The following is a 72,089-nucleotide window of genomic DNA, read 5'->3' on the forward strand; positions in this document are numbered from 1 at the left end:
TGAAAGAAATGGACTCAGAATCATTGAAATTTGGAAAAGATTATGAAGCAGGGGAGAAAAAAATAACTGGCAAATAAACAGGGTAGTCAAACCTGCTCACTAAATGCATGCCTGATGAAAGCCTATCTTCTGCCACTCAGACGCTTCAGTGTAGCAATAGTCAAACCTGTGAGGTAAACATAGACCCCATGTGTTTGAAATGTTTTGTTTCATGACCACTGTTGGTAGAAAGTGGGGGGCATCATTGTGACATTGCACAGGCTTGTTGACTGGAGATTTACTGAATTAGGCAGGAATGCCTAAACGTTGAGGTCAGATGATGTTGAATAACAAAAATTAGTATATGAAAAATAGAAATTGAATATTTTAAAAAATGGGTGTTGTCAACTATGCCCATTGTTGCCTAGAAAAAGCAATGAATTCAGTAATCATTGAACTTCATAGAAAGATCCTTTTTCCCCTGTAGATTCTTTTATTTACTAGAGTCTGACAATGTATAACTAGTAGTGAAGGGCAGAATTGACAACAACAAAACAACTTATAGCATTTAAGAATTCTAGTACTTGATAGTCAAAGAAACAAATAAAATCCAGTTGGCTATAAACAATAATTGTTCTCCACTTTTGTTTAAAATTGATAGAGTCGTAACAGAAAGATGTTTGAGATCCAGTGATTCTCATTGTTTCTGTTTCTTGACTTGACCTTACACTCTTGAACATGCAACACTGCCTGTGTATTGCAGCTCATTGAACTTCATAATAAGATATTTTAATGGCTGCCTTTGGGAAGTTTCAGGAATAAAGTACTGTGTCACTAGAAAGCATGATAGACTTCATCAAACTCCCACAGTAGAAATGTAGATATAATCATTATGTGAAGCGTTCTGTAGTTCTCAGGATGATAGCTCAATGAGCTGCAATACACAGGCTGCGTTACATGTTCAAGAGTGCGAGGTCAAGACAAGAAAGATATACAATGAGTATCACTGGATCTCAGACATCTTGCTCCTACAACTCTACTGAATTTTCAACACTTTAGCAAACGGAATATGAAATCTCAAAATAGTCATGAAAACACACCATGAAGAGGAACACTAAGCGTCCTAGCAGACACAGGCTGGGTAGGTATTCTACTGCCACCATGACAGTTCAGAGTAGACAGAAGACACTCTTATGTAGCTCAAGCTGCCCTACTCACTATGTATCTGAAGAGCTTGAACTCCTGATTCTCCTGCATATACCTCCTGTGGTCTGGCCTGACACGCATGCCCGTTGTACCTGCCTTAATAATTAATATCTCAAAGGTTTTAGAAAAAAAAAAAGAAAGTAAGAAACAGAAAAACACAATGGTTGATGCAAGTAGAAGTTAAAAGCTCTAAGATTCTAAGAGAACTTAGACAGTGAAATAGAAAAAAAAAAGGATTTTGCTAAATTCATCAATAATTTGCAATGGATGAAGATAAAGTCAGTTCTCTTGAAGATAAGTTAACAAAAAAAAAAAAAAGGTCTTCATCTCTGGGTCAAGGAATATTTCTTGTGCTTTTTCCTTGGTTCTTTTTCCTATTTGTTGTGTCCTATTGGGGTTTGTTTGAATTAATTTCCTCATCTGAAAAAAAAAGAAACCAAAATAAAAAAGAATAAAGTGGTCACAGAGAGGACAATGGTCAAAAATATGTAACATAAGCACAATTATAAGAAAGGTAAAGAAAAAAAAATACAAATACAGAAAAAATTGATGTAATACCCCAAACCTTAAAAACATAACAGTACATCAAAAAAAAAAAATACAGTCACAAACAACTGTTAACTTCTGATATTGTAGGCTGCTTAGGACAGAAGTCTGTGGGAAGGATAAACGCATTCATCATTTCTTAGTGAAAGAAGAATAGAAGGGTACAAGGAATGCAGGCTGCAGGCCACATAGTTTCCCCTGGAGGTGCCAAAATACTGTAATATTGATACATTGGTGCTTGCATGTATCCTTGAAAATACCAAATCACTAAATTTGATATGTTAAATGTGTAGATTTTAAACTTTATGACATATCTCAGTAAAGACACTGAAAGTAAAACTTACATAGCTCGGTGTTTTCCAAATCAAAGTCAGCCCCAAAATACAAAGTTGAGATGTTCAGAGAAGAATAAATATTATAAACATACAATAAGACAAACAACAGTAGAAACAGCAGATCAGAGAAAAGGGAAAGAAAATGAAAGAAATCCTACCCATGAAATGATATTAAAACATCAAAGAGATAAGTACAGTGAAGGAACTTGAGAGATGAGAGAGACTGGCCTAGCATGTTGTATGTACAGAATAAGAGCTCCAGCAGGCATCTAGTAAGAAACTGAGAGAAAGATGTTCACAGCAGATACAATGAATCTATATTTCCTTCTGCTCTGAAATTATCATTCAAAGCAAAGGTAATGTTGAGGCTTTCTTGGACAATGTAAACACAATATGACTCACTATTAAAAAAAAAGCCTAAAAGTTCTCTATGGAGAATGGAATTTCATTGTCATAATTTCATGTACACTTAGAGGAAAAAAGTATTAGGAAAGAGATAAGGACAAAATACTTTCTTTTATTACTCTTATCCAACTGAAAACTTGCCAGTAACTCAAAGAGAACAGAGAGACACATGATACTTTCTGATATAGTAAAATTAAGAGAACAAATAATTAACTTCACATCAATGCACTTAGAGAACCAATACCAGAAGTTGTTTCTTAGAATTAAAGTTAATAATTCAAGTCAAATGACAAACAGACATAGAAATAAATCAGAAAAATAGTATCTTCTTTCATAGTAGCCATACTATACATATACACAAAATCTATATCTATATCTATACTTATATCTATATCTATATCTATCTATCTATCTATCTATCTATCTATCTATCTATCTATCTATCTATCTATCTATGACTTGTATAATAAAAGTTAAGACAGTGAAGGAAGAAATTAAATGTATCAAAAATGGAAAGGTCCCTCATGTTCATGGATCGGTAGCATCGACACTGTGAAAATGGCTGTCCTACCAAAAGCAAGCTACAGATACAGCACAGTCACCATCACAATTTTAAAAAGTCAATTGAAAGGGAAAAAAATAGCTTCATATACACCTAAACACACAATTCAAAGCAGGATTTCTTAAGCAATGTTGAATAATAAAAGAAATGCTGGAGGTATCATTATCTCTGATTTCATGTTATATAACAGAGCTATACTAATAAAAACAGCATTGTATAAGACAAGACACACTGATCAACATAATCAAGTTTAAAGCATAGACATAAGTCCACATTCCTATAAATACCTGGTTTTTAAACTAAGAAGCCAGAAATGTATACTGGAAAAAGAAAGCATCGTTAATACGTGGTGCTAGTCCAACTGACTCACCGGAGAGAGAAGAACGTAAATAGACCTATGATAATAATGCCGACAGAAGTCCCAGCCTCTGAGCATTTCCCTTTTTTAAATTTTATTAATTACACTTTATTCACTTTGCATCCCCCCATAAATCCTTCCTTCCTTCCCAATCCCAGCTTCCTTCCCCCTTCTCCACTCATGTCCCTCCCCAAGTGTGCTGATAGAGTAGGTCTTCCTCTCCTTCCTTCTGATCCTAGTCTATCAGATCTCATCAGGAGTGGCTGCATTGTCATCTTCTATGGCCTGGATGCTCCCCCCTCAGGCGGAGGTGACCAAAGAGCAGGCCAATCAGTTCATGTCAGAGACAGTCCCTGTTCCTATTACAATGGAACCCACTTGGAGACTGAACTGCCATGGGCTACATCTGTGCAGGGGTCTTGGGTTATCTCCATACATAGTCTTTGGTTGGAGTATCAGTCTCAGGAAAGACCCCTGTGCTCAGATTTTTTTGGTTCTGTTGCTCTCCTTGTGGAGGTCCTGTCCTCTCCAGATCTTACTATTTCCCACTTCTTTAAGTGTTTGCGGCCATTAGGCATTCCTTTCTTGAGAATTCTCTGTTTAGTTCTGTACCACATTTCTCAATTGGGCTATTTGGTTGGTTGATGTCTACTTTCTTGATTTCTTTATATATGTTGGATGTCTAGCCTTTGTTGGATGTAGGTTAGTGAAGATTTTTCCCAATCCATAGACTGCCATCTTGTAGTTTTCACGATGTCCTTTGCCTTACATAAGTTTTTCAGTTTCATGAGGTCCCATTTATTACCTGTTGATCTTAGTGCCTTCTTTAAGTAGAGTGTATTTGCTTTTATATTGAGGTCATTGATCCATGTGGATGTGAGTGTTGTGTAGGATGATGAATGTAGATCTGTTTGCATTCTTGTACATTCAGGCATCCACTTAGCCCAGCATCATTTGTTGTTTGTTCTTGAACTCTGTCAAAATCAAGTGTCCATAGGTGTGTGAGTTTACTTCTAGTTGTTCAATTCTGCTGATCAACCTGTCTTTTTTTTTATGCTGATATTATGCAGATTGTATTACTTTTGCTCTGTAGTATAGCTTGAAATCAGGGATGGCAATACCTCCAGAAGTTCTTTTACTGAGTAGAACTGTTTTAGATACAGTGGATTTTTTGTTTTTCCAACTCACCACAGAAATGCCTCCACCCAAGGTTTCTTTTCTCTCTGCAAGCCTTTTGTCCTCCCACAGAACACTCTCCCCAGGTCTGATGTCCAGCTTATTTCTCTCTGTGCTCCCTCTTCTATCACTTCTGCTGTCTGTTTTATTTTCCCTTCTGAGTGAGGTTTAAGCATCCTCCCTTAGGTCATCCTTAATACTTACCTTCTTTGGGTCTGCGGATTATAGTATGGTTATCCTGTACTATATGGCTAAAATCTACTTATCCGTGAGGACATACCATGTGTATCTTTGTGAGTCAGGGTTACCTCATTCAGGATGATCTTTTCTAGTTCCATCCATTTGCCTGAAAATTCCATGAGTTCCTTTTTTTAATAGCTTGTATTCCATTATGTAAATTTACCACAGTTTCTTTATTCATCTTTTGGTTTAGAGACATTTGGGTTTTTTTTTCAGGTTCTGGCTATTATGAATAAAGCTGCTACACATGAATAAGTTTTTAAACACCTGGTCCATAAGGGGTGGGACTGTTTTGTCAGGTTGTAAAAATTTTAAGAGAGAGCTCTGTTTTTCAGAAGTAAATCACTAAAGAATGGTTTATGGCTTGGTATTCTTTCTTTCTCTTTCTTTCTTTCTTTCTTTCTTTCTTTCTTAACAGAACAGTTCACAAGATAGAATGTTATGACCCACCATTTAAGTACAGGGAGGGACACAAACAAGTCCAAAGTGTGAGTAATACTCCACATAACAGCAAGCATGGAGTCTTTTCTAGAGATGATTAATCAAGGTCACACCATGGAAAGGCAACTCCTGATGCAGTTGTCAGCAGATGCAGCAAACCTCTCTGGGGTCCTGCCCAGGACATGGTACAGTCTGGCCTGGAAGTAAGCAACATCTCTGATTTGCTCTCTACAGTCAACTTTTGCAAATTAGTTCTTGGCTTTATTCAGGTTCTCAAGAGCAGACAGTCCAGAGATCACATTTGTCTGCAACACTGAGGGCCTAGTCTCTTTCTTGCCTTCTCTTGTCAGGCCTACCCTTCTCCTATCTCATCTCCTCCCCTATCTTTGCTTCTCCTCCTCTTTCTGTTCATCTCTTTCCCTCTAGCAAGAGAAATCTTTTCCCCTAAATTCCCCCACCCCCATTTCCTATCCAACACAAAAGCTAGAGCATTAGGCATCAATAGTGACCTTCCTGTCATAAACTGTGAGTAAAAAATAAAGACTTCTTGCTATTGGTAGCTTGTGCCCAGTATTTGGTCCCAGTTATGAGAAAAGTAACTAAAATACTGTGGATAAAAGCAGCAAAAATTCAAAATATCTATTAGATAAAATTCTCTATAAAAATATTGTTGAAGGTTGAGGAAGCCTATAAGTGTATAAATATGTGCTGTTATGATATTAGTAAAATATAATGTTTAATAAAATCACTAGTAAAGAGTTCATATTACACATGTTGGCCAAATCAGTGACATTAAAAATATTCACTTTTAAATACTTCTATACTAACTTTGGAAACTGAAAAGATTATTTCATTGTTGTTCTTTTGTATAATTGGAAAAACTTATGTATTTGATTGATCTTCCCAACTAAAAATATAAATTATAGATAAATATATATGCATTTTAAAATTAAAAACGTCTCTAGATATTATTTAGCAAACATATATACTCAATTAATGTTTGTTTTATATATTATTAATAATGATAATAAATTATTCTTACGAAAAACAAAAGATAAATATAATTTACGATTTATAATTAGTTTATTTTTCAGATTCAAGTGATTATTAATACACAGAATCCCTTTTCCATGAAGCTTTGCTTTTAATATTCCATTTTAATGAAATATTAAAGCCCTTTAATTATGAAAACAAATATTCAATTTACAATTTTGGCAGCCAAAGGAATTTTTTATGTGTATAATAAAGATAAAATACCACAGGTAGGGTATCAAGATGGTAAAGTTATTTTAAAAGATCATAAAAATAACTTTTTTGTTGATTTGTGGAAAAAACTTACTCTTTGGGAGCAGGGCAAAACATTTGTGCTGCTAAAAAATATATGTATGCACTGGGATTAGGGAAGTTAGCCAAAAAAAATGCTTCTAGGAGAAATGCTGAACAATCAAAGCTGTCACTGCATGTTTTCATTATGGGAAAAATGAGAACTCATCTGTTTTACTGAGAATTGCTTCTGTAATTAAATACCTGTGTCTTGTATATGCTAAATAGGCAGTATGTCAATTATGTGAAAAATTTAAATTGCTGCTAGTCTGTAGATGGTCATGCATCTTACACATTTTTAAACTCTTTGTTTAATACTTGTAATTGTGTAATAACGAATATCTAGGAAATCTGTCATTATTTTTACAAGGCTGGAGCTTGAAGCTAGAATCTCTTGTTTACAAAGCATGCTCCCCATCCCAGACTATATCTCCACGCCCAAGGAGTGGGAGATAATACAGATCATCTGAAAGTCCTTTCTACTACTGAATTTCATAAGAAAAATCAAAGGTCACATTAATTTCAATGAGCTTTTGGTGTTAAAAGTTATAGAATTTCAGAGGCCCTCTGTGGTAGGCTCCTGTCCTGTTACTTGTTTTCTCCTTCATCCAATGCACATCCCATTTGTCTTTCTAAGTGAGGATTGATTATCTTACCCCAGGTCCTCTTTCTTGTTTATCTTCTTTAGATGTATAGATTTCATTATGTTTATCATATCTTATAGGACTATGTAAGTGAGTATATACCATATGTGTCTTTCTCCTTCTGGGATACCTCACTCAGAATGATCTTTTCTAGATCCCACCATTTGCCTGCAAATTTCATGATTTCCTCATTTTTGATTGCTGAGTAGTATTCCATTGTGTAAAAATACCACAATTTCTGTATTCCTCCGTTGATGGACATCTGGGTTGTTTCCAGGTTCTGGCTATTACAAATAAAGCTACTACAAACAAATGAGCATTGAGCAAATGTCCTTGTTGTGTACTTGAGCAACTTTTGGGTATATGCCTAGGAGTGGTATAGCTGGGTCTTGAGGAAGCGCTATTCCTAATTGTCTGAGAAAGCGCCAGAATGACTTCCAAAGAGCTTACCGCAGAGAGCCTCTGAAAGACTCTACCTAGCAGTGTATCAAAGCAGATACTAAGACTCATAACCAAATCTTTGGCAGAGTGCAGGGAATCATATGAGAGAAGGGCGAATTAGTATGATGTGGAAAGGATAGGAGCTCCACAAGGACCAAATATATCTGGGCACAGGGGTATTTTCTGAGACTGACACTCCACCAAGGACCATGTATGGATATAACCTAGAACCTCTGCTCGGATGTAGCCTGTGGTAGCTCAGTAACTGATTGGTTTCCCATAGTAAGGGGAACAGGAACTATTTCTGACAGGAACTCAAGGGCAGGGTCTTTGACCTCCTCACCCCCACCCCCCAAGGGAGGAGCAGTCCTGCTAGGCCACAGAGGAGGACTTTGCAGCTAGTCCTGAAGATACCTGATCAAACAGGGTCAGATGAAAGGGGAGGAGGTCCTCCCCTATCAGTGGACTTGGAAAGGGGCAGGGAGGAAATGAGGGAAGGAGGGTAGAATTGGGAGGGAATGAGAGAGCGAGATTCATCCGGGATACTGAGTTAATAAAATGTAACTAATAATAAAAATTAAAATAAATAAATACATTTAAAAAAGTAAACCATAAAAAAGTTCTAAAATTAAGAAAAATGTTTTCTTAACAAACATTGGGAACTATTCAAAATAGCCTTCCACATACTTTTTACTTAGAAAACCTTCATTTTCTTATGTCTGGTATCTCAATGGTACAGAATGGTTGGTATCATAATAGGTGTAACTGGAGCTCAAGGCTAGGCAATAGAAAAAGAGCTTGGTTCTTGCTTATTATGCAATGTATCTTCCACAAATTATATTATATGCTTTTTGAGAAGGATTTAAATTCAAAATAAAATTGTCTTGCTTTTTTGAGATAATGGTGAATTGTAAAAGTCCTTAAGTTATATTAAAGTCCAAAAATTTGAGTTTCTCATTTTTATTTTATTATCTAGGTGGTGGTGCCAGGACAAGGCTGTGTGGATACTTAATTTTATAGTTGTTAGGTAGGTCTAGTTCAGTTCTATTTATAGTCTTGAAATAATAAAAAGCAAGATCACCGCCATGTTCTTTGAATACTTTTAAAGTCAGAGGACCATTCAACATTCAATTACCCTCCCATCAAACCTAACAGGTGCCTTCTCAGTTGAAGTAACTCACCGAAAAGTTTCCATTCCTAAGAAAAGTAGCAGAAATTCAGTGGTATTTGTGAGAAAAAAATAATCCGAGCTCATCATTGTGACAGACAATGGGAGGATATCCATAGGGATCTATTGAACTGTCCAAATACAGCACCTATGAAATTAAACTTTGATGAATTTGTCAACAATACGTACATTTTTAGCAAATAAATTTACATAAGTGTCTGAGGAGAATCCACCTGTGTGTAACAGTCACAGTCACATGCTTTTTTTGGCAAGGCTTATTTTTTTTTTATGTTGAGAAAATGTAAAAAAATAAAGATGCTTTTATTATCCCAACTGCAGAATTCCATTACCTTTGCTCTGAATCTTGTGCTGCTCCTTCCAAAATGAGAGCACTATCTAGCTCTCACTAGTTCCATCCTCCTCACTCGAGTGAGCACAGTGTGCGTGTTTCTACTGCAAATAGCTGAAACTGTGAAACTTGCCTCTTACAGAGTGTGTGTCGTACTGATCTTTCAAATTAATCTTCACCTTCTATCAGCTGGAGAATTCTGCTCAACACACTATAGCACTTGCTTTTAGAATTCTGTAAGATGCAAATCACCCCACACGACATCTTGCAGGACATACCAATGCGGCCTTTTCTCCACTATTGGATGTTCTGGCAATGCACTCACCTGTGCCATGATTTAAACCTTTGCTCAACCCTAAGGGCATCTTTTTATAAACTAGATATACAAATCAGAGATCATAAAAATATTTAAAACAATTATTTAATAAACACATAATTTTATCATTTTAAAGATGAAAACAAATTTCATGCAATTCTCTTGCAAAAATAAATACTTGTTTATTTTTTAAAAAATAAGTAAACATTATGGTTGGATATTTCATAATATAGGACACAGATTAGTGTTTTTCATAATTGGTATTTTTATTTTATGATCAAAACTGAAAATTCCATGTCACATAAACATGTAATGGAAGATGACAGATGTATATTTAGGCACATTATTATAATTGTTATAAATTCTGTAGCAATCCCAAGATAAATTCACGAACAATTTTTGCCAAACTTAATGAGCAATTTCTTAAATAAAATATATTGTTTTAATATTTTTATTATTATTAATTACACTTTATTCATTTTGTATCCCCCATGAGCTCCTCCCTCCTCCTCTCCCGATCCCACCCTTCCTCCACTTTCTGCATGCATGCCCCTCCCCAAGTCCACTGATAGGGGAGGTCTTCCTCTTTTTCTTTCTGATCTTAGACTATCAGTTCTCATCAGAAGTGTCTGCATTGTCATCTTCTGTGGCCGGGTAAGGCTGCTCCCCTCTGGGGAGGTGATCAAAGAACAGGCCAATCAGATTATGTCAGCACTTCCCAGAGACTCATACTCCAACCAAGGACTATTCATGGAGATAACCTAGAACCCCTGCACAGATGTAGCCAATGGCAGTTCAGTTTCCAAGTGGGTTACATAGTAATGAGAAGAGGGACTGCCTCTGACATAAATAAAATATTTTAAGATAGAGTAATTTAGCGATAGGCTAACTTGTACTTGCTGGTACATGATAGTGAGAAATATGAGAAGTCGGAATTCTTTGTTTTCTGTAATTAAAGCACTGTATTTATACAAGAACGGAAGATACTTCATGTATAATACAAAACTGCAAAATATAACAGCCTTAGTCCTAGGGAGTAGTGCTTCAGAAAGCATTTTTTTTTGGGGGGGGTACTGTATGATCTGTGTAGAATGAATCACAATTACTTGTATTCAGAAGCAAGACTGAAGGTGTTTATCAGCTGAAGGAGTTCTCTGGTTGAATTTTTGGGGTCACTTATGTATACTATCATATCATCTGCAAATAGTGATACTTTGACTTCTTCCTTTCCTATTTCTACCCCCTTGATTTCCTTTAGTTGTCTTATTGCTCTAGCTAGGACTTAAAGTACTATGTTGAAGAGGTATGGAGAGAGTGGGCAGCCTTGTTTTGTCCTTGACTTCAGTGGGATTGATTTAAGTTTTTCTCTGTTTAGTTTGATGTTGTTTATAGGCTTCCTATATATTGTCTTTACTACGTTTAGGTAGGTTCCTTGTATTCCTGATCTCTCCAAGACTTTAAACATGAACGGGTGTTGGATTTTGTCAAATGCTTTTTCGGCATCTAAGGAGATGATCATGTGGTTTTTCTCCTTCAGTTTGTTTATGTGGTGGATTACATTGATGGATTTCCGTATGTTGAACCACCCTTGCATGCCTGGGATGAAGCCTACTTGGTCGTGATGGATGATATCTTTGATGTGTTCTTGGATTCGGTTTACAAGTATTTTTTTGAGTATTTTTTACATCATTGTTCATAAGAGAGATAGGTCTGAAGTTCTCTCTTTTTGTTGGGTCTTTGTGTGGTTTAGGTATTAAGGTGACTGTGGCTTCAGAGAATGAGTTTGGTCAAGAAGCAAGACTGATAGGAAGTCACACTACGAAACTCCAGTGAGCACAGTCAGAATCCTCAGGTTCATTATACATCTATATTTCATTCAACAACTTTCACTGTTGTCACTTTTTATTAGCCACCGTGTTTATTTTTATATCTTCTAATTTTCATGAATAAAGTGTGTTGCATTTAACAGGTTAAAACAACATTAATGGAATGAGGAGTTTGTGGGCTTTTTATATTTTAGTGTGTATGTTTCTCTCTGTATGTGATTATGAATGTTTTTATGAAGACCCGTGTTAAGTGTTTATGCCCCACTGATTGTGCTTTTCTTCCTTTCTCTGGCATTGTAATTGACTTCCAAAGAAATGCAGTGAGAACCTACTGGCTCTAAGAAGGGTTCATCCATGTGATCAGAAACAGGAACTTGCTCTCGTTGAGCTACGGCATCCACTTATTCCAACCTCATATTACCAATGAGAAGGCTCAAGACTGAACCTTGAATGAACCACTTAGATGACCTTAAACTTGACATGTTGGAGTAATTGCAAAGAGATTAAAAGTATTAGGCTGTAGAGCACTCTGCCAAAAGACACAGCAGCAACTTAAACCAGCTGTGCCTGTCTCATTGCAAAAACATATAAAACATTAAAAACTGAGAATATATATCTCTTAAAAAATTAGTAGTCCATAAGGAAAACATAATGAGACAGAAAACATCCATGAAACTCCAATATTATACATAAGGGACTCAAAGACAGTTAACATTAAACACCTAAATAAAGAATACAAAAACACAAACACATAACTGAATGCAAAAAAGAAGGGAATTCAGGATATGAAATAGAATTAAGTAAATACAACATTTCTTTAAGTGTTTCTCTGCCATTGCAGCCAGCCCTGAAGATACCTGATAAAACGGGGTCAGATGAAAGGGGAGGAGGTCCTCCCCTATCAGTGGACTTGGAAAGGGGCAGGGAGGAGACCAGGGAGGGAGTGTGGGGTTGGGGAGGAAATGAGGGAGCGGGATACAGCTGGGACACAGAGTTAACAAAATGTAACTAAAAAGAAAAAAAAAAGAATTCTCTGTTTAGCTCTGTTCCCCATTTTTTAATTGGATTACTTGGTTTGTTGCTTTTCTGCTTCTTTAGTTCTTTATATATACTGGATATTAGCCTTCTGTCAGATAAAGGGTTGGTGAAGATTCTTTCCCAATCTGTAGGCAGTCATTTTGTTTTGATGACAGTGTCCTTTGCTTTACAGAAGCTTTTCAGCTTCATGAGGTCCCATTTATTGATTGTTGTTCTTAGAGCCTGTGCTGTTGGTGTTCTGTTCAGGAAGTTGTCTCGTGTGCCAATGAGTTCTAGGCTGTTCCCCACTTTTTTTTTTTTTTTCTAACCAATTTATAGTATCAGGTTTTATGTTGAGGTCTTTGATACACTTGGACTTTAGTTTTGTGAAGGGTGATAAATATGAATCTATTTTCATTTTCTGAATGTAGACATCCAGTTGGACGAGCACCATTTGTTGAAGATGTCTTTTTTCCATTGAATGGATTTGGCTGCTTTGTCAGAAATGAAGTATTCATAGGTATGTGGGTTTATTTCTGGGTCTTCTATTCGGTTACATTGATCCTCCTTTCTGTTTCTAGGCCAATACCATGAAGTTTTTATTACTATTGTTCTGTAGTACAGCTTGAGATTGGGGATGGAGATACTTCCAGATTAGCCATTAGGGAAATGCAAATCAAAATAACCCTGAGATTTCACCTTACAAGCATCAGAATGGCCAAGATGAAAAACTCAAGTGACAACACATGCTAGAGAGGTTGTGGAGAAAAGGGAACCCTCCTCCATTGCTGGTGGGAATGTAAACTGGTACAACCACTTTGGAAGTCAATCTGGCCCTTACTCAGACAACTAGGAATAGCGCTTCCTCAAGCTATACCACAGCTAGGTATATACCCAAAATTTGCTCAAGTACACAATAAGGACATTTGCTCAACCATGTTTATAGCAGCTTTATTTGTAATAGCCAGAACCTGGAAACAACCCAGATGTCCATCAACGGAGGAATGGATACAGAAATTGTGGTATTTTTACACAATGGAATACTACTCAGCAATCAAAAAGGAGGAAATCATGAAATTTTCAGGCAAATGGTGGGATCTAGAAAAGATCATTCTGAGTGAAGTATCCCAGAAGGATTAAGACAAATATGGTGTATGCTCACTTATACAGACCTACAAGATATGATAAACATAATGAAGTCTATACACCTAAAGAAAATAAACAAGAAAGCAGACATGAGGTAAGATGATCAATCCTCACTTAGAAAGACAAATGTGATGTACATTGGACATATGACAGGAGTCTACTGCAGAAGGCATCTGAAAGACCTTACCAAGCAGCATTTCAAAACCGATACTAAGACTCATAACCAAATCTTTGTCTGAGGGTGAGTTAATATGATGGGGAATGGATAGGAGCCCCACAAGGACCAAATATATCTGGGCACAGTGGTTATTTTCTGAAACTGTTTCTCCAACCAAGGGACCATGTATGGATATAACCTAGAACCTTTACTCGGACGAAGCTCTGGCTAGCTCAATAACCAATTGGTTTCCCATAGTAAGGGGAACAGGGACTATCTCTGACAGGAACTCAATGGCAGGCTCATTGACTCCCCACCCCCCAAGGGAGGAGCAGTCTTGCTAGGCCACAGAAGAGTACTTTGCAGCCAGCTCTGAAGATAGTTGATAAAACAGGGCCAGAGGAAAGGGGAAAAGGTCCTCCCCATACCATGGACTTGGAAAGGGGTAGGGAGAAGATGATGGAGGGAGGGTGGGATTGGGAGGGAATAAGGGAGCAGAATACAGCTGGGATACAAAGTTAATAAAATGTAACTAATAATAACAAACAACAAAAAAATGGATTACAAAAAAAAGTAAATGCAACATGTAATGGAGATTCAAGCTGAAATTGAAGTTCAGTAATTCAACTCACATACTTAGTGGGATCTTTCTCAAACAGAATGGATCAAGAAGAGAAGGGAGCACCAGGGATTGAAGACAAGGTCGAAGAATTAGGTATCTTAGGTCACTTTGGATAACAAAGAAATCTCATACCTAAATACCAGAACACAACATGCAAGAACTTTGAGACAATACAGAAAGACAAAACCATTGAAATATAGAAGGGGAAGAAATCCAGGTTGAAGGTACAGTAAATATTTGTAAAAAAAAAAAAATAGAGAAAAAAAATTCTCAAATGGAGAAACAAACAACTAATAATGCCTATGAAGCTGAAAGAGGAATACAGAATACTAAACAAAAGGGACAAACAAAACAAAAACAGTAACAAAACCAATCAAAAAAACACATTCCACATTTCATGGAATAGTTAAACTCTGAATGTGCACAACAACAACAAAAAGGTTATTGAAATTTGCAAGACAAAAAGACCAAGTTACATATAAGGCAGACTTACAGAAATTACAGGTGATTTTTCTTTTTTCTTTTTTTTTAATGTATACATTTTTTTAAGTTTTTTTTTTAATTTTAATTTTCTTTTTAGTTACATTTTGTTAACTCTGTGTCTTCGCTGTATCCTGCTCCCTCATTCCCTCCCCAACCCCACACTCCTTCCCTGGTCTACTCCCTGCCCCTTTCCAAGTCCACTGATAGGGAAGGACCTCCTCCCCTTTCATTTGACCCTGTTTTATCAGGTATCTTCAGGGCTGCCTTAGAGTCCTCCTCTGTGACCTAACAGGACTGCTCCTCCCCTGGGAGGGGGGGGAGTCAAGGAGCCTGACCTTGAGATCCTGTTAGAAATAGTCCTTGTTCCCCTCACTATGGGAAACCAATTGGTTACTGAGCTACCACGGGCTACATCTGAGCAGAGGTTCTTGGTTCTATCTATACATGGTCCTTGGTTGAATGTCAGTCTCAGAAAAGACCCTGTGCCTGGATATATTTGGTCCTTGTAGAGCTCCTATCCTTTCCATATCATACTAACTCCCCTTTTTTCATATGATTCCCTGCACTCTGCCGAGGGTTTGGTTATGAGTCTTAGTATCTGCTTTGAAACACTGCCAGGTAGAGTCTTTCAGATGCCTTTTGTGGTAGATTCCTGTCATACCTTCAATGCACATCCCATTTGTCTTTCTAAATGAGGATTGATCATCTTTGCCCGTGTCCACTTTCTTGATTATCTTCTTTAGGTGTGTAGATTTCATGATGTTTATCATATCTTGTAGGTCTGTATAAGTGAGCATACACCATATTTGTCTTAATCCTTCTGGGATACTTCACTCAGAATGATCTTTTCTAGATCCCACCATTTGCCTGAAAATTTCATGATTTCCTCCTTTTTGATTGCTGAGTAGTATTCCATTGTGTAAAAATACCACAATTTCTGTATCCATTCCTCCGTTGATGGACATCTGGGTTGTTTCCAAGTTCTGGCTATTACAAATAAAGCTGCTACAAACATGGTTGAACAAATGTCCTTGTTGTGTATGTGAGCAAATTTTGGGTATATGTCTAGGAGTGGTATAGCTGGGTCTTGAGGTAGCACTACTCCTAATTGTCTTAGAAAGCGCCAGATAGATTTCCAGAGTGGTTGTATCAGTTTACATTCCCACCAGCAATGGAGGAGAGTTCCCCTTTCTCCACAACCTCTCCAGCATGTGTTATCACTTGAGTTTTTCATCTTGGCCATTCTGCTGGGTGTAAGGTGAAATCTCAGGGTCGTTTTGATTTGCATTTCCCTGATGGCTAATGAGGTTGAGCATTTCTTTAAGTGTTTCTCTGCCATTCGATGTTCCTCTTTTGAGAATTCTCTGTTTAGCTCTGTTCCCCATTTTTTAATGGGATTACTTGGTTTGTTGCTTTTCAGCTTCTTTAGTTCTTTGTATATACTGGATATGAGTCCTCTGTCAGATAAAGGGTTGGTGAAGATTCTTTCCCAATCTGTAGGCTGTCGTTTTGTTTTGATGACAGTGTCTTTTGCTTTACAGAAGCTTTTCAGTTTCATGAGGTCCCATTTATTGATTGTTGCTCTTAGAGCCTGTGCTGTTGGTGTTCTGTTTAGGAAGTTGTCTCCTGTGCCAATGAGTTCTAAGCTGTTCCTCACTTTTTTTTCCTACTGATTTAGAGTATCTGGTTTTATGTTGAGGTCTTTGATCCACTTTGACTTTAGTTTTGTGCAGGTGATAAATGTGGATCTATTTTCATTTTTCTACATGTAGATATCCAGTTGGTCCAGCAGGTGATTTTTCAATGGAGATTTTAGAATCCCACAGGGCTTGGCTATACCATTCAGAAGGACAACAGGTGCCAGAATATTCTCACAAGCAAAATTATGTTTCTAATTGCTGTAGAAAGAAAAAGAAATATAATGATTAAAGCCTGTTAAAGGACTCATGACCACTGAGGCAGCCCTACAGATGATATTGAAAAGGATACTTAAAACCGAAGAAGTGTCAGTGTATCCGGGAGATGACAGTAAATAAATAAATAAATAAATAAATAAATAAATAAATAAATAAATAATATTTATATATTATACATATAATATATATTAATACATTAATATATATATATATAATTAGGTCAGTAATTTAAGAAAACAAATGCTACAAAGTAAAAAAGAAAAAATAGCAATTAATGAACATATCTCAGTAATAACAGATTTTTTGAGAAAATGAAACAAGCAGAAGATTCTATTTAAAACAGAAACAAACCAACAGAAGTAAAAAAGGTCGTTTAATATGAGTCAAGAAAAGAGCCCACAAAGAGGATGTAGCAATCCTAAATGTTTGTGCAGCAAACTCAGGGTCCTCCAGATCCACAACAGAAATGTGAACAACACAAAAACCTAGAAGATTAGCACTAAAAATTAATAACTGTCAACTTCAATACCACATTTTCAAGAAGGCTAGAATATTGACCCAAAAAGTGAATAGAATAGAGTTAAATGACATCATTTTTAAAAGAAAACACACATAGAGCATATGTCTTTTCATCAAATTACCTTTAACAATTTAACAAAATTTCAAAGTTCTTTTTATTGTGAATTTATGCAAATATTTTAAATAGTTTTACATCAGTATTTTATGTTTTTGTAATCTGTTCCATGTGTGGTAGATAAAAATATAGTCCTTCATATTTTGTATTCTTACACCAGTACTCTGATATTTTTAAAAAGCCTTTAATAAACTCTATTTATTGGGACATTCATGTGCTTTAGGTTTATGTGAAATACTTCTGCCCACACAACTTAGGTTATCCCTTTAAATCAACTTTCCAAGATCACCTTATGTGAATATAAATATGTATTCCGTTTAGGGTTCCAGATTTGCCTCTCATATTCTAAAAAATACACTTACTGCCATGTAACATGGTATTATTTTATGCTGTATAATATTTACTTTCTGCTTCTTCTAGAATGTAAGTTTGCTGTTGTTGACAAAACCCAAATGAAAAAGCTAATTAATGAAAAGGAGAGAGGGAAACTTCTCTCCATATGTTACATTTCTTGCGTTTAGATTCATGATCTGAATATTCATACACTTAAAATATTTGTCTTCAAATTATTTTCTCCTATTCAGATAAAGGTGGAAAGACTTACATTTTATTCTCATCAGTTTGAAAAATACACTTTAAATAGTTAATTTTTCTTTCAACCTTTGCCCAAATAGATATTCCCCTTTAACTCTCTCATCAATGTTTGATTATGTGCACATGACATTAATCGGATAGGCAAAATATTTTGATTCATTAATTCTTTCACTTTTGGAGTTTTGTTTATTCTGCCAACAAACCTTCTTTAACAGTGACTGACTATTGTGCTGTTTTCTCTATAATAAATGTGCCTTTGTACTCTTTAACCTTTCTTCAGAGCAAAAAAATATAAATGACATGGTTTCTAAATCAACTAGAACACTATTAGGATGACAGTGATATTAATGATTAAACAGTCAATTTACTTAGGTGGCCATAAAAGTTACTTTTCACTAAATACCACATGAATTAAAACATGAAATACAAGAAGGAACTATCACAAAAAAAGACAGACATGAACATCAGGAGCAGAGAAGATTGATAGGATAAGGGAGAAAAGAACTCAGGTATTGCTGAAGCCTAATAGCTTTTTAAAACTCTTTATCCAGGACTATTTTAGCAAACAAATAATGCCTTACTGATTTTAAATCTACTTACACTACTTTGCTGAAATCTACTTTCAACAAAATTCATTGCCTCTTTTATTATATTTATTGAAACTGGAGACAAGTAGACATTGTAACACAATGTGAAGCCATGTTCAACTATCTTTGAATGATGCTAAAAGATATATTCAGGTATTAGAGGAATTTACAAGAATCATCTACTGCCAATTCAACATAATATTCTGTGTCTATTAAATATTCAAAAGGCTTTTATAATGATAATGAATTCCATTTATTTCTAATTATCTTAGCACAAAATGAGAAATAATTGATTATTTTGAACACATGAATCTTGGTAATATGACATGTGTATTAGAGAATGGAGCCCTTCACTCAGAGAAGGCAGGTACACAGCTATAACATCACGAAGAAAATGAGTCAATGTGCTAACACTGGCAGCAGTGATGTGTTCAGAAATTACCTACATTTCTAGAACTTTTTATGCTTGATTTTACAAAAAATCATTTTGTTAAAGAAGGTTTGTTGGCAGAATAAACAAAACTCCAAAAGTGAAAGAATTAATGAATCAAAATATTTTGCCTATCCGATTAATGTCATGTGCACAATTGGCTCTGCGATCACTTCCCCTGGGGGGTGCAGCCTTGCAGGTCATGGAGGAAGACAATGCTAAAAGTCCTGAAGAGACCTGAGAGGCTAGAGTCAAATAGATGGGGATGAAGACATCACCTGTCAGAGGACTAGGAGAGGTGCATAGGGGGAGAAGAAGGAAGGAAGGTGGGATTAGGAGGAGACAAGGGAGGAGGACACAGCTGGGATACAAACTGAACAAACTGTAATAAATGATAATAATAAAATTTTAAAGTTATGTTACTGAAAATCTAAATTTTATTTTATGTGCCATAATAGCTAACAATCTTCTCCTGTTTTTTAAATTAAGTTTTTAGAAATTAAATTAATTTAAATATTATGCTAGTTAAGTAGCATTGGTTTGTGAATACCAGCAGTAGAAGTCATAAAGACAAAATAATGCAAAAGATCTTTTTAAGATTTCATAACATCAGGTGTCAAGGCAATTTACTAAAACACTCAGTTCTGAAATTCAAATGAAAAAGATTGCTGTTCTTTTTCCTTCTAACTATTAATTCACTCAGTGTGGAGTTGTAAGTTCTCAAGAAGATTTTTTCACCCACTGAGTTTAAAATTATATAAATATAAAATTTCTCAAATGGTTTAATTACATATGTAGAGAAGGGGACTGTTAAATTGTGGAAGCTGCATGATGCTATCCTGTTACTAAAATTACTGCCAATTATATATACCTGTGCTCTTATGGTTTCAATGAGGAAGAAATTTTGCTCATGAAAGATCAAGACTACAATTCTCCCCATTGTTATAAGCCTCTCTACTTTCACAATAGAGATAAAAAGGATATCTAGATCTGTTTTGCTTCTCAATGTATTTTGCTACTATCAATCAGAGTGAACCGAGGCCCAGGACATAGGTCAGGTTTACTAACAGAGACACTATTGTTAAATACATCAAAAGTCTCAGTCTGTTCTAGTATGGGACAAAGCACCTTAGGGTAAAAAATGGTAACAAAACATCGACAGATTTATCTCCTAACAATGCACATGATTTTATATCATATTATTTCTTATGTATAGCTAAAGAGCTAGTTGTTATGTTTGCAGGTGTTTCTGTGAGCACATGTGTATGTGCTCATGTATGTGAGACTTGCGGAGGCCTAGGATTGATGCTGCATTATCTTCCTCAGTTTCTTCTCCACCTTATTTTCTGATACTGGCTCTCTCATTGAATTGGGACATTGTAGTTTTCTCTGAATTTAGATCTCCAGTGAGCTGTGTGGATCAGTCTGTCTTTATCTCCTTCCCACTGATCATGTTAAGATTGCAGGCATTTTAAATTATTTTGCTTTTTTTAATAAAATTTTTTTAAAACAGAAGGGTGTGACAAAATGAATAAAGTGTAATTAATAAAAGTTAAATAAAAATTAAAAAATAAAGCTGCTATAAACATGAAAAAAAATAAAATTATGCTATAATAGTCTAAATTCTCCCAAAATTAATATATTAATGTAACCAATATGTTTATTCATTGCACAATAACAGCAGTGTGGTATGAGTCAAACAATTATTGTTTTCAAAATCCAGGTTTCTCTATCTAGACACGTGTGACTGTAAAATATGTGTATAATTTATTTTGCCATGTTGTTTTTTCTGAAGAAGTAAAAATTTCTAACTTATACGAAAAGGAAGTAAATGCCTTTTTACTCATAAAACAACACTCTTGGTTATATACAATTTTATGTTTTGATTCTATGACCACTTGGATCTTCAAGGCTGAAATGTCTTATGTTCAAGTTCTAAGTCTATGGAGACTAAAATATAAAAAATTGTCTTTCACTTCAGGTTTTAAAAATGATAAAAATAAAAAGATAAAAGCGAGTGGTGTCAGCTCCACGGAGAAAATGTGTGCTTGCAGAGAGTTTATTGTGTACACTGCCAATGTGAGAGATGGGATAGCCCAGTTTAGACCACGCTGTGGCTGGAACAGGGGTGATTCAGTTTTAAGAGTGCTGGTCTTGTGAACTACAGAAGCACGGCATCGCTTTCCTTCACACAAACACTGCAGTTATTTGTGAGAAATTTTGAAAAATAACAGTACTTTAAAAATCTCTGTTGCATTTCTTCTCATCTCTTTTATTCTGTTAGTAAAATCTCAAAAAGGAAAAATTAAAATCCTTGCCATAAAACTTTTCTGGAGAAAATTTCTTAAGCAGATGTGACCTGTCGTTTTTTTCAGTCACCAAAACAAAACACAGAGAACACCAGTCATCAGAGAGCATATTGCAGTGTTGTTAATCTGGCCGCGCGACCACTGTGTACCCATTCTAAACATCTCAGAATACTCCTACTCTTGATGGGCAAGCACAAAGATGAATAACTGAGGAACCACTCTGGCCACCTAAGAAGGAAAGTTTGCATACTGGAAAACATTGTTTTATTGAGACTAAATTTACTTAGGTAAATAACATATAATTTTAAAAATTTGGAATCATGTATAATTATGGAAGGACTGTTTGTTTAACCTTAGACGTTGACATATTTGATAACATAGTATAAGATTCTTAGTTCATTAAGATAATGCATCCTGTTGTTCATATAAAAATTAGAGTAAAAGAGGGTGTTAACAACCCCTTAAGCTACCTTTATATTTTAAATGAGACTATGAACAAGCTGTAGACCCCCAGCCAGAAGGTCAGTTCTCATCCTGTCTAAAAGGCTCATTGTGAAATAATAACCCCTTTCCATATTCTCTTGACACTCAAATAAATGAAAACATGAGGTTGAAGTTTTGATATTTATCTATACTTATATTAAATAAGTTGTTTATATTCAGATGTACATAACACTTAGTTATGAAAAATTATATTAGCAGTAGCAGCAGGATTATCATCAACATCTCCTTCTCTTATTGAGCTCTAGCCTTAGAGTCTCCATTCCTCACTGGCCTGGCCTTCAATGTATTGTCTAGACTTGTCTTAAGCTCACAATCTTTCTGTCCCTGCCTCCTAACTGCAGGAATTACATGCATATAATATCATACTTGGCTCTTAGTTTTATGAGAAGTTTCAGTATTATTGTTCTGAAAATAATATGATAAACATAAATAAAAATGTAGAATTTCACATAAATGATGTAGAATTTCACATATCTGCAAATGATATATCATGTTGCATTTTAATGGTGGTATTACTGAAAGTGAAATGTGCATTTTGTTTTCAACGTACTCAGTATAGTAGATAGAAAACATGATTCAAAAACACTTTAAATGCTTGAATTTAATGCACATCAATTTTACATTTTCCATTCATTTTACTAATATTGCCAGACAGTTTTGTTTCAGATGCCATAATTTTTAATTTATTTTTATTATCATTTATTCCAGTTTATTCAATTTGTTTCTCAGCTGTGTTCCCCTCCCTCATTTTCTCCCACTCCCACACTCCCTTTCTCTTCTCCCCCAATGCCCCATGCCTAGTCCACTGATAGGAGAGGTCCTCCTCGCCTTCTGTTTGACCCTAGCATATCAGGTCTCATCAGGACTGGTTTCAATGTCTTCCTCTGAGCCTGGCAAGGTTGCATCTCCAGGGGGAGGTGATCAGAGAGCCTCCTACTCAATTCATGCCAGAGAATGTCCCTGCTCTCCTTATTAGGGACCCCACTTGGAAACTGATTCTATGGGGTACATCTGAGCCGGGGTTTTAGGTATTCTCTGTGCATTGTCCTTGGTTGTGGTATCATTCTCTTCAGGGCCCCCAGGGCTCAATTTTTATGGCTCTGTTGGTCTCCTTTTGGAGTTCCTGTCCCCTCCAGCCATTTATATCTTCTCCTTCTTTCATAAGATTTACTGTGTTTTGCCCAAAATTTGGCTATGAGTCTTAGCCTCTGCTTTGATACCCCTATCAGTATAATCTTTCAGAGGTCCTCTGTGGTAGACCCCTGTCCTGTTCCCTGTCTTCTCCTGCTTTGTATGTCTATCCTGTTTGCCCTTCTGTTTGAGGATTAAGCCTCTTCCCTAGGGATCTCCTTGTTGTTTAGCTTTTTTATGAGTATAGATTTTAGTATGTTTATACTGTATTATATGTCTAATATCTACTTATGAGTGAGTACATACCATGTATGTCTTTCTGCTTCTGGGATACCTCACTCAGGATGATCTTTTCTAGGTCCCACCACTTGCCTGCAAATTTCATGATTTCCTTGTTTTTAATAGCTGAGTAGTATTTCATTGTGTAAATGTATCACAGTTTCTATATCCATTCCTCCACTAGGGGACAACTGGGTTGTTTCCAGGCTCTGACTATTATGAATAGAGCTGCTATGAACATGGTTGAACAAATGTCCTTGCTGTATATTTGAGCATCTTTTGGATATATGCCTGGGAGTAGTATAGCTGCAAATCAAAACAACCCTGAGATTTCACCTTACACCCATTAGAAATCAATCTGGCTCTTTCTCAGAAAATTAGGAATAGTGCTACCTCAAGATTCAGCTATACCACCAGTAAATTTTGAAATAGAGAAATAAAGGAATGATTCATCTTTTTAATATTTCACTGTTAAAATGGAGAAAAAAATTAGTTGAGAATTATGTATACTATAGGTACTTAAGAAACATTTCATGTAGTAGGAAGAAAATAAGTTGTATGGGAGTGCTTTTGTGGTTCAACAAGGCTTATATGTCCCTACAATTTATACATGTAGATGCAACAGGAAGTCAGGTGTGGTGGTGCATGCCTTTAATTCCGACCCTCAGTATGTGTGGTGTGTGGGGTGGGAGAGTTCAGGCTGGTCTACAAAACAAGTCCAGGACAGCCAAGGCTACAAAGAGAAACCCTGCATCAGAAAAACAGAATCAAACCAACACAAAACAAAACATTATGCAGGAGATAGTGTGGGAAGAAGTGGCTTAGAGACAGCAGAGAAATACCCTACAGAGGATAAATCTTGAAAAAAAATGCAAGAAAATGGGTTATGCTCTAACAGGCATGAATGGACAAAATATAGGTGATTAAATTTTATGAATTTTGTCTTGAAAGATACTGGAATCTGTGGAAAGATGGACGAGAGTGATCAGCACGTTATTAAATTTTTCTTTATAAAGCATATTGGTATAAAGTAAAATATATATTCAAAATTAGTATTTTGCTTTACATGGTAACTAAAAACAAAACAAAACAACAACAACAAAGCCAACATAACCATGAGCTACAAAAACCAGATGAGACCAGAAGGACAGGAAATAAATTATCAAGTATGAGCTATGTGACTATACAGAGAGCTCAGGTCATACAAGAGTTACATTTTAGCAACTACATTCTAATGAGTCCATGAATCATATTAGAAAAGTACCCCGTTTTCTCTTTATAGAACCATTTATACATGCTTTATATCTGTGATTTTCAATTTTATTTCTTTATAATTAGATGTCTTTATTGATGAATATCATAAAATATTGCAAAGGAGTCTAACAAATCCTTATGGAGTTGTCCTTGTAACTCAAGTAACTATGGAGCTAAAGGAAACATGGATCTAACACCCTAAAAGGGGATGATTGATAGGCTTTTCTTTTAGCAAATAGTAAATGGCCATTTACTACTTAAGAGGAAATGGAAATAAGAGGAAATGGAAATATTGTTATAGTGACCTTGGACATATGACTGAGAGCAGAAGCCAGACCCAAGCCTTACCACACTGTTGTCATCTGAACATCCATATCATCAGTGAAGTGATTTCCTCAGGATGTACAGATGACAAATTAATTAGAAATTTGTGCATCTTGAATAAAACTGGATTTTACTAGTGGTCAGTGGATCACTAGTAACCTAGAAAATGTTTTCTTGGGTATTAATTCATATTAATAATTTTATTTTTTCTTGTGTCCCTTGCTTGTTTTAGTAAGCACCAGCTACATATTATTAATCCAGACTTACTGCCTATGCATTTATGTTACATTCACATCATTCAAGATGATGTCTGCATGCTGAATCTGACCCTCTGCCTTGCCCATACCATCTTCTCTCTGAAAACCAAAATCCAAACAAGTGGTAAGAGGAGAGAGAGAGAGAAGTGATGTGGAAGAAGAAATGTGGAAGACAATGGCAGTGTAATCTGTTTCTTATTAAAACAGAGGAGGACATTGCAGCCAGTCCTGAAGAAACCTAATAAACTAGGGTGAGATGGAAGGTGAGGAGGTCCTCCCCTATCTGTGGACTTGGAAAGGAGCAAGGAGGAGATGAGAGAGGGAGGGTGGGATTGGGAGGGATTGAGGGAGGGGCTACAGCTGGGATACAAATTCAATAAACTGTAACTAATATTTAAAAATTTAAATAAAACAAAAATACTATCAGTAGTTTGAAAGGAAGGATGTAGAACCCAGATCTAGCTGCTAAGAAGCATTTAAATCTTGTGTAAAATCCACTGGACTGAGTTTGTGGCTTACAGAGACACAGACAGAGCTTTAACAGAACTAAAATGTATTGTAACATCTGAGATAGTGCTGCTGAAATTTTATTTTGCATAACTACAATGAAGACATCTGAAATATAAGACTAAACAACCAAAGTTTTTAATGACTTAAGGGCAGTACATATCACTGCATATATTTAAATTGCATTTGTAATGTTCTGGAACTAAATGATTGGTACTTACATAGGGGGCTGGGGTATGACTTAGTGGGTAAAGTGGCTAATTAAAAAAAATGATCTGATTTCAAACCACTGAAAAAGTCTAATGTAGAGGTCTATATGTGTCATCTTGGAGTTGGTGGTTGGCAGAAAGGTACCAAAAAAAAAAAAAAAAAAAGAGAAAAAAAAAGAGAATAACAGAGACTCATACCAGTGGTCTCTGTCCCAGTGGCTTTGGTAGAAAACAGGAAAGCTGTTTTTGTGTCCTTGTTTGACACTCAAGCCTAACTTGATGAGGACAGCCTGATCCCTGTAGACCCTCACTCAATCATTAGCCTATTTTGGAGTCATCCCACTTTCCTGACCTGCTCTAACTCTCCTGGGAAAGAGCATCTGTGGTGTGTGCTTCCCAGATGAGGGCTTCAGACTGAAGTACTACGGTCTTGGATGGATGAGCATGGCCACTACAGGCAATGACACCAATAGCTTCCAGTTTTTCATAACTAAAGTAAAGAGGTTCTGGCTAGATGGCAAGCATATTGTTTTGGACAAAGTTCTAGAGGGCATGGCAAGTTTAGGAGTGAGAGCTAAATCTTGATAATCCTCACCAAGGATTAACCTGGAAGAGGCAAGGGCTTCAAGTAGGAAATCTTTTCCCAAAAATTACCTAAGCCATAGATACAGACCAGTACTGGCTCTTCCTAACCTGGTGGCCTGCCATAGCAAAGGAGACATATCAAGGTTTATTAATATTTTTCTGAGAGGATTTAAACATTTTAATGAAAGATTAATACTTCACACAGAAAATCTATATATAATTTTTCTTCAGTGGTGCTTACAATTAAGATGGATTCTGCATCTCAGCTATTATGAATGGTTTTACAATAAGCAAGCACTGAAGACATGCTGTTGACATGATGATTTCATGCCCTCAGAAGCTAAATTATTCAGACTAGAAATTATGTAATTATAAAACATAAAATTCTAAAGACTACCCTAAATCTTGATAAATTTTAAAAATAAATTCTATGGGCAGTAGTATAGAAGTCAATGAAAGGAGTGGTTATGTAGACAATACTGTTGTGTTTTATGAATAAGTAAAAAATGATACAACTGAAACAGTTTTAGCACAATAAACACCTATAATAAGTTTAAATAAAAAGCAGAATTGAATCATATTGAAAACTATAAACCATTGTTGAAGGAAACTCTACACAAAAAGGCAGAATGATATCACATCTTATAGTTGAAAGGACATATTGAATGTCCATAATAACCCAACTAATAAACATTGGGATCTTACAGATTATGTTTGAAAACTAAGGGGAAGGCAGTTTAAAATTCCTGAGACTACAAATGACCATAAAAAAACAAAGCACTTAAGCTAAAAATTAAGAGGTTGAAGGCTTCAAAATAGAACTTCATGGTGTGGTGGAATGTGGCAATAGCAGCAAGACTTGATCACATTGACATGCTATTAGACACAAACGGCGTCAAATAGGCTATGAAGCTCAGAAATAAACCCAACAACCAGCAGTCAAATGCATTTATAAAGCTGCTAAGAATTTATAGCTCAAACAGAATAATCCCTTCAAGCAATGATGTTTGGAAATAAGTAACACATGTTCAGCAGAGTGAAATTGGACTCATTGCAAATCATCAATAAGAATGAAATGAACATAAAGTAGGAATGTTAATATAAGAACGGTCATTGTGAAATTATGAGAAGAAAATATATCACAGGGCTTCATAGAAGTACACGAAAGTTAGAAATGACCTCAAGAACAAGGATAACAATACTGAAAACAAATAAGGAAATTTCATCAAAATAAAAAGTATTTTTTTTTCTTTTTTATGTCTGTAGACATATATTTTATTTCTTAATTTTCTTTTTTTAACTTTATTTATTCACTTTACATCCCGTCATAGCCAACTCCCTTCTCTCTTCCCAGTCCCATATTTCCTCTCTCTTTACCTATTTCTCCTCCCCTGTTCCTCATAAATGAGCAGTTTCCCTACCCACCCATACCATTTTATGAAGTCCCATCACGACTGAGAAGAACATTTTCCCCTGAGGCCTAGAAGGCAGCCCCATCAGTAGGGAGTGATCAGAAAGCACATAACAATTCCATGTCAGAAACAGCACCCATTCCCTTCACTAGGTGGCCCACATGAAGCCTGAGCTGCTCATCTGCTACATCTGTGAAGGGGCATAAGTCCAGTCTATGCATGGTCCTTCTTTGGTGCTTTAATCTCCAAAAGCCCCTCTGGGCCTTGGTTAGTTAGCTCTGTTGTTATCCTTTTAGAGCTTCTGGTACCTCCAGGTTCTTTTATTCTTCCTCTTACTTTTCCATAAGACTCTCTATGCATTGACCAATGTCTAGTGTGAGTCTCAGCACCTGTTTCAATCCATTGCTGACTGAAACCTCTCAGAGGACAGCTATGCTAGGTTCCTGTCTGTGAGCATAGCAGAGTATCATTAATAGTGTCAGAGGTTGGCTCTCTCCTACGTCATGGGTCTCAGGTTGGGCCAAGCATTAGTTGGACATTCCCTCATCTCTAATCAGTCATTATTTCTGTACATCTTGTAGGCATGGTAAATTTTGGGTGGACATTTTTGTGGGTGGGTTGATGATTCCCTCCATCCACTAGAAGTCCTGTCCAGTTACAGGGTATTCTCTTCAGTCTTCATGACCCCTCCTACTAGTAGTCTTAGGTACAGCCACCCTCATATCCTCTCAGAAGTTTACCAAGCCTCAGGTCTCTAGCTTATCAAAGAGAGTCCCTTTATCTCTGTAGGACCTCTGTTCTCCCAACTTTTCTCTCCCCAGGTCTAGTCTCCATCCTCATTTCTCTCCTGCTTTGTTGCCTCTCTTCAGCTACTTCTGCTGTCAATTCTATTTCCCCTTCTGACTGAGATTTCAGCATCCCTTCTAAGGTGCCCCCTGTTATTTATCTTGAGTCTATGAGTTGTAGTATGTCTATCCTGTAGTATATGGATAAAAAATCTACTTATAAATTATTACATACCATGGGTGTTTTTCTGGGTCTGGGCTACCTCACTCAGGATGATCTTTTGTAGTTCCACCCATTTACCAGCAAATTTCATGATTTCCTTTTTTTTTTTAACAGCTGAGTAATATTCCATTGTGTAAATGTAACACAATTTCTTCATTCTTCTGTTGAAGGGCATCTAGTTTCTTTCCAGATTCTGGATATTACAAATATGGCTGCTGTGAACATAGCTGAGAAAATGCCTTTGTTGTGTGATAGAGCCTCTTTTCGCTATATGCCTAGGAGTAGTATAGCTGGATCTTGAGGCAGAGCTATTTCTATTTTTCTGAGAAAACATTAGACTGATTTCCAAAGTGATTGTACAAGCTTGCACTCTCACCAGCAATGGAAAAGTGTTCCCCTTTCTCCACATCCGTGACAGAATGTGCTGTCACTTGAGTTTTTGCTATTAACTATTGTGACTTGTATAAGATGGAATCTCAAAGAAAGATCTCTCATGCCCATGAATCACTAGGGTTAACATAGTAAAAATGGCCATTTTGCCAAAAGCAATCTACAGAGTCATTGCAATCCCCATCAAAACACCAACACAATTCTTTACAAAGACCTTGAAAGAACAATTCTAGATTTCAGATGAAAACAAAAACAAACAAACAAATTACAAAGAATGGTAAAACAATCCTATACAGTAAAAGAAATCCTGAATGTATCTCTATCCCTAATTTCAAGTTATACTACAGAGCAATAGTTATAAAACTGCATTGTAGTAGCATAGAAATAGACTGGTTGATCAATGGAATAAAATCAAAGTCCCAAAATAAAGCCACACACTTACAGACACTTGACTTTTGATAAAGGAGTCAAAATCATACCATGGGAAAAAAATAAAGCATCTTCAACAAATGATGCTGGTGTAACTGGATGACTACACATATAAGAATGAAAATTGATCCATATTTATCACCTTGTGCAAAAGTCAAGTCCAAGTACCTCAAAATGTCAACATAATACCAGGTACACTATTGAAAGAGAAAGCAGGGAAGAGCCTTGAATTCATAGGTACAGAATACAACTTCCTGAACAGAATGTCAACAGCTCAAACTCTAAGATTAACAATTAATAAATGGCACCTCTTGAAACTGAAAAGCATCTGTATGGCAGTAGACACTGTCAATACATGAAACAAACAGAGATTGAGAAAAATTCTTCACCAATCTTACATCCAAAAAGTGTTAATATACAAAATATACAAGGAACTAAAAAAAAAATCAAACACCAATGAACAAAATAATCCAATTCAAAAATGTTGTACAGAGCTAAAATAGAGAATTCACAACAGAGGAATCTCGAATGGTAGAGAAGCACTTAAAAAAAAAACAGTCTTATATTTATGGTTGTGAGCCTAGCCTTTAACGGCTGAGCCACGCAGCTGACATGAGTGATGGAGCCAAAAACAAACAACCCACTTCATACTCCAGTAGAAAGAATGGAACCCTCACCCATGAAGTCACATGTGTAGAAAGCGAGGGAACTTTTATTTTCACACGAGCTTAAGCAGAACAAAGGAGCGCGTATTGAGTCAAAGAAAGTAAAATAAAAACCGTGGAGAATGGTTTATACCACCTTACTCACCACGGCTTTTTCAGACTTCTTTATACAGCCCAGCATTGTGTTCGTTCAGGTGCTCCCGCCCACAATGGGCTGGGCAGTCCAAGCCAATGACATGCCCTGCAGACATGTTCAACTGGAAGCCTGGTGGGGCATTTTGTCAGTTGAGGTTCTTTCACTAAACTCCTGCCTTACTTAACTTCTCTTAATGACTGGCTGTGACCTGAGAGTTGAAAGATTTATAAATTCAATTTCTCCCAAGTGGTTTCTTTTTTTTTTTTTTTTATGTTTTACTTATTTTAATAAAAAAGAAAACTATCAAAAAAAAAAAAGTAAAAAAAAAAAAACAGTCTTTATTTTGAGAATTATAGTAACACATGTAGTATGTTCTCGAACAACTATGTCTCTAAATGAGTGCTGAGCATTTTTAAATTAATGTTTAATCTTACTTGAAATTTTAAAGATTTGTTATAACTTTTAATTAGTTTTGCAACATTTATACGGAACCAATAAATGTTAATAGTCAGTTAAAAATGCTCAACATCCTTAGTAATTAAGGAAATACAAATCAAAATAAAAAGGTTGCAAAAGCCTGTGTCTTAGTTAGGCTTCTACTTCCATGAAGAAGAAGAAGAAGAAGAAGGAGAAGGAGAAGGAGAAGGAGAAGGAGAAGGAGAAGGAGAAGAAGGAGAAGAAGGAGAAGAAGGAGAAGAAGGAGAAGAAGGAGAAGAAGGAAAAAGAAAAAGAAAAAAAAAACAAACACTGATCAAAAGCAACCCATGGAGAAAGGTTTTAATTGGTATACACATTCATGTCACAGTCTACTGACAAAAGCAAAGGCAGGAATTCAAAACAGGAGAGTGAAGGTAGGAACTCGAGCAAAGGTTGTAGAGGAGGGCTGCTTACGGTTTGCTCTGCGAGGCTGGCTCTATCTACTTTTTAAAGCCACCCAGGACCACCAGCCCAGGTGTAGAACTTCCCATGTGCATCCACTCCTCCCACATCAACAATTAATTACGAAGGTGTCCTGCAACTTAGCCTAAAAGAACCTGATAGAAGCATTTTATCAATTGAAATTTCTTTTTCAAGGTAAGTCTAGCTTTTGACCAATTGATAAAACTAACTAGGACATAAGAACACAACCATGAAAAGAAATAAGTAACTTTAAATTAGAATAGTGATAATAATATAATACTGAAAAGTGAAGGGTATGGAGGCTAATTACTACCGCATTTATACATTCACTTATGCAATATTTTTAACTTAAATTATATTTGTCATCTAAGCTTCATAGAAATTACACTAAATTTAGAGAGATATAAAGAATCAGATATATAAAGCAGGTAAATGTTTACATAAGCTAAATAATCATCTGTATACCTGTACTTCCACACACAAGTAATATAAAGGTGTCTTAACTTAAAACTATGATAGGATTTCATATATATAAGACCAAGACACCACAAATGAAAACAGTCTATCATTAAGATTTAATTATACCTAGAAACACAGTAAGCAACAAACACCTTTATTTTGAAGAAGTTCCAAACGCAGACAAGGAAATGAAAAGCTTTTCCTGGAAATAAATATGAAAATTTATATACATTCCATTGATTGGTGTTTTATTTTGCACAGAGAAATAGGAGGCAGGTGAACTAGACCCTGTGTATTTTATATGACTAAACTGAGTATTGCAACAGAGGAGCCTGTTTTTCTTGTAGAATTAAGGGATGTAGGTACATGCAATTCTAGATAACTAGTCCCAAAAGATATAAAATTACAGTTGGATACACATAAAAGCCAGGCCTTCTCTTAAAGAAAGATTATCACAAAGCAAAAGGAGATTAGATAAAAAGGTGTTTCTTCTGTCCTGATCTAAGTATGCCTTGTGCTTACATTAGGATTGATAATTGGATGTTAGTCTCTTCATGTGGATATTGATAATTCCCCCAAAATGACTGATTTCAAATGCATTGATAAATAGATAGTATGACAGTTTCTATAGGACAGAAGTCCTCAAGAAATAGAGATGTTAATAAAATAATAGGCTGGTTCATTTATACCATTAAATGATGATAAACACAAGAGAAAATTCCATGTGTCTGATTCCCTATGAAATCATTACTTTAATGCAGAATTTTCCCAGGGTTATTGTCACAGAAATCTAAAGGCATATAATCCAAAAGATAACTCACTATTATTACAACAAACTTAAACACAGCATTAAAATAAGTATGTTCTAAATTAATAATCATAAGAATGATGAAAGAATAAGGGAAAGGTTCTAAATAGACCGCTCCTAACAAATAATTTATATTTAAAAAAAAAGAGAGAATGAATGTAGGCAATGGGTTAAAAACAAAATATGAGACTTCACTACTGTTACTCTCGTAGATTCTGAGATTTTACTGCACTAGGTTTTAGGTTTCTACATCATCTGCCACATGCCAGCCAATCTGTTCTTCTCCCCCAGTAGTGTTCCTATCCATCTTCCCCACCACATGATTATCCCTCCTGTGCCCATCCCCCCCCCCAGTTCACCACAACATATACTCTGTTTTCCTGTCCCAGGGAGAAACATGTGTTCCCCTTGAGCCACCTTTGTTACTTAGCATCTCTGCCTATGGAGATGTTTTACCTTTATTTAACAGTTAAAGTCACTGTAAAAATGAGACATGCCACATGTGTCTTTCTGGGTCTGGGTTACCTCACGCAAGATGGTATTTTCTAGTTCCATCAATTTGCTGGTAAATGTCATGATCATTGGTTTTTTTTTACTTTATTTTATTTTATTTTTTATTAATTACACTTTATTCATTTTGTACCCCCCCATAAGTCCCTCCCTCCTCCCCTCCCGATCTCACCCTCCCTCCCCTTTCTGCATGCATGCCACTCCCCAAGTCCACTGATAGGGGAGGTTCTCCTCTCCTTTCTGATCTTAGTCTATCAGTTCTCATCAAAAGTGGCTGCATTGTCCTCTACTGTGGCCTGGTAAGGCTGCTCCCCCCTCAGGGGGAGGTGATCAACGAGCAGGCCAATCAGATTATGTCAGAGGCAGTCCCTCTTCCCATTACTATGTAACCCACTTGGACACTGAACTGCCATGGGCTACACCTGTGCAGGGGTTCCAGGTCATCTCCACGAATAGTCCTTGGTTGGAGTATGAGTCTCTGGGAAGTTCCCTGTGTTCAAATTATCTTGTTCGGTTGCTCTCCTTGTGGAGTTCCCGTCCCCTCCAGCTCTTACTATTTCCCACTTCTTTCATAAAATTCCATTCACTCTGCCCATCAGTTGTCCATCAGGCTCAGCATCTGCTTTGACAGTCTATACTGCGGAGGCTTTCAGAGGCCCTCTGTGGCAGGTTCCAAAGTTGTTTCCTGTTTTCTTCTGGCTTTCAGAGGCCCTCTGTAGCAGGTTCCTAGGTTGTTTCTTGTTTACTTATTTGATTCTTTTTACATCCCTATCATAGTTCCCTCCCTTGTTTCCTTTCAATCCCACCCTCTCTCCCTCTTTCCCCTATCTCCTTCCTCTAATCCTCAGAGAGGGGCAGCTCTGCTTCCTTATCAACTGACCTTTATCAAACTGCCTTTGAAGTCTTCTATTCTATTTCTCAGTGGCCTGGCAAGGCTGCCCCAGCAGGGGGAAGTGATCAAAGGCAACAAGGTCCAGCAATAGCCCCTGTTTCCAATACTAGGAGACCCACTTGGAGATTGAGTTGCTTATCAGCTACATCTGAGCAGGGGCCTAAGTCCTCTCCATGCATAGTCCTTGGTTGGTGCATCAGTCTACTCAGCCACCCGCCTCAACCTCCCTGGGCCTAGATTTGATGGCACTTTTGGTCTTATGGAGCTCCTTGCAGGCTCCTTCTATCCCCACACTCTTTCACAAGATCCCTGTGGTATGCCCAACGTTTGGCTGTGAGTCTTAGCATCTGCCTCAATTTCCTGGTGGGTGGTGCCTTTCAGAGGGTAGGTTCCAATCCTGTTCCCTCTCTTCAACCATTTTCAGGGATTATTCTATTTGCCCTCTGAATGAGGATTAAGTATCCTCCCTAGGGTGCTCCTTGTTACTTAACTTCTTTATGTCTGTGGATTGTAGTATGTTTATTCTATATTATATGTCTAATACCCACTTATAAATTAGTATATGCCATGTGTGTCTTTTTGGATCTGGGTTACCTCACTCAGTATGATATTTTCTGTTTCCATCCATTTGCCTGCAAGTTTCCTTGATTTTAATAGCCGAGTAGTATTCCATTGTGTAAATGTACCATGATTTCTGTATCCAATCTTCCTCTGTGAGACATCTGGGTCCTTTCCAATTTCTTGCTATTATGAATAAAGCTGTTATGAACACAGCTGAGCAAATGTCCTCGTTGTATGGTCGAGTGTCTTTTGGGTTTATGCCCAGGATTCCTATAGATGAGTCTTGAGGTAGAGCTGTTTCCTATTTTCTGAGAAAGCACCAAATTGATTTCCTAAATGGTTGTACAAGTTTGCACAGCCATCAGAAATTGAGGAGGATTCTCTTTCTGACACAACCTCACCACCATGTGCTAACACTTGATTTTTTGATCTTAGCCATTCTGATGGTGTAAGGTGGCATTTCAGGGTCGTTTTCATTTGCATTTCACTGCTGACTAAGGATTTCGAGCATTTATTTAAATGTTTCTCAGACATTCAACATTCCTGTGTTGAAGAGTTCTCTGTCTAGCTCTGTACCCCATTTTTAATTGGCTTGTTTCTTTTTGTAGGTGCTTAATGTCTTAAGTTCTTTATATGTTCACCTCTGAAGAAAGTAAGGTTGGTGAAGATCTTTTCCCAGTATCTAGGCTGTAATTTTGTTCTATTAACAGTATTCTTTGCTTTACAGAAGCTTTTCAATTTTAAGAGCTCTCATTTATTAATTGTAGATCTTAGAGCCTGTGCTGTTGATGTTCTGTTCTGAATTTGTCTCCTGTGCCGATGAGTTCAAGGTTCTTCCTCATGTTGTCTTTCAATAGATTCAAGTGGTTTTATGTTGAAGTCTCTGATCCACTTGGACTTTGTTTTTTGTAGGGTGATAAATATTAGCATTTTTCTACATGGGGACAGCCCGTTCAACCAGTACCATTTGTTTAATATCCTTTCTCTTTTCCATTGTATGGTTTTGGTTTCTTTGTCAAAAATAAAGTGACTGTTTGGCCTGCTCATTGATCACTTCCCCCTGAGGGGGAGCAGCCTTATCAGGCCACAGTAGAGGACAGTGCAGCCACTTTTGATGAGAACTGATAGACTAAGATCAGAAAGAAGAGGAAGAACCTCCCCTATCAGTGGACTTGGGGAGTGGCATGCATGCAGAAAGGGGAGGGAGGATGGGATTGGGAGGGGAGGAGGGAGGGGCTTATGGGGGAATACAAAATGAATAAAGTGTAATTAGTAAAAAATTAAAAAAAAAAGAAGTGTTTCTAGGTGTGGGGGGTTATTTCTGGGTCTTCAGTTCAATTCCATTGTTCCATCATTCTGTTTCTATGCCAGTGCCATGCAATTTATATGACTGTTGCTCTATAGCACAGCTTAAGATCAGGGATGAAGATACCTCCAGACAATCTGTTGTACAGGATTATTTTAGCAATTCTGTTATTGGTTTATTTTTTTTCATTTGTTTGTTTTTCCATATGAAGTTGAAAATTGTTTTTTCAAGAAATGTTGGTATTTTGATGGGAATTGGATTGAATCTGTAAATTGCTTTGGTGAGATTGCCATTTTTTACTGTTATCCCTACTGATCCATGAGCATGGGAGATCTTTCCATCTTCTGATATCTTCTTCTATTTCTTTATCCAGGTTCTTGAAGTTCTTGTTATACAGGTCTTTAACTTGCTTGATTTAGAGTTACACCAAGGTATTTTTATGGCTATTGTCAAGGGTGTTGTTTCACTAATTTCTTTCTCATCCCTTTAGTTGTTTGTATAGAGGAGGGAGATATATGTATATTGGAGGGGGAGTTAATTTTGTATCCAGCCACTTTGATGAAGGTGTTTCATAGCTGTAGGAGTTTTCTGGTAGACTTTTTGGGTCACTTATGTATACTATCATATCATTGGCGAATAGTAATATTTTGATGTCTTTCTTTCATATTTATATCCTCTTGATCTTCTTTAGTTGTCTTATTGTTCTAGTTAGGACTTCAAATACTCTATTGGAGAGATAAGGAGAGAGTGGGCAACCTTGTCTTGTCCTTGGTTTTGGTGGAATTGCTTTGAGTTTCTCTCCATTTAATGTGATGTTGGCTATCGGCTTGCCGTATACTCTTTTTATTATGTTTAGGTAGGTGCCCTGTATCCCTGCTAACTCTAAGACTTTTATCTTGAAGCGTGATGGATTTTGTTAAATGCTTTATGTGTTACAGAAGGAAATGGAATTTGAAATAATCTGACCTCATTTTTAATTTTTAGCTTAATATCAAAGTCATTAGGCAGAAAGAAAGAAAGAAAGAAAGAAAGAAAGAAAGAAAGAAAGAAAGAAAGAAAGAAAGAAAAATGTTATCCACTAAATGAAATAACAGAAAGAATGTGTTTTAAGGATGAAATGAAATGCACTGCTTCCATGTCAGCTTATCGAATGAATAGGTAAAGCCTAGCTAAGAAACTAAAAATGAAAACCAAGAGATACAATACAGAGAAAAGTTTATCCTTGGTGCTGACTGACCACCTAAGTGTAAACTAATAAGCTATGACGTGCAAGTGCACATATTAAAGCCTTGCTATTCGCATCATAGCTGTATAAAGGTCAAGCTCCTTTGCAAATGAATGCAGGTGCTGTGTTGTGCTGTGCTGTGTATAAAAACAAGGAAGAAGCCAATGATTATCAAGTGATATTTACTAGTGAATGCAGTCTGTATGACAAGAGAATCACCACTGCCAGTTATATCTGAGGAAGGTGGAAGAGAGACGAGGAAGCTGAAAAACTTGTAAATGATGACATAGCAGTCTGTGTGCCCTGTGGGAGGATGATTGGAGAGAAAAGTGGGAGGGAAGTTACAGAGTCCTATTTCCTAGTTGCTTATTTGATTTGATGAGCCTAATTCTAGTTGGTTCTAACTTGTAAACAAATGTGATATTCCTACTCAGTGACCATATTATGTGTTTTGTGCTGCTTGCTTATGGAAGACTGGGTTTGGCTTCCTTCACTGACTGCTGCTAATTGCATTGTGAATGGATTGCTTCCTGGGCTGATTCTTGAAGACCTGAGGGACAGAGCTCTCGCATGATGTGTTATCCAACAGTGTCTATTATCTTTTCATATTAGTATCTTGCATAAAAGCCAGGACACATATTACCCTGTTTCTTCTGTGATGAGAAAATGATAAAAACATGTTTAGATGATTGTTCATGCATTCTGGGCTGCAGTGACTTAGAAGGACAAGGGGAACAAGGTTTCTTACACCATGGTGTCCAGAAGGTAGAGACAAGGAGTGATGAGAGATGATAGAGCTCCCAAGACCATGTCCCAGGTTACTTACTTTCTTCTGTTATATCTTAGCTCCTGTCTTCCAACACATCATTAAATTCTTCGCTATGCTAAGCATAAATTTCACATGAGAAATCTAGACAGATATTTCTAATAACTTTTGTTATAATTAAAATTTTAGGGGCTATATAAAGGACAATGCAAAAACCTGTACAAGAAGTTGACATCATTACTGAGTTAATAGCAAGAGGTAAAGTAGGAAGTAGCATAGGTGTATTTGGATGAGTTTATATTAAATTATTCTCTTCCAAGAACACTTACCAAGCTCTATACCTTTATAAACTTATTTAGAGTTGTGTTTGAATGCCATTTGACCAAAAATAATTTGATATCACAGCCATTGTTTTAATTTCAGTGCCTAGCATAGCACTAAAATTTGTCAATACTATAATACTTGCCAAATAACTCAATGTATGCAAATCTAGACAAAAGAGTCTTAAAGCAGATACAACTTTAAATGATATAGGGAGAAGGGCATGCTAAAATGACCATGAATGAGGAGATAAGAAAATGAGGATACTCATAGAAGTGTGATATTAAGTAGGCTAATGGAAAAAAAAAAATCTTAGGTGAGTAAATGATAAAGTCTTTAGCTAAAAGGAAGCTAGATGCCAGTAAATAAAGACTAAAATAAATTTTTACAATGATAGCACTTTTGTGAATATTAGCGTACAGTGAAAATGAGAACATCAGTATTCATGGGACAAGGGTATAGAGTGAATGGAAAAGAAATTAAGACTATCAACAAAAGATACAGCCTCTACTCAGAAGCAAACTAAAGTGACAATGGAATGGGGTGCCATTGGTTCATTGTCCCAGGTGACATGTTTCACTGTGAACCTGATTACATGAGCTCTTATGGTCACAGTGCAACAAGAACAACCACAAATGTAGTTATGAATCAAGGCATTTACCAAAGCTGTTGGTAGTAGTGTCAGGTAGTAAAATTAAAAGTATGCAGTGAATATTCTAATATAGATGTTGTGTGTTATCTGATAACATCCTGGATTTTGGATTGCTGTTAGTGATCTGTTAAAAATACATTCCAAAGGTTTTTCTTAAGAGTCAAAAAGGTGTGACTGAGCTGTAAAATAAAAGTAGCTGAGCAAGCAGATGAAGAAAGCCAGTAAACTGAATTCCTTAATGGTTACTGCTTCAGTTCCTAACTCAGCTTCTTGTGTAAAATCCTGCCCTAACTTATGTCAGTGATAGATGGTGACATGGACAGTAAGCCAACAAATCCTTTCCTCCTCAGCCTGTTTTAGTCAGCAACAGTGTTTCTATCAGCAACAGAAAACAACTAGCACATGTTGTAAGATCCAATTGGTTACTTAAGCACACACCTTGGTAGCAGAAAACAGAGAGATCATCTGGGAATTGCAATGGGTACTTCCTGATTGCTAGACTTCTGAGTACTAGGAATTGCTATGTCAGCAGCGGAGAACCAAACTCATAGTATTCTTGCATGCCTTTAGGCCTTGCATACTACGATACTAGGTGATGCCTAGTTAGACCTGCGACCTGCTGCATAGAAAGAATTCATGTCTTCTAGTATGGACATCATCAAACTTTTTTCAATGTTAAGTCATAAGCATTAGGGAATGAACCTAATAACTCTGTCTGGTTAATCAGACTTGTCAACCTGCTTCTTAAACATTTACATTTGTACCCGTAGACTAGTGCTCTCATCCTTGCTCAAAGAAGCCTCTCTTTGTATTGAGTGGCTATTAATGTGGAGCCTCATGCTGATCAGGGTGCTGAGGATGATTTTATAGTGCTCAATATTAAATGGAACACACTATTATCCCCCAGAAAGGTCAGAAAACTGCAGAAAACTGGAAGTGGAAAAAAATACAAGAGCCAAACCATAGAGAGTAGGGCTGTGAAAACCTGTTATGGGCAAGTTATGGCTGGGACATTAATGAACTCACAACAGCATGCCACACTGAGCTAGTGAACTGGATAAAACTTATGAAATACTTTCTTCTGGGAGAAATCTTTCCAGAAGGGTATTATCAAATATAAACTAAATATAAAATAGCTGAATTCCATCTTATCCAATAAATAATTAATCAATAAGCAAAATGACTGTTCCAGTAATTAGAGTTGTCCATGTGTCATTTTTTTTCCCCAATTTAGATATAATATATCTAGGAAACTTGGAAGATAACAATTAAGATATAGCTTTTTGTGTAACAATGCTTACAATGATATAATTTGAAATAATTTTATTCATGAAAAAGCAAAAAGTCTATGTGCACAGACATAGTGTTACTGGTGAGAAGCATGTGACCTTCATTGATTAGCACACAGGAGAATGTCAGGGGAAAGTTCTTCAAGAAACACTTGCTATTATTGTGTATACAAAGGATTACTTATAACCACACTTCGACATTTTAATTTGATATCCTCACAGAATTACTCTGTTCAGTGGTTTATATGATTTATAATACACTGGGCAAATTATTATACTGTAATACTTTAAAGATTAGCATGTCTATAAGAGTTATATTTATCTATGATGTTAATTCTGAAATGAAAAGATAACATTGATGTGATATTTCAAGCTCTTAAATCAGATGAGAATAAATCACAAAAAATGAAGTATTCCATTATACTGTGTACTTCACATATTTTCATATTAAAAAAATAGAATATCAAGATTTTTGTGTTTATGGCTCTTAAACATGAGAGAACCACTACAATAGAACACAAGAAAACACCTTTATAAGAAGAACGACAAAGAGTGAAAAGATGTGATTATGCTTTAGCAAGTTCAATGAACAGTAGATTGAGTTGTTATTGGGAGATAAAAGACAGACTAGAGAGATGAAATGAATCAGGTCAACAGTTGAGGAAAACATTAAAGTCATTAAACTAAAAACTTGAGAATGTATCTATCCACAGAGGAAATCTACACTCAAGTGTTGCCAAAGACCAGCACTCTCAGAGCTTTGAAATTAAAGCCACACACACACACACAAACACACACACAGAAATAGAGAGACACTAAAAACATGGCAGAAATATATTCAGCGTTGAAATGTATAGGTGCATTAAAATTGAGGTAAATAGATGGTTATTTAATTGAAATGTCATAGAATGATTTTCTAATTTATACAACTTTTGCATATCTTCATTATTTGTTGTTTGTTATATTGGATAGGAATTTCGACGGGGGCAATTTTGACGGGAGATCTCAAAAGGCATTTTCTTTTCTTAATGGTAAGTTTTGTTTTCATTCATTCATTTATTTTTTAAATCACTTTACAGCCTGATCCCTGCACTTTTCCCCCTTCCTCCCAGTACCATCCTCATGCCCACCTCCCACATTTCCTTTCTCCTTCTTCTCAGAGAAGGGAAGGATCCCAACTGGTGCCCACCCACCCTGGCACCTCAAGTCATAGAAAAACTAAAGGCATCCTCACCCACTGAGGCTGGACAAGGCAGCCCAGCCAGGGGAAAGGGATCAAAGAGCAGGCAACAGAGTAGGAGTACCAACCCCTACTCATTGGTAAGGGGCCTACATGACGGTCAAGCTCCTCATCTCCTACACGTACGTAAGGGGTCAAGGCCAAGCCCGTGCATTCTCTTCGGTTGGTGGGTCAGGCCCTGTGAGACCCCGTGGACCCAAGGTAATTTAGTCTGTGGGTCTTCGGGTGTCCTTCACCCTTCCTGCTGCCTCCCACTCTTCCACACAACTCCCTGAGCTCTGCCTGTTGTTTGGCTGTGCATCTCTATATCTGTTTCCATCAGCTGCTGGATGAAGCCTCTCAGAAGACCGTTATGGTTATTTTTTCTTAAGTGCTGTTAACTAATCTTTGAGAATCATTCACTATATTTTAATCATATTTATCTCCTTTTCAATCTATTCTCTACATACACCACCCGATTCCACACTTACTCTGCCATGTATACTCATTCTCTTTTCCAGTTGCTGGGTTAAATTACTATTTCCCACATTGCCTTCAGTTAGTGTCCATCCGCTGAAGAGCGTGAAACCTACACAGGATTCCTTACCTAAAGAAAAATAACACCTGTACTTTAAGTAGCTGTCGGTTTCCAATAGTTCTCTGCTAGGGATGGGACTTCCAGCCAGGCCACCTTAACTCTAAAGGCTGGTATTTAGTCTGGCTTGAGGTTGTGAAGACCTTGTGCATGTTGTTACAACCTATGAGATCATGTGTGTGTCTGCCCTGTTGTGTCCAGAAAACACTGTTTCCTGATAGTCTCCTACTGCCTGTTACAGTATTTCTACTCTCTTCAACGATGACGATGAGCTTTCAGGTGGACACCATGATATCAAAGTCTCATTTAGGATTCTTTTTTGCTATCTCTTATTCTCTACATGTTGTAAGTCTTTACAGTTGACTTTGTATAAAATGTCATATTCTAGAAAAGGAAGCTTCTCTGACAAAGCTGGGAGATGCCCAGCTCTGTGAGTAGAATGGGAAGTCACTTATCAGCCAGTTAAATACTACGGGGGGAACAGTGAGTTCCCTCTTAGGGCCCAATGCTCATCCTGTCACAGGTTCTTGTCTCTAATAATTGCTCCAGATATGAGTACTATCCATGAACAGATGAGTGGCTAACAGAATGTAGCACATTTGCACAACAGAATAGTATTCATTCATATATTAATACTTGTATATGTTAAAATGAGAAATTACGAAATTTGTAGGTAAATGTACAAAGCTGAAACAATGATCCACAGTGAGGTAACGCAGACCCAGAAAGTCAAATACCACAAGTGTTTGTGGATGGGTTATAGCTTTGAATCTTTAAATGTGTGTGTTTCATTTGAAAGACACATAGATGGGAGGAAATTAGTCATGGACTGTGTGGAGTTGGGCTCTAAAGAGAGTAGCACAGACCAAAGTAATATAAAAGAGAAGAAGAGCTCATATAATAGGAAAGTTTACAGTGGAAGTGGGGATGAGCACAGGGTAAAAAAGAGAATGTTTTGTGAGATAAGTAAAACTAAGGACCTTCTGAAAAAGCTATATGAAAACCACTGCAGAAGAAGTTTCCTAAAATATAAACATACATATATAAAAATACTTTTAGTCACTCTAAAGTGGGCAACAATGACTTTATTAGCCATCACAGGTTAAGAATTTAAAAGCCCTTTATTAGAACTGGGTTATCTGTATTGGAGTCATTAGTAGTAAGGTCACATAGATAGCAAACTATTGTAAACCATTGCCACTGCTCTTGTTTACCCTCTAGAGCTTGATGGTAAGATGCCTTTGCTGAAGACCTCACACACTTGATGAACAATATATTTAAAAATCAACCTGTTATTGACCTGGAAGCTTCACTCCAGTTGTACAACTTCCATAGCTTTGGAAGGTACTATGCATCCTGTCAGAGGAGAAAGATAACCATCACTCCTACAGAGCTGTGAGCTCTTCAAGACACAGCAATGAGCAGCCTGGCAAGATATGTCCATCCTTATGATGGAAGCATGAATGTCATCAGAGTAACAAAGCAATTTCCCGTTGCATTTACAGATAAATTTATGTAACCTGAAGGCTAACATAAATATTTTTACCGTGTAATAATAGTATTTCAATATTCTTTTGAAATATGTATGATGATCAAAATAAGGAAGTATTGTTGATTTTTTTGTTGTTGTTTAGCCCCTTGTAGTATAGTAAGTGTCACAGTTTGTCAAAAGCATATGTATGTAAGAACATTTACTCTGTAATATAAATTAAACTGCATGTAATTATAAACTAAAGAACAAACTATTGTAGTGTAGAAAGATATAATTTTAAAAAAATGATCATTTAGCAGAGCATGATGTAATCCCAACACTCATGGAGGTAGAGCCAGGCAGATCTCTGTGAGTCGGAGGACAGCCTGGTCTACAAAGCAAGTAAAGGACAGCCAAGGCTATACTGAGAAACCCCATCTCAAAAATAATAAATAAAAATGGTCATTTTAAAATAAATCAAACTATTAATTCAATCAATACACAGTAAACATTTAGAACAATTAACAAATAGTATAAAGTTTTTCAAAATCTGGTATACTGAACCTAAGATACATCTCTTTTAGCCAATTATAAATGATGTCCCCCATTTTTTAAGTGGATTACTTGGTTTGTTGCTTTCCAGCTTGTTTAGTTCTTTATATATATTGGATATGAGTCCTCTGTCAGATAAAGGGTTGGTGATGATTCTTTCCCAATCTGTAGGCAGTCGCTTTGTTTTGATGACGGTGTCCTTTGCTTTACAGAAGCTTTTCAATTTCATGAGGTCCCATTTATTGATTGTTGCTCTTAGAGCTTGTGCTGTTGGTGTTCTGTTCAGGAAGTTTTCTCCTGTACCAATGAGTTCTAGGGTATTCCCCACTTTTTTTTTCTAGCCGATTTAATGTGTCTGGTTTTATGTTGAGGTCTTTGATCCACTTGGACTTCAGTTTTGTGAAGGGTGATAAGTAGGGATCTATTTTCATTTTTCTACATGTAGACATCCAGTTGGACCAACACCGTTTGTTGAAGATGCTATCTTTTTTCCATTGTATGGTTTTGGTATCTTTGTCAAAAATCAGGTGTCCATAAGTGTGTGGGTTTATTTCTGGGTCTTTTGTTTGATTCCATTGATCCACCATTCTGTTTCTATGCCAGTACCATGCAGTTTTTATAACTGTTGCTCTATAGTATAGCTTGAGATCAGGGATGGAGATACCTCCAGAAGATCTTTTAATGTAGAGGATTGTTTTAGCAATTTTGGGTTTCTTGTTATTCCATATGAAGTTGAGAATTTTTCTTTCCAGGTCTGTAAAAAATTGTGTTGACAATTTGATGGGAATTGCATTAAATCTGTAGATTTCTTTTGGTAAGATGGCCATTTTTACTATGTTAATCCTGCCAAGCCATGAGCATGGGAGATCTTTTCATCTTCTCATATCTTCCTCTAATTCTTTCTTCAGAGACTTGAAATTTCCAGAAGCTGGAAACAACCCAGATGTCCCTCAACTGAAGAATGGATGCAGAAACTGTGGTACATCTATACAATGGAGTATTACTCAGCAATGAAAAATAAGGAAATCATGAAATTTGCAGGTAAATGGTGGGACCTGGAAAGGATCATTCTGAGTGAGTTGTCCCAGAAGCAAAAGGACACGCATGGTATATACTCACTCATATAAACATACAACATAGAATAAACCCACTAAAATCTGTACATCTAAACAAACTAAGCAAAAGAGACGACCCTAACTAAAATGTTCAATCCCCATCCTGAAAGGCAAAGAGGAGGGACATCAGAAGAAAAAGAAACTAGGAAACAACCTCGGAACCTGCTACAGAGGGCGTCTGAAAGCCAGAAGAAAACAGGAAACAACCTTGAAACCTGCCACAGAGGGCCTCTGAAAGCCTCTGCAGTATAGACTGTCAAAGCAGATGCTGAGCCTGATGGACAACTAATGGGCAGAGTGAATGGAATTTTATGTAAGAAGTGGGAAATAGTAAGAGCTGGAGGGGACGGGAACTCCTCAAGCAGAGCAACAGAACAACAGGGAACTTCCCAGAGACTCATACTTCAACCAAGGACTATTCGTGGAGATAAGCTAGAACTCCTGCACAGATGTAGCCCATGGCAGTTCAGTGTCCAAGTGGGTTACATAGTAATGGGAAGAGGGACTGCCTCTGACATAATCTAATTGGCCTGCTCGTTGATCACCTCCCCCTGAGGGGGGAGCAGCCTTACCAGGCCACAGTAGAGGACAATGCAGCTAATTTTGATGAGAACTGATAGACTAAGATCAGAAAGGAGAGGAGAACCTCCCCTATCAGTGGACTTGGGGAGTGGCATGCATGCAGAAAGGGGAGGAAGGGTGGGCTTGAGAGGGGAAGGGGGAGGGGCTTATGGGGGGATAAAAAATGAATAAAGTATAATTAATAAAAAATAAAAAAATAAATTAAAAAAATAATTAAAAAATGATGTCTAACCTATCTAACTTAAGTCATAAATTATTGTCATTACATCAAACCATGAATGGTCATGAGACTCATTGCATTTTCTTACACTTCTAGTAAGTATAACTGTGCATAGGGAACTACTTTTTGTATGGTTAACAAAGAATCATCCCATTGTTTAACAATTCTGTTGCTAAATATATACACCCAAATTAAATACAAGAGTTCTTTCTTGCTTTGTTACTGTTGTGCAAACAGTAAGATAAGGCTGGGCAGCATGTAACTAGTTCAGGTTTCTTAAGAAAGTCTGTGTGGTGAGAGTTTGCCTCCTGCATAACAGAGAGCCCCTACTCACAGGGACAGTACACCCCAAGGTTCTTTTTTGTGACACCAGTTCCATTTATAAGAGTTCCATTCTTCAAAATGCCCAATTATATATTAACGTCTAAATATAATAATAACTATATTAGTTGTAAGATATATATTTAGCTCCTAGCAGACTTGAACTTCTTGTTTAAAATTACAATAATAAAAGTCAGAGTGTTATAACTTAGTACTTATTCCAAAAAAATATTTGGCACAGTATAAATAGTATTTAAAACTTCTTTTGAGGATTTTGCTTTAATAGCATGAGAATGATTTGAAAATGTAAGCAAAATGCAGGCAGATAAAGGTCCATTCAAAACAGAAAAAAAAAATCATTGAGGGTCATGAAACTAAGTAGAAAAGAAAACATATATGACCAGATTATGTCCAGATAAGATTACCTCTCTGTTTGAGAGCAAACAGAGTTCTCTTATTCCAATGTATTGTGAATTACTAAATAACTGTTTATTTCTGCTTTGAATTAACCTGCTACTGACCAAAACTATAAATAAATGCTTTCATTCCATGGGTGAGGTGAGACTGTTATTCAGAATATAATGTCTGCATATGTATTTAATTTACCAGTGAACACTGAAGATATTTTTTCACTGATGTTTATTGAACTGTCAGTTCTTCATTCAAATGGCAGTTACTTATTCTCTTTAGATTAAACATAAATAACAAAAGTTATATAATTATTAATTTTAAATATTTATATAGTTAAACTTTTGTATTGTGGTGGGATTTTACAGACATTCACACACAGAGAGAATGCACACAGCCATTGTGCCATTCTAACCAAAGCAACAAATTGATGGAGTAGTCTACAAAAATACCCCCACACAGCCAGGGTTCCTCTCAAATGTCACTAAAACTAAGACAAGGATAAGAAACAATTAGAGTCAAAAGAAATAGAGGAAAACATAACGACTAAGAATATCAGCATAGGAGGAAACATGTAATAGGACAGGAGCCTACCATAGAGGGCCTCTGAATGACTCTACCTAGCAGTGTATCAAAGCAGATACTAAGACTCATAACCAAACCTTGGGCAGAGTGCAGGGAATCATATGAAAGAAGGGGAGTTAGCATGATGTGGAGAGGACAGGAGCTCCACACTGACCAAATATATCTGGGCACAGGTGTCTTATATGAGACTGTTTCACCAACCAAGGACCATGTATGGATATAACCTAGAAACTCTGCTCGGATGTAGCCCATGGTAGCTCAGTAACCAATTGGTTTCCCATAGTAAGGGAAACAGGGACTATCTCTGACAAGAACTCAATGGCAGGCTCTTTGACCTCCCCACCCCCCAAGGGAGGAGCAGTCCTGCTAGGCCACAGAGGAAGGCTTTGCAGCCAGTCCTGAAGATACCTGATAAACCAGGGTCAAATGAAAGGGGAGGAGGTCCTCCCCTATCAGTGGACTTGGAAAGGGATAGGAAGCAGATGATGGAGAGAGGGTGGGATTGGGAAGGAATGAGGGTGCAGGATACAGCTGGGATATAGAGTTAATAAAATGTTACTAATAATAAAAATTAAAAAAATTTAAAAAAGATAGAAGGCAAACATAAAGAAAAAGAGTATCGAAACCTCCTTGGTGGAACCTTGAAACAATAAAAGTATAACATCCAGGGAGAACTGAAGACAGATGAACATGTTCTTATTTTAAGACTAACATCCCTGTATTAGGTCATTATCTTTGACGGATGGGGTGTGCTTCTCCTTTTGCTTTGCAAAAGAAACATACTTAACTTCTCTGTTTAGTAAAGGTCTGTGATTTTGGTTAATTATTACTCTGTTTTGTTTCTTTACATATAGTTATAAGAGTGATATTCAATACATGATTGCTATGAATACTAATACCAGCTGATAATCACATGAAGTAATAACATATACCCAACATTAAACTAGACAGCGCAGAAATTAAAGAAAAATTCTGAGGAGTTAAAGAATTATAAATAAACTATTACTATAGATGAAAAAATTATATTGCTAACAAAGCAAAATTTAAACTGGTCAAAAGAAACATGAAAGAAATACTTTATTCAGTGCTATTAAAATGATGACTTCCCAGAGTAGAATCCAAATGACTGTATAGAAATAAAGAAGGAAGAGCTAAGAACAGGGGATTTGGGCATCTGCATGTGATTATGACCCAAATTCCAATGAAGAGAAGACTTGTGCACAGACACTAGATTTGAGGTAATTTTGCTCATTAGAGTACCCCACCTGGGAAGCTAGTTAAATCCTCTACTGAAGAAGCCAGTCAGAAAGGGTGCTGGCTTCCTTGACTGATTACATTTTAAAATATAATCTCCTTTCCCAGGTCTATAAGAAACACACTTTTGAGCTTTAAACTTTGAACAGAGTTGTTTTTTGGTTTTTTGTTTTGTTTTTAACAAGATCTACTTTCAAAGGAGGAAAGACTTCGTAATTAGAAGTGCTGTAAATGAATGCCCCAATCACAGAGTTGGTGTTTGTGTGTAGAAAAAAGCCAGCAGCCTACAAGCAAAAAGCAGCAGGCTTAAAGATCAGTCAGATGGAACACCAAGGATGTCTTATGACTGAAAAAGAAGGCACCTACCTAGTGTATCGCTGTCATTACATTAAAAAAAAAAAAGTAACCTTAAAAATATCTACTCTCTCTTCCATAGTGATCACTGAGCCATCTGCAGTGTGAAACAGATGTCCAGTCTGCTCCATTAGATAGTCTTATACACATCCCTGTACAGGCAACACTAAGTGGACTTGGTGGGTTCAAAAGAAAGTACATGGATTTCTACAGGGAAAAATGCTGGAGAGCCCGGGGATCAACTAGAGGGAAAGATTGGGATGGGTTTAATCAAAACACATGTGCATTTAGGAAATCCTCAACAATTAAAGAAACTTTAAAAATACACTTGAAAATGTACTCCTACACATACCATTGAAATAAAATACATTTTCAAATGTTTTCTTTTCTATTTGAAATGAAAGAAAAAATTCACGAGTCTGATACATTTGACATAGTGTGCAATGAAACTGGTATGCAGTTAGATGACATAAAAACTGCTGGATAAATGATCCAAATAGAAACATTTTCTCTGTAGGCATATATATCTTAGACATGTGTCAACATTATATTTACTTGCAATTTATAGTACAAATTATAATTTTTATCTTTGAAGCGTATAAAGTTAAAAAGAACAGATACTAAGTTCTGTATAAATAAACAGCTATTAATTTATGAAAATATGGGACTGTTTTTTTCAGTAGTAAGAGACTGCAATATGATAGCCAAGAAATATTTTTAACTTTTTATAGTTTACTTCATAAATATTACTGACACAATTGATTTATGGAGCTTTCAAAACATGAGTGATAACACTGAGGAGTTGGCATAGTCAGTACAGAGCTGTTATATAAGCATGTGGCCTTTAGTTTGTATTCCTAACAAATGTGTCAATACATAGATAAATAAATACAAACATAAATAAGTAAATAAATAACAAACCAGGGATGAGGACCAACATCTGCAACCACAGCTCTGGGAAGGCAGAATAAAGTAATCCCTTTAAAAAATGGGGAAGAGAGCTAAACAGAGAACTCTCTGTAGAGGAATATCTAATGGCAGAGAAGCACTTAAAGAAATGCTCAACTTTATTAGCCCTTAGGAAAATGCAGATCAAAACAAATCAGAGATTTCATCCTTACATCCATCAGAATGGCCAAGATAAAAAACTCAAGTGACAACACATGCTGGAGAGGTTGTGGAGAAAGGGGAACCCTTCTCCACTGCTGGTGGGAATGTAAACTTGTACAACCACTTTGGAAATCAATCTGGCGCTTTCTCAGACAAATAGGAATAGCGCTTCCTCAAGATCCAGCTATACCACTCCTAGGCATATATCCAAAAGAGGCTCAAGTACACAAAAAGGACATTTGCTCAACCATGTTTGTAGCAGCTTTATTTGTAATAGCCAGAAGCTGGAAACAGCCCAGATGCCCCTCAACTGAAGAATGGATGCAGAAACTGTGGTACATCTATACAATGGAGTATTACTCAGCAAGGAAAAATAAGGAAATCGTGAAATTTGCAGGTAAATGGTGGGACTTGGAAAGGATCATCCTGACTGAGTTGTCCCAGAAGCAAAAAGACACACTCGGTATATACTCACTCATATAGACATACAACATAGGATAAACCCACTAAAATCTGTACATCTAAAGAAACTAAGCAAGAGAGAGGACCCTGACTAAAACGCTCAATCCCCATCCTGAAAGGCAAAGAGGATGGACATCAGAAGAAGAAGAAAACAGGAAACAACCTCGGAACCCGCTACAGAGGGCCTCTGAAAGCCAGAAGAAAACAGGAAACAACCTTGAAACCTCCCACAGAGGGCCTCTGAGCCTCTGCAGTATAGATTGTCAAAGCAGATGCTGAGCCTGATGGCCAACTGATGGACTGAGTGAATGGAATTTTATGTAAGAAGTGGGAAATAGTAAGAGCTGGAGTGGACAGGAACTCCACAAGGAGAGCAACAGAACAAGAAAATTTGAACACAGGGAACTTCCCAGAGACTCACACTCCAACCAAGGACTATTCATTGAGATAACCTAGAACCTCTGCACAGATGTAGCCCATGGCAGTTCAGTGTCCAAGTGGGTTACATAGTAATGGGAAGAGGGACTGCCTCTGACATGAACTGATTTGCCTGCTCTTTGATCACCTTCCCCTGAGGGGGGAGCAGCCTTACCAGGCCATAGAAGATGACAATACAGCCACTTCTGATGAGAACTGATAGACTAAGATCAGAAGGAAGGAGAGGAGGACCTCCCCTATCAGTGGACTTGGGGAGGGTCATACATGCAGAGAGGAGAGGGGGGGTGGAATCGGGAGGGAAGGAGGGAGGGGCTTATGGGGGGGATACAAAATGAATAAAGTGTAATTAATGAAAGTTAAATAAAAAATTTTAAAAAAGCTTATCTACTAAAGGAGATCAGCTCCAGATTCAATGAAAAGTTCTGTCTTAATATTTAAGGTGGACAGTGATTACAAAAGAGGCTCAGTGTTGACCTCTGGTCTCCACTAATGCACATGAATAAATACATTTACACCTTCATGCACAGTACACACATCTATGTATATTACATACAAAATATTTATGACTTGGTTCTCATGTTAGATACAGTGTAATTGAAGTTGACTTTAAAGGTCCTCTGGAAGGTAAATGATACGGTATCCTCTTAGCTGTCCTATGTTTATGAATTACTGCTATATAGCCTTGTCATCAGTACATCTGCTAGAACTACAGAATTCCATAATTCCCCTTCCAGCAGTTGTTGTGGTCCAGCCCCAGCAGCTGACAGCTTCTTGAGAGGAGATAAGGAGTCTGCAAGGGAGTAGTGCGTCAGCCATGGCAGTCAGAGGAACCTTTCAGCTCTGACTGACTAGCAATCAGGTCTCTTCTTTACTTACACAAGTTTCACCAAAAAAAGACAGACTCATGATTATTCAAGAACTACAGAGATTATATCACTTTGTCTCCAGGCATGTGTGAGCTTTCATTGTATGTCCAGGGTGACAAGTTCAGTCGCAATTAGAAAGAACAAAGAGAACTGATTTTATTTTCATTATTGGCATTATAACTCTAATTCAAAGAATATAAAGAATGTTTCTGCCAAAGGATAGCCTGCTTTTAGGCTCTCAGTATTTGCAGTTTTAAAGCACTCCAGATAAACGTAAAATATCTGAAACAGTCTTTCTATGAATAGCAAATACTAATACCTACCTTCATTTATTTAATATCATTTCATCATCTACACTATTAAACAGGAAAAGCTATTTTGGTCAATTTATTTTCTTTATTAAGTTCTATTCCTCCAGAGGAATTCCTGCCCAACTCCTCTATCTTTTTTTATTGTCTTTCTTTTTTTTTCCTCTTTTATTATTATTATTGTATTATTAGTTACACTTTATTCATTTTGTATCCCCCCATAAGCCCCTCCCTCCTCCCCTCCCTATTCCACCCTACCTCCCATTTCTGCATGAATGCTCCTCCCCACGTCCACTGATAGGGGAGGTCCTCTTCTCCTTCCTTCTGATCTTAGTCTATCAGATCACATCAGGAATGGCTGCATTGTCTTCTTCTGTGGCCTGGTAAGGCTGCTCCCCCCTCACAGGGAGGTGATCAAAGAGCAGGCCAATCAGTTTATGTCAGAGGCAGTCCCTCAACTCCTCTATCTTTAAACTGCATTTTTAGAGAGTGCTAAGTGTATTGTAAAGACAGGCCTTAGTCTGTTAGAAAGTCTCTTGGCCAGTTGGAGTTTGTCAGCTATCTCTAAGCTTACCCTATTCCAGTTATACAGTTTGAGTTTATGTGGGAGTGGATACCACATGAAGATTACAGGAATCTTGACGTCATAAAGAAATTTCTTACCCATACCTGTCTCCAAGGCATAAAAAAAGATTTCCTAAGAAAGCCAGGTAAAGTTATTTTTTTTAAAGGCAGAAGAGGTAGTAAGTTTAGGACTTTCCTAAAAAGACCTAAACATATTTTTTGGGGGGAGGGGGTGACATAAAATGAAACACACTGTAGAAAGTTCCAAAGAATGTAACCCACAGAAACATAAAACCTAAAAGTAAAAATAGAGTGACAGTGATCACAGCTTTTGGCTTGGCTGGAACTGTGTCAAATAGCTGCACTGGCTTCATGATTTTCACTATCATCACTGGGTATGACTATGCTAAAAATTATATTCTAGTTTATGTTACTTCCACATACATAGCTCTCCATGTTGCCATTGTTCCATTCATCCAAGTCAACATCTCAAATATTTAGATCATAAATATTTGTATTATTTTCAATACATTTGTATTATTTTCAATACATCCATAATTATTATTTTCATAAATAAGACAAGTATAAGAGCTTTAAATCAGAAGCAATCAGATATCTATAAACATAGTTGTTACAGGCCCCTAAGAGAACACTGATCATCAGTGTAACATAACACCTACTTTTAAAGCTAAACTTCAGCTCTACTGAAAATGTCTATTCACTTGGAGGCAGCCTCTCAATGCATCCACAGAGCACTCTGTAAATGGAAGCACTGATGAATTTTTATAGCACAACAAGTTGAATGACAATTGATTTCTGGGTCCGTGCAGTGAAGTAACAGTTAACGGGCTAAAAAAAAAATAAGGAAATATTTGTGTTAATATAATTTTGTGAGTTTCAATTGTGCAGGGAACTTTAAGCAGTTCGTTAAAAATAGGTTCAGAAAAAGATAACATATTAAAATAATGATGCTGGTCTAACTGGATGTCTACATGTAAAAAAATGCAAAGAGATTCATGTTTATCACCCTGCACAAAAACTAAAGCCCAAGTGGATCAAAGACCTCAACATAAAAACAGACATATTAAACCTGTTATAAGAAAAAGTGGGGGAAGAGCCTGAATTCATTGGCACAGGAGACAAATTCCTGAACAGAACACCAACAGCACAAGCTCTAAGAGCAAAAATTGATAAATGGGACCTCATGAAAATGAAAAGATTCTGCAAAACAAAGGACACTGTCATCAGAACAAAATCATAGCCTACAGACTGGGAAAGGGTCTTCACCAACCCTATATCTGAGGGCTAATATACATAATAGATGAAGAAGTAGCCCTCCTGTAAACAAAAGACAAAAGGGCTGAGTAAGAAATTAGGGAAACAAGACCCTTCACAATAGTCACAAATGACATAAAGTACATTGGTGTAATCCTAACCAAGTAAGTCAAAAACTTGAATGAAAAAAATTTCAAGTCTCTAAAGAAAGAATTAGAAGAAGATATCAGAAAATGGAAAGATCTCCCATGCTCATGGCTTGGCAGAATTAACACAATAAAAATGGCCATCTTACCAAAAGCAATCTACAGATTCAATGCAATTCCCATCAAATTACCTACACAATTCTCTACAGACCTGGAAAGAAAGATTCTCAACTTCATATGGAATAACAAGAAACCCAGAATTGCTAAAACAATCCTCTACAATAAAAGATCTTCTGGAGGTATCTCCATCCCTGATCTTAAGCTGTACTATAGAGCAACAGTAATAAAAACTGCAAGGTACTGGCATAGAAACAGAATGGTGGATCAATGGAACCAAAGAGAAGACCCAGAAATAAACCCACACACTTATGGACACCTGATCTTTGACAAAGATGTCAAAACCATACAATGGAGAAAAGATAGCATCTTAAATAGTGCTGGTCTAAGTGGATATCTACATGTAGGAAAACGTAAATAGATCCACACTTATCACCCTGCACAAAACTAAAGTCCAAGTGAACCAAAGACCTCAACGTAAAACCCCACACATTAAATCAGTTAGAAGAGAAAGTGGGGAAGACACTAGAACTCATTGGTACAGAGACAACTACCTGAACAGAACACCAACAGCACAGGCTCTAAGAGCAACAATCAATAAAGGGCCTCATGAACCTGAAAAGCTTCTGTAAAGCAAAGGACACTGTCATCAAAACAAAACGAATGCCTATAAATTGGGAAAAAATCTTCACCAACCGTTTATCTGACAGAGGGCTAATATTTAGTATATATAAAGAACTAAGAAGCTGAAAAGCAACAAACCAAGTAATCCAATTAAAAAATGGGGAATAGCACTAAACAGAGAATTCTCTGTAGAGGAATATCTAATGGCAGAGAAACTCATAAAGAAATGCTCAGCCCCATTAGCCATCACGGAAATGCAAATCAAAAGACCCTGAGATTTCCCCTTACACCCATCAGAATGGCCAAGATCAAAAACTCACGTGACAACACATGCTGGAGAGGTTGTGGAGAAAGGGGAACCCTTCTCCACTGCTGGTGGGAATGTAAACTGGTACAACCACTCTCGAAATCAATCTGATGCTTTCTCAGACAACTAGGAATAGTGCTTCCTCAAGATCCAGCCATACCATGTCTAGACATATATCCAAAAGAGGCTCAAGTACACAACAAGGACATTTGCTCAACCATGTTTGTAGCAGCTTTATTTGTAATAGCCAGAAGCTGGAAACAGCCCAGATGCCCCTCAACTGAAGAATGGATACAGAAATTGTCGTACATCTACACACTGGAATATTACTCAGCAATGAAAAATAAGGAAATCATGAAATGTGCAGGTAAATGGTGGGTACTGGAAAGGATCATCCTGAGTGAGCTGTCCCAGAAGCAGAAAAACACAGATGGTATATACTCACTCATATAGACATATAATATAGGATAAACCTACTAAAATCTGTACATCTAAAGAAACTAATCAAGAGGCAGGGCCCTGACTAAAATGCTCAATCCCCATCCAGAAAGGCAAAGAGGATGGACATCAGAAGAAGAAGAAAACAGGAAACAACCTAGGAACCTGCCACAGAGGGCTTCTGAAAGGCTCTGCCCTGCAGACTATCAAAGCAGACACTGAGTCTTATGGCCAACGGTTGGGCAGAGTGCATGCAATCTTATGAAAGAAGAGGGAACTAGTAAGATCTGGAGAGAACAGGAACCTTACAAGGAGAGCAACAGAACCAGAAATTTAAACACAGGTATCTTTCCAGGGACTCATACTCCAACCAAGTATCATGCCTGGAGATAACCTAGAATCCCTGCGCAGATGTAGCCCATGGCAGTTCAGTGTCCGAGTGGGTTACATAGTAATGGGAAGAGGGACTGCCTCTGACATAATCTGATAGGCCTGCTCTTTGATCACCTCCCCCTGAGGGGGGAGCAGCCTTACCAGGCCACAGAAGATGACAATGCAGCCACTCCTGATGTGATGTGATAGACTAAGATCAGAAGGAATGAGAGGAGGACTTCCCTTATCAGTGGACTTGGGGAGGGGCATGCACGAAGAAGGGGGATTGGGGAGGTAGGAGGGGGTAAGGGAAGGGGACCGAGAGGGGAGGAGGGAGGGGCTTATGGGAGGATACAAAGTGAATAAAGTGTAATTAATAAAATTAAACTAAATAAAAAAATAAATTAAAAAGTGAAATGTACTTTATACTTCAAACTCTAACATGGAGAAATGCTGGTGCCATTTTACTGCGATGGCTTGTGTCCATTTTATGATAAACATTTTATATTTGTATATGGAGGAGACCATGATACATACACTTATAAAAGAAACATAAGTCACATGCTGCCCACAGAGAAACAAATCAATACAACATAAGGTATTTAAGAGAGATTTGTCTTTTTTATATTTCAAGTAAGAAAAATGAAGGTGAATGTTTAGTTGAGCTTGTTGTGGAACTTGCTTTGTAGCCTACACTATCTTAAAACTCACAGAAACTCTGATGGGAAAGCAGCCTTAACAGGCCACAGAGGAGACAATGCAGCCAGTTCTCATGAGACCTCTTAAGCTTTGGTCAGATGGAAGGGGAGGAGGTCCTTCCTATCAGTGGAGAAGGGAATGGAAAAAGATGAGGGAGGGAGGGTGGAACTGGGAGAGGATGAGGGAAGGGACTTCAGCTGGGATACAAAGTGAATAAATTGTAAATATATAAAAATAATATTTAATTAAAAAAAAATCTTACAGCAACTCTCCTAACTCAGCAACTCTCAACTCAGTACAGAATCCAGTGATCTGGTTTTGTTACAATTCACATTTCCAATCTCCTGGTGTTACATCCCAGTACTGATTTAGGGTTTTTCTAACTACAAGTGAAAACTCAAAGGTTTTTTTTTGTTTGTTTGTTTGTTTTTGTTTTTTTCTTTTTTTAATGTAATAGTTGACTTTATTCAGTTCCCAGACAATTTACACTCTGAATATCAAGAAACATCACATAAGTAAAGTTCTCATGAGTTCAAACTATATACAATCAAAAGGACAAGCTGCGTGTAAGAAAACCATGTTTTTCCATAGAGGCAAATAAATGATAGTTTAAACGTTGAATTGAATAGCAACAGCAAGCAATAATGAGTAATCAGAATAAACTCACTCCTATACATTACACCTGTAGGGAACATGAAAACATATTCCATGAACAGTTCCACGTTTTGAAGAAACTGAGGTCCCAAGACAAGTGCTTGAAGTGTACTCACACTAGAATTTCCTTAACATGACTCCTTTTCTAGATTTTGTACTGACATCTTTCTATGAAACTTGTACAAAAGCTGTTTTCTTTTTATTTTTTAAATATTAGTTACAGTTTATTAACTTTGTATCCCAGCTGTATCCTGCTCTCTCTTTCCCTCCCAATCCCATATTCCTTCCCTCATCTCCTCCCTGCCCCTTTCCAAGTCCACTGATAGGGGAGGCCCTCCTCCCCTTTCATCTGACCTGGGTTTATCAGGTATCTTCATGACTGGCTGCAAAGTCCTCCTCTGTGGCCTAACAGGGCTGCTCCTCCCTTGTGGGTTGGGGAGGTCAAAGAGCCAGTCATTGAGTTCATGTCAGAAACAGTACCTGTTCCTCTTACTAGGGTATACAAGGATATTTGCTCAACCATATTTGTAGCAGCTTTATTTGTAATAGCCAGAACCTGGAAACAACACAGATATCCATCAATGGAGGAATGGATACAGAAATTTTTTACACAATGGAATACTACTCAGCAATTAAAAACAAGGAAATCATGAAATTTTCAGGGATATGGTGAGATCTAGAAAAGATCATTCTGAGTGAGTTATCCCAGAAAGAGAAAGACACATATTGTATATACTCACTTATATAGACCTATAAGATATGATAAACATACTGAAATATATATACCTAAAGAAGATACATTTTATTAACTCTGTATCCCAGCTGTATCCCGCTCCCTCATTCTCTCACAAACCCTCCCTTCCTCCTTCTTCTCATCCCTGTCCCTTTCCAAGTCCACAAATTGGGGAGGACCTCCTTCCCTTTCGTCTAATTCTGTTTTATCAGGTATCTTCAGGACTGGCTGCCATGTCCTCCTCTGTGGCCTAGTAGGACTGCTCCTCCCTTGGGTGTGGGGAGGTCAAAAAGCCTTCCATTGAGTTCCTGTCAGAAATAGTCCCTGTAACCTTATTATTTCATGTCTTGAAAATAGAGCATATTTTGCCTTCAGCAGCTGAACATGTAAGTAACAATAGTCATAGATTTTAAAAGACAATCTTGTCACCAACTAACTCATAGAGAAATAATACATCTCTAATGTTAGACATTTAACCAAACATTATGGATTAGGAGAATTCCTTTGTCCACACATGCAATATATTTTGTTTCAAAATATTTTACTATATATATGTGTGTGTATATGTACTGTTCTTCCTTATGATTTCCCAAATGAGGAACATACCCAGTTGTTGGCTTAATGTGATGGCATGATTTCATAGAAACCACAAAGGATCTCTGAAGGCTCTCTGCCTTTCAAACCAAGTAATTGCAAATTGGTCATGGGGCTGAGAAGCTTGTAGGGCTCACACATACACAATTACCAACAAGCAGTTCAAGACAGCAAGACTCCACCAGAAGAACAGGGTCCTGTTCAGGTGATGCTACCTTATTTTTGTCTATATAACTTCAAGACATTCTCCGCGAGCTTCTCCATTTCCTCACCTTGGAGGACTATTGTGTGACTGTCTCAACATTTCCCCACTCCTGAGATCATCAGCAGGGAAAGCTCACATTGGTTGATCTTGCATATAGGCCTTCAGTAGAAGGACTCCTCTCTCTCTCTCTTACCAGGTGACCACCAGTCTGACAGCCATGAGTACCATCCACTCCTTATTTTAGATAGACTCTCACCCTGCATTATTTTTGCTGGAGAAAAGGCACAGGGCTGGGTGAATAACCTCTCTGCCTGGCATACTTCCTTACTCTGGCATAACATAAACCCAGCAGGAGAAATAATCTTTCTCTTCTGACCTGCTTTGCTTTCTGTCTCTTTACCACTTTGCTGAAAGGTTACTCTGGCTTTTCAAAGCCTCCCTAAACTCACAGATACATCATTTGGGCTCCACAATAGTATATTGTTGGGTACATTGGCTTTGCGTCACTCCCCACCCCTCTAGAAACTTCAGCCACATGAAATGTCAGGTGACCTAGGCTAGCCCTTTTGTCTGCTTTTCTTTTTCTTTTTTAAATTTTCTCCACTGGATTGCTTTAGTGCCTATACAACTGATTTATATGCTGACCTAAACTGTTCAGATCTGCCAGAGCCTTTCCAAGCTCATAAAGGTCATTTCACCTATACCGGTCTGAAGGTCTTTGCTGACTCTACTTCCTTCTTTCCTTTCTCACGAACACAGTATTGTATGAGCTGGAATGACGGGCATAAGCTACTGTCTCTTTTTAATGGCATAGTCTTTTTTTTTTAATTCTTTGAAAATTCAATATACAAATGCCCAATTCTTTTGTTAATGACTTTCTTTGCATTTTTGTCTACCATCCTTGACATTCATGAGAGACTTGGACATGTATAACCAAGAATCCCTATTGGTCCAAGAATGACCAGTTTCCCTCATATTGCCTAAGGTTATGTGGCATCTGTCTCAAAGAAGGAGATGATATATTACTCATTTTCTCTGTCTGAGACTTACCTCATCTCTGTATCTGTCCCACAATCTCATGAACAGACTCTGAGAGTCTCTTTAATTTATGCTTTAAAAAGTCATTCTTAAGTTTAGAGAAACAATATTCTCTTGTGAGCATGGATTCCTTTACTGGTCCTTTATTAAGGACGTCATCTGCATGCATAATTATAGATCTTCCTTTCCACTCTATTAGCATTCAAATTTGAGGACTATCTTCTGCGGTTTCTATCTCATTTTCTCCTTTCATACTGTCCAATTCTTCCTCAGAGTTTCAAATTCTGGGTGTCTAAAAGGGTTCTTCAACATACATATAATTTGTCCCATCTTTCTGTTATGTCTTGTTAATTCTAAGAAATGGCTAATTAACATTGTTATCTCATCCTTACTTTTTAAGATAAATTTTCATTAGTTTTAATTATGTGTGCATGTATGCATCTTTGTGTACATATGCACATGTGATCAGAAGGAAGGAGAAGAGGACCTCCCCTATCAGTGGACTTGGGGAGGGGCATGTGTGAAGAAGGGGATGGGAAGGTGGGATCGAGAGGGGAGGAGGGAGGGGCTTATGGGGGAATACAAAGTGAATAGTGTAATTAATAAAAATAAAAATAAATGTTTACTCTCACCAGATAGGGTACCAATAACAGACCAAAGGGACAATTTTACCCAACTGTAGCTTGGTGAAATCATAAGTTCATAGGGGTTACTCACTGAGCAATGGTGAGTAAGTAGAGTTGGTGAATATCTAAAACATTCACCCATTGATCTTCCTGCAATGCCTTCAAGGAGCTACAATAGAAAATCTCCTCTTTGTCTGAAATGGTTTACTCCTAATAGAAGCTCAGGGAGGGCTTCATGTGTCTTGTGACTTTCTCATCCTCCTGTGTGTTATATGCACCCTGGGAGCTTCCTGAACCTCAGAAGTGTCATCAGCTTCCCATGAACTCCATTCTCTTTCAAATAGAAAATGTTTCAACTCAGAGAACATGACTATCAAAGTGTTTTAGAAAAATTATAGAAGAAGCTAATATAAGATATAAGAAGTTTCCCAAAATATAAAATAAAAAGTCAAAATTTTAATGAGATGATTAACTGATGGGTGGCTTTATTTTGGATCACACATCATTTCATTTAGACCCATTATCACTGAAATTCATTATAGAGAAAATAGCCTTGAAGTTCAGATGAGATGGCTGTTTCCTGCAATGCCCTGAAAGATCAGCTACAAAAGAAAGCACTTTAAAGTAAACTTTGCAAGCAAGTTAAGAGGGAAGTTTAAATGTGTATTTTACTACATAATTTCCCTAACATTGAGAAGAAAATTACAGGAATATGTAAAACTGCACACCAGTCAATGACGGCCTGTGCTGGCGAGATGTCTGTTACTATGAGCAGGCTGGTTTGGGCTCATTGCTTCAGCTGTAATGGCTATAGTTAGTTGGCTACATTGCCTGGGGCTTATAGTAAGGCAGAGAGAGACTCACAACTAGAAGTGTGTGGTACACTAATGATACTTAAGTTGCCAGTTGGAAAGTAAAGAGAGAAACAGGAAGAACAGAATGCCAATACTCCCCAGCCCTATGACAAGCCTCAATATGACCTGTGACCTTTCTACTATCTGCCCATCCCTAGCCCACTAGTACCAATGTTACAGGTTGGGCACTAAGCTTTTTAACAGGCAGGACTTCTGCAGACCCTTAGATCGCATCCAGTACAACTCTTTTAAAAATTATTTATTTATTTATTTAGTTAGTTATTTATTTGTTTATACAACACTGTGGGCATGTGTGCCTGTGCATTGGAAGAGGGCACCAGATCTCACTATAGATGGTTATGAGCTGCCATAACTCTTTGGAAGAACATCTTAACCTCTGAGATATCGCTCCAGCCTTCCACATACAGTAGCCTTCCACATGGGGGCCTTTGAAAGACTCTACCCATCAGAGTATCAAGCAGATACTGAGACACAGAGCCAAATTTTGGGCAGAGTACAGGCAATATTGTGGAAGAAGGGGGTCATAGAAAGACCTGGCAGGGACTAGAGATCCATAAGTTGATCAACAGAGTCAAAAAATCTGGGCTCAGGGGGTCCTGCAGAAATTGATGAATCAACCAAAGACCATGCATGGAAAGGACCGAGACACCCTACTCAGTTATAGATCATGGACAGTTCAGTCCTAGTAAGGGGAGCAGGGACTATCTCTGATATGGACTCAGTGGCTGGTTCTTTGATCACCTCCCCCCTGGTAAGGTGGCCTAAGACCAGAGAGAAATAGGATCCAGATAGTCTTGATGAGACCTGATAAGCTAGAGTCAGATAGTAGGGAAGGAGGACTGCTTCTAACAGTGGACTATGGAAGGGGCACAGGAGGGGAAGAGAGAAGAGTAGAACTCAGAGGAGATTAAGGGAGGGGGATCAAAGCTAGAATACAAAGTGAATAAATTGTAATAAATAAAAATAATAAAGAAAATTCCATGTATGGATATAACCTAGAACCTCTGCTTGGATGTAGCTCATGGTAGCTCAGTATCCAAGTGGGTACCCTAGTAAGGGAAACAGGGACTATTTCTGACATGAACTCAATGGCTGGCTTTTTTACCTCTGTCCCCTCAGGGGGAGGAGCAGCCCTTTCAGGCCACAAAGGAGGACTTTGCAGCCAGTCCTGAAGATACCTGATAAACCAGGGTCAGATGAAAGGGGAGGAGATCCTCCCCTATCAGTGGACTTGGGGGCAGGGAAGAGATGAAGGAGGGAGGATGGGATTGGGAGGGAATGAGGGAATAGAATACAGCTGGGATACAAAGTTAAAAAACTCTAACTTAACTAATATTAAAAAAAATTAAAAAACCCTTGGAAACAAAAAAAGAAGATAAATAAATGACTAAAAAATATTTTCAAGGTCAAAATATAAAAATTCCATCCAATAATGCTAGACAATTAACAGAAAGGTATAACTAAGCAGATAAAAACTGAAAAGGGGTAAGTCATAAATAATAGCACTAACAAATATATTATGAACATTATAAAATACTTAAAAATACATCTACAAATATCACTCAAAAATCTATACATGTCAAGTTCATATGCATGTTCTCTTAAAGAAAGACATGATCCCAGCATTACTTAAACACTAACAGAAATTAAGGCTAACAAACAACAACATCAACATAAAATAATTACTACTTTGTTACCTGAGCACTATTCTCTAAGGAGAGCATTTCATATTTCCAGGTTTTTATTTTTTAAATTATTTCTATTTTTATTAATTACTGTTTATTCACTTTGTATCCCCTCGTACTTCCCTCCTTCCTTCCGTCCCAATCCCACCCTCCCTATTACCCACCTGTGCCCCTCTCCCAGTCCACTGAAAAGGGAGGTCCTCCTCCCCTTCCTTCTGACCCTAGTCTATCAGGTCTCATCAGAAGTGGCTGCATTTTCTTCTGTGGCCTGGTAAGGTTGCTCCCACCTTAGGGGGAGGTGATTAGAGAGCAAGCTGGGAAAGATCATCTTGAGTGAGGTATCCCAGAAGCAGAAAGACACACAGGGTATATACTCACTCATAAGTGGATATTAGACATATAATATAGGATAAACAAACTAAAATATGTACACCTAAGGAAGGAGGACTCTGGCTAAGATGCTCAATCCCCATTCAGAGAGGCAAGAAAGATGGACATCGAGGAGGGAAAAAAACAGGGAACAGGACAGGAGCCTACCACAGAAGGCCTCTGAAAGACTCTACCCAGCAGTGTATCAAAGCAGATGTTGAGACTCATAGCCAAATTTTAGGCAGAGTGCAGGGAATATTATGAAAGTAGTGGGAGATAGTAAGACCTGGAGAGAACAGGAGCTCCACAAGGACAGCAAGAGATCCAAAAAGTCTGGGTACAGGGGTCTTTTCTGAAACTGATTCTCCAGCCAAGGACCACTCATAAAGATGGCCTGGAACCCCTGCACAGAGGTAGCCTATGGCAGTTCAGTATCCAAGTGGCTTCCATAATAGTGCGGACAGGGACTGCCTCTGACATATTCCCAGGTTTTTAAAACAAACAAATGAAACAAAACAGTCAGATAAAGCAGTAGACTTCACATTTTAAGAAAGCAGAAAAGGAAGTATTTTTTTTATTTTTTTAGATTTTATTTATATATTTATTTATTACAATTTATTCACTTTGTATCTCAGCTGAAGCCCCCTGCCTTGTCTCCTCCCAAGCCCATCCACCCTCCCTCTTCATCCCATATGCCCTTTCCCCAGTCTCCTGATAAGAGAGGACTTCCTCTCCTTCTATCTGACCCTGGTTTATCAGGTCTCATCAAGGCTGGATGAAACCTCTGTGGCCTGGCAAGGCTGCACTCTCCAAGGGGAGGTGATCAAAGAGTAGACCACTGAGTTCATATCAGAGACAGCCTCTTTACCTCTTACAAGGGATACACTTGGAAACTGAGCACCCAATGGGCTTCCTTTGAACGTGTGTGTGTGTGTGTGTGTGTGTGTGTGTGTGTGTGTGTCTAGATCCTTTCCATGAATGGTCCTTAGTTGGAGTATCTGTCTCTGCAAGCCCCCTCTGAGCCCAGGTATTTTGGCTCTGTTGTTCTTCTTATGGAGTTTCTGTCCCCTCCAGGTCTTTCTATCTTCCTCATCTTCCAAAAGGACTCCTGCATTCTGCCCAACACCGACTCTACATCTGACAGATGGCCAATATCCATAATATATAGAGGATTGAAAAAGTTAAACACCAACAAACCAAGTAATCTAAATAAAAATGGGTACAGAGCTAAACAGAGAATTCTCAACAGAGGAATATCTAATGGCAGAGAAACACTTAAAGAAATGCTCAATATCCTTAGTCATTCAGGAAATACAAATCAAAATGACCCGGAGATTTCACTTTATACCCATAGAATGGCTGAGATAAAACAAACAAACAAACAAACAAACAAAAAACTCAAGAGACAACACATGCTGGAGAGAATATGGAGAAAGGGGAACCCTCTTTCATAACTGGTGGGAATGTAAACTTGTACAACCAGGTTGGAAATCAATCTGGCACTTAAGAATAGTGCTAACTCAAGATCCAGCTATCCAGCTCTACCACTCCTAGGCATACACTCCCCGAAAAATTTTTGAAGATAAATTCTTTCCTCATACAACACATCCTGACCACAGTTTCCCCTCCTCCACTCTGCCTAGCTCTCTCCCTGCTCCAGTCCCTGCTCCTTTCCCTTCAGAAAGGAGCAAGCTTCTCTGAGAAAACCAACCATGAAAAAACAAGATACCCAAAATTTGCTCAAGTACACAACAAGGACATTTGTTCAACCATGTTTGTAGCAGCTTTATTTGTAATAGCCAGAACTTGGAAACAACCCAGATGTCCATCAACGGAGGAATGGATACAGAAATTGTGGTATTTTTACACAATGGAATACTACTCAGCAATCAAAAAGGAGGAAATCATGAAATTTGCAGGCAAGTGGTGGGATCTAGAAAAGATCATTCTGAGTGAAGTATCCCAGAAGGAGAAAGACAAACTTGGTATATACTCGTTTATATAGACCTACAAGATATGATAAACATAATGAAATCTACACACCTAAAGAAGATAATCAAGAAAGTGGACACAGGCGAAGGTGATTAATCCTCATTTAGAAAGACAAATGGGATGTGCATTGAATGTATGACAGGAGTCTACCACAAAAGGCATCTGAAAGACTCTACCTAGCAGTGTTTCAAAGCAGACACTAAGACTCATAACCAAACCCTCGGCAGAGTACAGGGAATCATATGAAAGAAGGGAAGTTAGTATGATATGGAAAGGATAGAAGCTCTACAAATACCAAATATATCCGGGAACAGGGTCTTTTCTGAGACTGACACTCAACCAAGGACCATCTATGGATATAACCTAGAACTTCGGCTCAGATGTGGCCCGTGGTAGCTCAGTAACCAAGTAGTTTTCCAAAGTAAGGGGAACATGGACTATTTATAACAGGATCTCAAGGGCAGGCTGTTTGGAAACCCCCCCCCCCCAGGGGAGGAGCAGTCTGTTAGGCCACAGAGGAGGACTTTGCAGCCAGCCCTGAAGGTACCTGATAAAACAGGGTCAAATGAAAGGGAATGAGGTCCTCCTCTATCAGTAGACTTGGAAAGGGGCAGGGAGGAGACCAGGGAGGGAGTGCGGGGTTGGGAGGGAATGAGGGAGTGGGATACAGCTGGCACACAGAGTTAACAAAATGTAACTAAAAAGAAAAATAAAATAAAAAGAAAAAAACAAGATACTGTTGTTGGGGCTCTTTTCCTCTTATTGAGTTCCAAAGTCCAGTATGAGGGCTTTTGCCTTATCTTGTTAGAAATTCTTGAAAAGAATGCAAATTTTAATCGATTGTGAATGCAGTAGTTTATACTTGCAAAAAGTCAAAGATCCAAGCAAGGAGTTAGACAGGGCTCTTCCCAGAGACTCATACTCCATCCAAGTACCAGGCATGGAGATAACCTAGAACCCCTGCACAGATGTAGCCCATGGCAGTTTAGTGTCCAAGTGGGTTACATAGTAATGGAAAGAGGGACTGCCTCTGACATAATCTGATTGGCCTGCTCTTTGATCACCTACCCCTGAGGGGGGGAGCAGCTTTTCCAGGCCACAGAGGATTACAATGCAGCCACTCCTGATGAGATTTGATAGACTAAGATCAGAAGGAAGGAGAGGAGGACCTCCGCTATCAGTGGGCTTGGGGAGGGGCATGCATGAAGAAGGGGGGGAGGGTGGGACCGGGAGGGGAGAAGGGAGGGCCTTATGGGGGGATACAAAGTGAATAAAGTGTAATTAAAAAAAGAAAGACAAAAAAAGAAAGAAATATCCATTCTAATGTCAAAGGGAGAAACTGCAAGCCTCCCAGCTTCATAGTATCTGTCATACATAACTTCATGCTCTGATTCACCAACAGGCTGGTACACAAATTTCCACATCCTAAGGATGAAAAAGGAAACAAACAAAAATGACATGCCTTCCTTGCCCTTTAACAATTACAGTGGAACTCATCTCTAGCCACATTTGAGGTGGGGGTTCATTCACCATTTTGTTGGCATGACTTTGACACCACCAAGCCACATTTTCCTGAGTGTGGGGCCAAGGATCACTTGTGATGCATACTTTGTGTACTGACAAAAGGCCTCTCATCAGGCATGCTTCAAACTCCCAGCCAATGCTGCTGGATTCTTTTTATTTTCGCGCTTCTCACCTGCCCATTTGAACCAAAGCCTAGTATATCAAGCTAGATGATTCTGACATATGCTTGAGTCAGTCTGTTAGTGTACTAGCCTGGAGAACAGCATTGGAGAAAGAATTCTCAGTTCATTGCAGTCTAGACAGAGCATCTGGCGGTATCTCTCTGCCAACCAAGGAGAATGTGTGCCCACTGGATGGTTCTACTTCGTCATAATTCCTTTCAATGCTCTTGACCTTAGACAAAGAGTGTTAATAATATTCGAGGTGATTAATCATTTTAATATACCCCATTCATTTTATCAGAGTATGACTGTACAATCTGTTCTTTTTTTCTTACATCTCCTATATTCTTTCTTTCAAATAGTCAAGGCTTTAAACCACTTAAACACACACACACACACACACACACACACTCATGCACATACATGTAGACACACTGACTACATATTCAGGTTACTAGAGCATAGTTCATGTTCAAGAAATCTGTTAGAGGCTGCACAGTAATACACAGCACAGCTCGCATATTCATCATTTTTGAAATCTACTTTTTCCCAGGTAAAGGTTATGTTGGATCCAAGAAATCACAGCATTTTCAGCTAGGTTTACCTGCAATATTATTATATCTTAGCCTAGCTTTAACATCTCTTTTGCATCCTGTAGCTCACAAATTTTGGACATATATCATGGTCTTAACATGAATATTGCATTTCCTTTTTCTAATTAAGAACAAGAGACCACAGATCTCCAGTTGTTATAAAACCACAAAACCTAGAACACAACGAAAATATTTTTGTAAATGAATGATGATTATAGGACCACTTTAGAATATATGCATTATGTTTTAATAACTAATAATAAGATACAGGAATATTTTAAATAAATTATAACAAAACCAAATAGGAACTGGTATAATAGAATGTGAATATGTGTGTTGTGTGTTTGACAGTATATATATATATATATATATACATATTTGTGTATTATGTATTATTAACTATAAATGCATGTATTTTTATATACAACATATATTACATGCATACATATATTATATGTGTGAACTTATAGTTACTATTACACCATGACCTTTGCAATTATTGTGATTATATATTTCACATTTAATTCTTTGCATTATGTAATAATGACAACAACCAATTATTTTCATTGTTAGTTTTTGTTTTCTTGTTGTTATCTGAGACCAGGAATTATTATATAATAGGTATGCCTAGCTGGGAACATGCTTTGTAGATTGGGCTGGCCTTGGACTCACAGAGATCAACCAGACTCTAGAATTCTTGTATTAAAAGAATGCATCACCATTTTCAGCAATTACTCTTTTTTACATTAATATGTGAAAACTTAGAACAAAATATTAATCATTATACTTAAGATATCTACTCTTTAAACTTAATTTTATTTAATTTATTCACTTTGTATCCCCACTGCAGCCCCCTCCCTTGTCTCCTCTGAGTCCCATCCACCCTCCCTCTTCTGCCCCTATGCCCTTTCCCTAGTCCTCTGATAGGCCTTCAGAGACTGATACTCCAACCATGATATCTATTTTTTAAAATTAACTATTCCTTCTACCTTTTAAACTTTTTAAACCCTGTTCTTACTGATGCATTTTATACATTATGAAGTTTTCAGAATATATTGTACTTTTCTTGTATGTGTCTTTTGCCTAATTTTCCTCATGCTGCTTTCTCCTACAAATTTAAATTCACAGTCTATAAAGGAAATATCATGCTCATTTTCATTATGAGACAGAATCTTGAATATAATTATTTGCATTTAATGGATCTTAAGAAGCTATATCTGACCAGTAATGCTTTGATTGTGTTTTATTGGATAATATGAGTACTCCTGCTTGGTGGTGTGATTTCCTTCCTCAGCTGTTATTATGGTTATTTATCTCAAGGATTTTGCCCTCTCCATTTATTTTCTCCGAAGAGAAATAACTATCTTTTAGTGCATGTAATATCATGTAAATGTCAGCATTCCATGTTATGTGTGAAAGCACCTATTCAAAATAAAGATTGGTGTGCTAAAAACTGTGAAGTTGAAAGTCTTTCAGACCAGATGAGATAATGGAGATTTATAAAGCAATAACAAATCCAGCCACACAATATATGTATAAGATTTACAGTAATCTGTGTGGCTTCTCTTTCATAAACTTTACTCATGTACAGTTGCTCCTGCAGCAGTATTTATAAGCCAAAAATAATGCATCTATCCATTGAGTATTTAATATCTCATTAATATACAAATGAATACAAACAGCTGAAAATGTCACAAAACACCATGCCTTTTATAGACATGTATTTCAATATCATTTAGCGGTTATCTTTATTTCAGTACTGAAATCGTTTAAAAAGAGAGAAAAGAATTAGCAATAGTAGCGCACATACATTGGAGGGTTTAGCTTTAAAGAAGTGCTGCAGTTAATTAGAATTTTAAGCCTATTTTCCTAGTTAAATGCTTAGAATTTTTCATGTGTCAGTGTCTAGAATCAGAGCATGCAACAATTTTATGTTTCTGTGATACAGATCACAATGCCTTTACAAATTAAAAGTTGAAACAAAAAATCCCAACTTAGTACTTTTACTTCTAATCTTAATAGATAACACCAAGTAAATATTTTCTCATTGGTAGTCACAGAAAAAAATACTGATCATTCTCTACCCATAGCGGCTCTTACCAGGCTTGCTTCATGCCCTCCTCAGCACTCTAGAAGATGACAATGCAGCCACTCCTGATGAGATCTGATAGACTAGGATCAGAAGGAAGGAGAGGAAGACCTCCCCATCAGTGGACATCAGGAAGGGCATGTGTGAAGAAGGGAGAGGGAAGGTGGGATTAGGAGGGGAGGAGGGAGAGGGGGGATACAAAATGAATAAAGTGTAATTAATAAAAGTTAAAAAAAGAAAGTAGACTGAATCTTACATGAAACCTATGTCTGTCTATTGCATCCAAAAACACACAAGTGATAATCCTTATAAAAAGTCATTACCTCATGATGAAGACCAGAATCTACATAAAACTCTAGGCATTTTTGTAAAAACTAATTTCCAGAAATTAAGTATTGGTTAAGAAAAACAAACAAACAAACAAAGGCCGGCCTAATGCTATTAACAGCTTCATGGACTTTATTTTGGTAAAGTTTCTTATTATTCATACTTCTAGAATAGCTTTTTGCTTTGGTTAACCATCATGGAATTATAACCTTCATTTATGTTTAATTACTAAATTTTTTATCAACCTTTTTAAAGATTTATTTATTATGTATACAATATTGTCTGCATGTACACCTGAATGCCAGAAAAGGACACCATACCTCATTATAGATGGTTGTGAGCCACCATGTGGTTGCTGGGAATTGAACTCAGGACATCTGGATGAGCAGCCAGTGCTCTTAACCTCTGAGCCATCTCTCTAGCTCCTTTTATCAACATTTTTAATCTCAAATTATTTCTAACTTCAAATCCAGCCTAATTCTCAGTCTACTTTTTCTCCTCAAATACTGACCTCAGGAGAAAAATGCCACTCCTCTGCTTTTAAAGATTGGTTCAATTGTGGGGAAAGGGGGTTGGATAGTGTCAGCCTGGCTAGGTGAGCCCTGCTTCATCATGTTCATCTGCTGTCCTCCATTTACTTTCTCCCAGATTTTGGTTTAGCAAAGCTCCATTTGTTCTCAGTTCTTCCCTGGGCATGCTGAAGACCTCCTTCTGAACTCTAGCCACAGTGTAGCTCTGCCAATGGTCAGGATGTATTGCATAAGAGAAGAAACTTTTTAATTATATATTAAAAAAGCCGCAATCCTTCATATTTCTTACTTTTATACACATATGTTGAGTAGTAATGGTCTGATAAAAATTTGTTGTTGTTGCCTTGTTTGTTTGCTTTTTGAGGCATGGTTTCTATGTGTAGTCTTCGCTGTCCTGGAACTTGTTCTGTAGACCAGGCTAGCCTTAAACTTACAGAGAACCACCTGTTTCTGTCTCCCTGAGTGCTAGGATTCTACAGATGTAGGTGCCTCTACACCTGGCTTGTTCTGGTATTTTTAATTTAAATATAACCTATGAAAGCAAGTGAAATTAATTTTACGATACAATTATATATCTTATGATGTGTAAGTGCGAGCTTCTTCCAAGCTCTGCATGTTCACCTACTGCAGATCTTCTTAGCAGGTGATTTGTGGTTGTGGCTTTAATCCTCTGCAGTCTCAGTGCCAACAGAAGAGAAACTCAACTTGCTTATCTACATATCTATGTCTTCATATATTTTATATATTAGGAGAAACAGATAAACATAAATACATAGCTTGACGTTGTTGTTTAGTTGTCAATAGTAAGAAAAAACAATACAGATATAGGATTATATTAAGTAGCAATTACAATTCTTTTCTACCGCCACAGGACATGAGATTTTAAGAGCACTCATGAGTATATTTTTAAATGGGTTTCTGTTACAATTCTGCAGAAATTATAGCAAAATACAAATTTAGTAGCAAAACAAACAAAATAAAGGTCAGAGAAGTCAGTGTCTACGAATATCCGCCATTAGACTGTTTCCTTCCTCCTTTATGTTTGTAGGTAGATGTAGTTAGCTTTTGCAATGTTTTCCACAGACATTTTAGTTTTAGAGTTCATACTTGCTATGCTTTTGATTGAGTGTCTGTTATGCAAAATATTTTTTTATATTTTTATTTTATGTGTATGGGTGTTTTGTTTGGCCCACTCATATGTTTGTGCATCTGGAAGCTTAAAGAGGGCTTTACATCCCTGTTTCTAGAGTTACAGATGCTAATGAACTGACAGGTGGGGTTTGTGAATCGAACTTGGAACCTCTGAAAGAGACATTATTTAACCTCTGAGCCATCTCAGAGATATCAACACTGGCTCCTAAATTTATTGAATTTTCTTGTACTTAAAGAGTCCACAAAAATGAGAAAGATATTTTTTATTTACAGATTGTCTAGACTTTAGCAGTCAAACAGGCTAGGACATCAGGTAAATCTTTTACAATCTTAAAAACAAATGTGGGTCCACCGCAACACCGTGCACGTCCCACTAAATCCTTAGTCACTTTCTTTATGGAGTTAGATGACTGCTTATCAACCTTTTGAATTATGTATTTCTTTCACGTAAATAACATTTGAGCAAGTGTAAGCAACTTTAGAATTCATAAATGCTTTGACGTTATTATTTTTAGTGAGGCACATTATTCCCGCACATTTGTAGTAACGTT

The sequence above is a fragment of the Psammomys obesus genome, unplaced genomic scaffold (assembly GCF_907164565.1).
Source record: "Psammomys obesus unplaced genomic scaffold, mPsaObe1.curated_primary_1811, whole genome shotgun sequence".
NCBI lineage: Eukaryota > Metazoa > Chordata > Mammalia > Rodentia > Muridae > Psammomys > Psammomys obesus.